This window comes from Malus sylvestris, chromosome 15 (assembly GCF_916048215.2).
Source record: "Malus sylvestris chromosome 15, drMalSylv7.2, whole genome shotgun sequence".
Lineage (NCBI taxonomy): Eukaryota > Viridiplantae > Streptophyta > Magnoliopsida > Rosales > Rosaceae > Malus > Malus sylvestris.
The window spans coordinates 36,382,163-36,454,251 of record NC_062274.1 but is presented as its reverse complement, the minus strand read 5'-3'; the positions used below and the strand labels follow the sequence as shown (position 1 = coordinate 36,454,251).

Genomic DNA, 72,089 nt, shown 5'->3' with positions numbered 1-72,089 from the left:
GTGTGAAGATTAGCCGGTGTAAATGATGGTGCGCCTTCTCATTTTCAGTGATCCAATTGTGTCAACCTTCAAGATTGCTTGGTGTTTCATCCTTGAAGGAATAGAGCTTCGAACATCATCTTTTCTTGCCAGACCGTCGAGTTTTTCTTCCTTTGGCGTCATTTCCCTCTTTCTAGAAGGCTTCTTGTTGTCTTCAAGTTTTTCCAAAGCTGACCATCGCAAAGGAAAGTTAGCCATGTTACTTCGTTGATTGGGTTTTGACAACCTTTAAAAAACAGAGCATTAGGATGTTTGTGTGTTAAGCCTCTTGAAAACGGAGGTTTGGTCTTGACCACCAATGCGATCAAGTGCCGAAATTCTAGGCCTTGAACGATTCATCCTATCGATGACTGACGTCCGATGAGCTGATGTGTTTAGTGCTAGCATTTTTCGCTATGCTTGAAATCTTCACGGGTGCATTTGGTGTGAAGCCGAGCCCAACTTTGTTGTTGTCAACTCCATAACCATGCTCCTTCAACTTCTTTTGAGTCTTGGTGAGGTTATGTTCTTTGTCGTTGACGGTGTTTGAAACCTTCTCTCCAAGATTCGAAGAGGAAGCGAAGTCATACCCAGCTTTCAACTTGAGCTTGTAGGCGTTTAGATCAAAACCTTCTTTGGTCCTCTTGGTTGGAAGAAAGCTTGGTTCCACCCCCTTTGGCAGAGCTTTTATGAAGCCTTGTGGCAGTCTTGCAACCTTAGCACTGCCTAGTTGTGTCAGTGGAAAAACTGCATTCGTCTTGGGCAACTTCACATTATCCTTGTGCCACTATGTCGACTTTACTTGCTCTGGTTTCAAACGAGGATTGACCATTCTTTCTTCTTGACATCGGGATGTATCGGAATATGGGTGTGTTCGATCCTTCTGAAGGCGTCCTACTCTCTTTGGTTATTGCAGGTTTAACAAGCTTGTCATCATTTTTGCCTAAAAATGGCACGGCTTGCCATTCTTGCTTTTTAGGTGTTGCTTTGCCCGTAGGTTTGATCTCTTCTGGAAGAGCTTCAGGCACTATGTCTTCATCCATGTAGAACTTGGTGTCTGCGAAGTGTGATTCCGCTTCGGTGAATGGCTTGGTATCACCTTGGATCACCTTTACCTCTTCCTGGTAGAATTTTAAGCATTGGTGGAGGGTGGATGGTACTACTCCATTTTCGTGGATCCAATGCCTTCCTAGGAGCAGGTTGTAGGAAGTTCTTGCATCAATCACATGGAATATCGTGCTTGATTTAAGTTCACCCATGGTCATCTCTACTCGAATCATGCCCATCGCTTTTTGTCTTCCTTGATTGAAACCTTGGATTAGTAGATGGCTTAAGGATAATTTATCCACCTTGATGCCGATTGTGGTCATTGTTGACTTCGGCATGATGTTTATGGCCGATCCACCATCCACAAGCATGCGGCTGACTTTATACTCCCTTACGTACCCAGAGACGAAGAGAGAATGGGTATGAGGCTTGGATCCTAGCAAGAAGTCTTCATGTCCTGGGTAGCACAACAAGTGGCATACTAATGTGGTCAAAGTTTTAAGCCTTCGTTCTTACTTTCTTGCACTTCGTGGTCGTCGGGACTCACCAAGACCGCTGTTAGTGCTATTTGCATCTTCTTTGGGAATCGTAGCATTTCCTCGATGCTAAAGTGTGTTGGCATGCCTTCTTTGGATGTGAGGGTAATTTCTCCCTCGATGGCGATGACTTTGCCTTTTGAAAGTTCTTCCGTTTCTATTTCGACCATGTGACATGTAGCGATAGTGCACTGTTGGAAGAAGTCATTCGGGAAGTATTCGTGCAAGGAAACAAGAATACGTGGCTCTTGCTCCACAGGTTCCCCAATGTATGTTGGCTTAGCAGCTTTTACGTTTCTTTTGGGCTTCCTATTATTGCAACGATGGTGCTTTCTCCCTTGTTCCACCTTTGGCCTTGTGGCTTGTGGTTTTGGTTTCCTTGTCTTTTTGTAGGTCACCAATGTCCATTCTTCTTCGTCATCGGTATGTGCATCTTGGTCGCTTGCCCCCAGTGATGTTTGTGCAAAAGGTGTCATGCAGCTTGAGCATTGACGGGAATGGTCGGGTGTCACTTGGAGAGGCACGGGATCGAATGATCCAAATGCAATTGTAGTAGTATGAGTTGCGGCCGTGTCTTCAAGGTCGAGCTCGATTTGCCTTTGTTGTGCTAGCTTTATGATGAGTTCTTTGAGGATGAAGCATTTGCCAACAGGATGGCTCACGATACAATGGTACTTGCAGTACTTAGGATTGTTTACGCGATTCATCTCTTTAAAGCGCTTGCATTTCGGTAACTTGATCACCTTCTTTTCCAGCAAGTCGTCTAACATTGCATCCATGTCTAATTCAGGAAAAGGGTACGACTTTTCCTCCAGCTCCCTCAAGGTGTTTTTGTACTTGTCTTGGGTGCGAGAAGGCTCACCTCTCTTTATCTCATTTGCTTTGGTATTGGAGGAGATCTTGATAGGCGCGGAGGATGTCTTGATAGGCACGGAAGAGGTCTTGATGGGTGTGGTGTTGACAGTAAAAGCTTCCTTTGAGGGTTTTTTTCCAGTCTTGTCTACATTTGAGGACAACACTTTATCCTTCTTGAAGTCGGTGATCGGCTCCTTCTTCCCATGATTGGCAATACTCAGCTCCATGTCATGGGATCGAGTTGCCAGCTCCTCAAATGTTCTCGATTTTATACCTTGAAGGATGTAATGTAACCCCCAGTGCATGCCTTGAACACACATCTCAATGGCAAATGTTTCAAAAAGCTGATTTTGCAATCTAGACTTAATGAACGCCATCTATTGATGTAGTTGACGACAGGTTCATCCTTCCACTGTTTTGTATTGGTCAGCTCCAACATGCTTACGGTGCGGCGAGTGCTATAGAAGCGGTTGAGGAATTCCCTTTCTAGCTGATCCCAACTGTTGACAGACTCGGGCTCAAGGTTCTGTGTACCAGTCAAAGGTGTTGCCTTTCAGCGAGCGCACAAACTACTTGACGAGGTAGTCTCCCTCTATTCCAGCATTGTTGCAGGTTTTAATGAAATGGGCGACATGTTGCTTTGGGTTTCCCTTTCCATCAAACTGCATGAACTTTGGCGGTTGATAACCTCTCAGCATCTTTAAAACGTCAATCTTCTTGGAGTAGGGCTTTGAGTATAGTACGGAGTCATGCGAGCTTCCTTCGTACTGCGCCTTGATGGTGCTGGCGATCATCTCCTGTAGCTGTTGGATAGAAAGAGATCCCATGAATGCCATTGCTTGGTCTGGCTCCGGCTTTTCTTCAACTTTCTCCGTTGGAGGCTCCTCTTCTACATCGACTTCTTTCTTTAATGGATTAACCATTGGGTCGACTTTCACGTCGGGCTTTGCATCTAGTTAGTTGACAAGTGCATCAATTTGCAAGTCTTTTTCCTCCACAGTCCGTGTAAGTTTTGCGATCACTTTATTCATTTGAGCTAACTGCTCCTCAATTGAAGTTGCTCTGGTAGCCATGATTTGCATGGCTGTGCTGTCGCTCGAGTCGGCATCGGAAAACAAGGACTCGGAGTACTTCCTAGAGTTTTCCTCCCTTGGCGCCCTTAGCAAGGCCAAGGTGATCACAGGCTTGTGCCTTGGGTGCTTTTGTTCCTTCGGCAGAGTTGATGCAGAGGTGGAAGAGACTGCAGAAAGAGCTCTTGCCTTGCTTCGAATTGTGATGCCCAAAGTGACACCGCCTGCGACGAGGGCGCTCTTGTTCTTCGCGTTAGTTACGAGAACAGCTTGAGCCTTCCTTGATGCTATTTGTGCTTTTTACGGATTTGCAGATAGAGATGAGAGGTAAAGATTGTCCCACCGGGTGTGCAAAATTTGTAAACACGAATATTTCTGCAATGAATGAGATAAGAATACGTGTACAAAATAATATTTGTATTAATGATTTAGGGATTACAATCTCTTCTACAAATTTAGCCTCTGATTCGATCTTCATAATGCGTAAATTTATGGATTGTGCTATTGATCCAAGGGCCGTTGGGGCTTAATCTTGAAGGTTGATGAACGGATCTTCAAGGGGCTTTTGGGCTTGATTTTGAAGAACAGTTGTGTGGATTTCTTCAAGGGCTTTTGGGCTTAATCTTGAATGTTGATGGGTGAACGGATCTTCAAGGGCTTTTAGACTTGATCTTGAAGAACGGTTGGATGTGTGGATTTGTTGATGTTGTTGATCCAAAGGGCCGTTGGGGCTTAATCTTAGGATGAACGGATGATGAACGATGAACACTTTCTTCAAAGGCCGTCGGGGCTTGATCTTGAAGAGGATTTGACGAAGAACGAAGAGAGCTTTCTCGATCCTTCGGGATTGGCTTGGGAGCTTTAAAGTTTCAAAGCTTCAAGGTTTTGGTGTGATGTGTATTGGTTATGAATTGGTGTCCTAAAATGAATGAAATGGCCTTGTATTTATAGAATTTTTTTCAAGGCCTAATTTTGAATATAATATTCAGATGAAATAAATCATTTCTGCCAGATGTTGACACGTGTCCTTATTTGATGACTTTTCCGATTTATTTTGATTTACACTCTACGTGTAAAAATTTATGTGACACGTGAGCGTTGAAATTGTAATTATTGGTCAATATTTATTTCACCGAAATTTCGATGTCTATAGAGCTATACACATTGTATAATGCATCACTTAAGCCATTGCGAATATAATTCCTACAAAAGAAATCTAATTGGTGCCAATTCTTAGCAGCAACCACAAATTCAGTTGTCCTGTCAGGGGCTAGACGTTCTGGTTTTAGAACATAGGCCAAATTGAGAGTGGTCAAATACAATAACATCTTTTGTTGCCACTTCTTGAAATATGTTCTATTAAACTTTTCAGATCTCACTCGAAGCATGGATCACCACAGGTAGACCATGAGCCACACATTTTCCCTTATCGTTACTAATGCCATCATCTTTAGTAATACCACTCATTTTCCTTCACATATATGAAAATTCCACAATTTAATAAAAAATAAATAACAAATTTTTAAGAAATCTAACTAATAAATACAACAATTATCACTAAGCAAAAACAATATTGATTTTGTCTTAAGATTGTTAGTAAACATGTAGTGATAATTGGGGGTGGGTTCAAAAAACTAAAAACCGAAAACCAAACCGAATCTGGCTGGTTCGGTTTCGGTTTTTAAGGTCCGAAAATCAAACCAAACCGAACCGAACCCAAAAAAAAACTCAAAAACATGTTGGCATGAGTGCTTGAACCCTTTCCCTCTAGGTTGGTATAATTACATCAAGCTAACTTGACTGCAAGCTTTGTGACACTATAGTTGTACTAGTAAAATATTTATAGGTTTCTAATATTTAAATATTTATAGGTTTCTAATATTTAATGCTTTATAAAATTTCTTAAGTTTACAAACCCTAGTCGTCACTCATTCCCATTTCAGTTTTCATGTTTTCTCAAACACTCTCTCTCCCCTCCGCTGTTTTCTTCCTCTCTCTACTTCCTCAGTCTCTCTATCTCCTTCATCTCTTCCTCCAAGTCACTCTCTCTCCTTCATATCTTCCTCCAATTCACTCTCTCCAATCTTCTCCTGTCCTCCCCACAGAATCCTTCTTCCAAACCATAATTTTCCTTCGCTCCTTTCAAATCTGAAGCAAAGGAGGAGGGCAAAGGGAGTTCGATTACTTCAACTGACACTAGCGCAGAGAGAGTTCGATCTCTTCCTTATTTTAACTATTAATTTAAAAAAAGATTGGTTTTTTTTCATTTTGATTGACTTTAATCTGGTAAATTAGGTTGAGTTTTCTGTTTTGGTTTCTGAATTAGTTTTTCTACGGTTGGGTCTTTCTTGTTTTAGCTCAAATGCTCCAACCGTGTTTACTACTGTTGGTTTTTGAACTCATTTTGGTTGATTTTAATTTGGTAAGTATTAAGCTTTTGTATAATATTATGTAATGCAGAGATGAAATAGAAAAGCATGAGTTAAGTTGACTTCTCGGTTAAAGTTCAAATATGTTGATTAGGGCATGTTGTAGGTTGATTTCTCACTGACGAATGAGGATGCTCAAGGCAAGGAAGCATGTGATTCAAGCTCCAGATATATATATATATATATATATATATATATATATATATATATATATATATATATATATATATAATCATGGAAAAAACCGAACCAGACTGAAACCGAACCGAAAAAAACCAAAATAAAAAAAAACCGAAAAAAATTGAACCAAACCGAAATTTCGGTTCAGTTTCGAATTTGGCAAAAAACCGAACCATTTCGAACCCAACCCAACCCTAGTGATAATTGCTATATTTATAAAACTTTGAAAACAAAATACAAAATAAATTCGAAATTGTATAAAGAAAATGACAACATAAAAGTAAGATATACTTTATGGATGATCGAGTTTAGAATGGGGTTCTGTCTCCTTAAGACAAAATAGCCTCTTCACAGGTGCTCAAGGATTTGCTTGACAAACATCTCCCAGGATATAACGATTGACTTCTTGTGGAAGTAGCACTTCAATCTCCAAAAAATCCGAACTCAAAATTATGTTTGAACTCTTCCTTGAAAAATCCTAAAACTATTGTATGCATGCTATATAGAACTAGAAATCTGGATGAATTGAATGAATGAATATGGCAGATGGATTCTTTATTTATAGGCATTAATACCTCTAATCGGAAAAGGCACACCCAATAAGGGAAATGAATCATCTCCATATCCTTTCCTCCTAATTCATAAAGTTCGGGGATCCGGGTCATTGAAATTTGATCCAACAGCTCACTTTAAAAGTTATAATAACTTTAGCCGTTTGATCAAATTTCAATAGTTTGGATCCTCAGACTTGATGAATTAGGAGGAAGGGATCCTCCCCCTATAAGGTTGTCTTTTCAAAACCAATCGTTGCTTCTTTTCACTTTAGACAGTTTCAACCTGGAAATGGATTCTCTCCTGAGCATATGCTCAGGATCCTGCTGAGCAGGACACGAGGACCGTTGGATGAAAATCCAACGGTTACAAACAGAGGGATATCTTTAAAGTTATAATAATTGTAGCCGTTGGATTTTCATCAAACGGTCATTGTGTCCTGCTCAGCAGGATCCTGAGCATATGCTCAGGAGAGAATCCATTTCCTTTCAACCTTTCACGTTGAACAGATACCATACTTTTTACATGTGTGTCCAATGCATCTTTTCAAATATAATATATTAAAATAAACTTGAATTGGTAGCCTTTCAAAATCAAAGGATTTTTTCTGGCAGCCAAGATGCTTTTGGTACTGCAAACTGCAAAGGTTGCATTTTTGAACGGGTAATATTTGGGTACTCATTGTGAGTACTGATTATACTTATTGTGTATGCGGTCCAATAATGTAATAATATGTCATTATATAACAATCTCATAACTAGGGATGGCAACAATTATGGTGGATAGGTAACCGCGATTATTTACTCATAACCATTTAAGCTTTTATCCCATAACCGTTTACCTGTTGAGTATTTGCATAAACGGGTATACACATACCCATAACCGTTTATAAACGATTAAACATACTCGTAACCGCATACCCATTTAACCATAATCACGTACCCGTTTATCCGTTTTTAACCCGTTTACTGTGTTTTTTACTCGTCTACCTTTTTTTTTTTAACAACTTGAAAATTACAAAAGAAATTTGTCATAATTTTTTTTTTCTAACAATTAAACACCATTATAAGGGCATTTAACATGCATTTTCGTATTAACAGCAATATTATTTATGAATGAGTAATGCTATTTTTACCATGTAATTGTACCAAATCATCTTAGGTGGCATCTAATATGGACATACACATCATTTAAATTAATCAGTTTATTCAATTAAAATCAATTCAAAAAACTAACAATTAAATGACTAATTTAAAAAACAATCAAAGTGAAGGAGAAGGAAGTCGTGAAAAAGAAGGGGAAGGAAGGAGTAGACTCCTCGGAACTCCAACCGATGGGCTATCTGGGTTGTGCTCCTCCTCCAATCTTTGACCCTCTCGCCCTCCTCTGTTCAATTTGTGATCCGCCTGAGAACCCCCGAGAAACTCCACCAGTCTCTCTCTCTCTCTCTCTCTCTCTCTCTCTCTCTCTCTCTCATATTTTTGTTCATTTAATTGCTTAGTGTTGTTAGCTAGAAAGAATTAAGCTATTTTGATTTAATTTCTACGTCCTTGATCGCAATGTGTGAGAATTTTGTTATTTGCACTACATCTACTGAAATTGTTTTGTGCAAAAAAATCATGAATCTTTCACTTTAAAGACTATAACTTTACTTTAATTAGCTTCTATAATCACTACCCAAGTTCTAAAATCTGAGTACCCATGCTTACATTCGGTCAAATTGTTCATGAGATTCGAAGAAACAATTGGGTCTGTTGTAATATAAAATTTGAAACAAAGTGGAATTTTGTTATGTTAGAGATTGTAGTAAGTTACAACTATCGGATCAAATTTTGGTGTTGAAATTTCAGAAGTGCAAGCAGCTGAAAAAACTACACATGAAATTTTCCATCATTTAAAAAACCAAGTTGATTTAGAATGTGGTGGTGAAGAATTGAAAGCAGACTCCTCGTAAAACCCATAGGAGTCAAGGAACCAAACTCCTCGTAAACTCCAGTCATAATTTAAGCAGTTTTTTTTTTTTAATTACTGGTTTTTAAATTGATTTTAATTGAATAAAAGTTCTGATTAATTGAAATGACATGGACAACAACATTAGATACCACCTAAGGTGATATATAATTGTGGTACAATTACATAGTAAGAATAGCATTATTGTTCATTCATTCAATTCATCCAGATTTCTTCTACATAGCATGCATACAATAGTTTTAGGATTTTTCAAAAAAGAGTTCAAACACAATTTTGAGTTCAGTTTTTTTTGGAGATTGAAGTGCTACTTCCACAAAAAGTCGATCGTTATATCTTGGGAGATGTTTGTCAAGCAAATCCTTGAGCACATGTGAAGAGGCAATTTTGTCTTAACGAGATAGAACCTCGTTCTAAACTCGATCATCCGTAAAGTTTATCTTACTTTTATGTTGTCATTTTCCTTATACAATTTCGAATTTATTTTGTATTTTGTTTTCAAAGTTCTATAAATATAGCAATTATAATTACATGTTTACTAACAATCTTAAGACAAAATCAATATTGTTTTTACTTAGTGATAATTGTTGTATTTATTAGTTAGATTTCTTAAAAAGTTGTTATTTACTTTTTATCAAATTGTGGAATTTTCATATATGTGAAGGACTTACTAAAGATGATGGCATTAACGATAAGGGAAAATGTGTGGCTCATACTCTATCTATGGTGATCCCTCCTTCGAGAGAAATCCGAAAGGTTTAATAGAACTGATTTCAAAAGATGGCAACAAAAGATGTTATTTTATTTGACCACTCTCAATTGGCCCATATTCTAAAACCATCTAGCCCCTGACAGGACAACCAAATTTGTGGTTGTTGCTGAGACTTGGCACCAATTACATTTCTTGTGTAGGAATTATATTCTCAATGGCTTAAGTGATGTATTATACAATGTGTATAGCTTATTTAAGACTGCTAGGGCTCTGTGGGAGTCATTAGACAAGAAATATCGCACTGAAGATGATGAAATGAAGAAATTCATTACCGGTCGTTTTCTTGACTACGTTATGGTGGACTTCAAAACACTCATCAGTCAAGTCCAAGAACTCCAACTTATTTTGCATGAAATTCATGCAAAAAAGATGTAGTTGAGTGAATCATCTCAAATGGCTGCTATAATTGAAAAATTACCACCTTCTTGGAAAGATTTCAAGACTTGTCTCAAGCACAAGCGTAAACAAATGAGACTTGAGAATTTGATTGTCAGGCTAAGAATCGAGGACGACAACCGTGATACTGAAGAAAAAAAATAACTGGTGGAAACTCCATGGGTCAAGAAACAAGAAAAAAAGGAAGCATAAAGCCAAGGGAATTCAAAGAAAAATAGTGAATTCAAGGGCAAGTCCTTTAGTTGCAACAAACCTAGTAACAGAGCAACAGATTGTTAAAAACATAAAAACCAGGGAAGTTTCAAGAAAAAACAATAGGAAAACCAACTTTTGGAAAGCTATTGGTTGGAGCTTCCGCAAAACAATTGCTTGTCATACAAGTAAATATTAAATCAAAGAGAATCATAAAAATTACTACTTTTTTGTCATTGTATATTATTTATTCCCAAGAGAATTTAGCATAAATAATCGTGTATAGAAGGGGTCCATACAAAGATTTATTTATAGCACAAACTCAGTTCCCTAAACAGAAACCGAAAAATGGAGGAAAAAGAAATATGAACTTGTAAATAGCGCGCATGGAAGAATATAACAGCTTAATTGGCCTGATAAATATGTGTTCCGTTTGTCTATTCAATCTTGGTCCAGTCCGATCCACACTGTACTAGTTATCACATCTTGTCCAAATCAATGTTTCGGAAGTCCAATGTTGAATGAGATCTGCGGAACTGAGACAGTGCACTGCCTTCAGTATGGTTGATGATATCTTTTATCGAGGCCTACAAGAGCGCGAAGTTGTTGATGTTCTTAAGAATATCGGGATTGATGTTCTTCAAAGCATTAGGATGACCTTCGGTGGTTGGGAATCGTTTTTGGTGAGGCCGAATTATTGGAGAAAGAGATGCATGCAAGTTGTCATATATGTTGTTGCTTCTTCTGCTTGTGTTGAAAGTATAGGAGGAAGTTCTGCTGCTTGCACTGTTTCCTGTCTCTGGGTCTTGATTTTAATTGAATAAAAGTTCTGATTAATTGAAATGACGTGAACAGCCACATCAGATGATACCTAAGCTGGTATATAATGTTGGTTATTTAATTTATTTTCTTAAAGATTCAAAACTTTATTTATTATTATTTTAAATAAAAAATATGAAGAGTCATATTCATTAGTGAAGTCATGTCCTTTATTAAGGGGGTATGTAGAGTTTTATAAAGGGGTGTGATATCCACACACCCAATTTTACTTCTCACACACCTTTTTAATTTTCGGCTGTCGAATCAGATGAATTAAAGAAGATCAACGGACATAAATTATCAAGGGTGTGTGAGAAGTAAAATGGGGTGTGTGAATAGCACACCCCTTTATAAATAGCGAACTCCCCAAACAAAACAAAAAAGTTAACATAAATTCCAATGTCTTTCTTCTCTCCCTGCTACAGTACTCATATATAATCCTTATTATCTTCCTACTTATCTTGATCATCAATGGGCAATTGATCACTACTTGGCATCCTGTCTACTGTAATCGTGCTTATGGATTTGATACTATGTGAGATTCAAGGGTTGTATCTTGGAGTTGTAGATAGCCGTTATAACCGGCACGTAGGGAGGCGTCTACGGCTTTAGGACAATGACAACACGCCTCTCTTGATATCACAATCTAGATCATTCTTTACCTTTTCCTTTTTACTGTTTTATTTATTGATATATGTGTTTGATGCATTAGGGTATTATCTAATTGATTGAACTTACATGTGAATTAGGATCATAATCATTTATATTATCCAACAACTAAAGCCATGTATTGCATCTCTGCTGTTGTGGAAAACCCTATGAAATTATATGTGTTGTTATTTTGGTTGTGTGATCAATTATCGCAATTTATTAATTTCAAAATTTAACGAAAAGGTGTTTGCATGTATATGCATCGATTATCCATAATACGTATCTCTATGGTGTTTTGTGATTGAGTAAGGCGGGTGATGATTAAAACATATTTTCCCTACATTGCTTGATTATCTCATATTATTGAGATAGTGTAAACTGTATCTAAGACTTCTGAGGCCGTCCTTCTCTTACTAGGAAGAACAAGCTTTATTTTTTATGTTATTTTAATATTTAGGTAAAATGATCGAAACTTGTATTACAATACAGACCATGTCTTTTTCATACGGATTTTCTATTCATTTTATAGGAATACAGTTTACATAGAAATATTTTAAATTAGGGTTCTTACAGGTTGAATCTAAATTCAATATTCTTTGCGCTTTCTTGCTTGTGTAATTATTTTCTTGGTACCTCCGATGACTTAGCATTGTGGTTTAAACGATTGAGATTAGGGGTTTGCATCTAGAATTACTTGAAAAAAAAAATCCCTCTTAACTCGTCACTTTTCTTGCTTGGTAAATATTCGTACAGGCATCGAATGCCAACAAGAATTATGTAGTCTTGCAGATCCTTCCTAGTACTATAAAATCCATATATTATTTGCTAAATTTCGTTGTGAATTGATTGAGTTATGATCATTTTAAACAATGACTTAGAATCTTTACATGGTACACAACTTGGAAATGCAGTTATATCGCATCTCTTTGATATTAGACACTTGCCTCTGATCATGTTTTTCGCAAACTTGCATGGTTGCAGTTAAAAAAATAAGGGAAATCGTATAAAAGAAATATAGTGTGACTTAAACATAGTAAAAGTTGTTTTAATTGGGTGGTAAACTAAATCATAGAACATGAATTTATTGAGTTTTCATGGCTCTTTGATTTTTGTATGTTAGACACCTCGCTATGTCTTAAAATTCATTCATTGTGTATTATATTATATTGTCATCCTCATATATAGTAACCTGCAAAAAAGATTTGCAGTATGTACTTTCATAAGTTTTACTTGCACTGTTAACTTCTTATGTTACTAATATTGTCAATTATTATATATATGAGTGATTATATATTGACTATAGAGAAGTGTAATTTAAGATGGACTGCTGACTTTGTATGTAACATCCCACATCATCCAGGGGAGTGGATCATGTAAGCCTTATATGTATATTCTCATCTCTACCTAACACGAGGCCTTCTGCGCTCACTAGCTTCAGGTTCCATTAGAACTCCGAAGTTAAGCGAGTTCGCGCGAGAGCAATCCCATGATGGATGACCCACTGGGAAGTTCTCGTGTGAGTTCCCATAAACAAAACTGTGAGGGCGTGGTCGAGGCCCAAAGCAGGCAATATCATGCTACGGTGAAGTCGAGCCCGAGATGTGGTGGGGGCCCTGGGATTGCTCTCGCGGGAACTCGCTTAACTTCGGAGTTCCAATGGAACCCGAAACCAGTGAGCTCCCTAAATGCCCCGTGATAGGTAGAGATAGGAATATACATATAAGACTTACAGGACCCACTCCCCTGGGCGATGTGGGATGTTACATTGTATCCCTTAGTTCTTTCAATGCATTTGATGATAAAATAGGGTTTAGGCGATGTGGGATGTTACATTGTATCCCTTAGTTCTTTCAATGCATTTTATGATAAAATAATTTAATAAAATCAAAAGTGTATATATAAGTCGTGCCGTGTCACTATGGGATTTAGTCAAACCAATATATTTGTTGATCATCTTGGTTTATACTTCTGGAAAAAAAAAAAAAAAAAAAACTTGGGATAGTATATTTGGCTTTTACTTTTCCATCTCTTAATCAGATGTTACAAATTGTGAATTGTGTGTTGATTGAGTTTTGCTTTGTTGAGCTTTGGTATCACAATGAGAATAAGGTCACAAGAATAGATTAATATTTTGTCTTCATTGCAAGACATGTAAGTTACTCTTTGAGAACAAACAAATAATATTAAACTTTTCTTCAAGGTGCATGTAATTTACTCTTACTTTGGATATCTTATATATACTGAAATTGATTTGAGATTTTCATGAAATTAATTTTCTAATAAGTGCCATAATGTGGGGGTATGTTTCACTGCTTGTACCCATGTTTATTCTAGTGAAGCTATGAATAATTAATTATGCATCTTAAACAACTTATATGTGAAATTATGACTAAAATATTTTTTAGCTTGCAGATTAGTTATAACGTGCAGGTTTAAGAGCGCCGACGAGCAAATATATGACCAGAAAACTTATATATGCCTTGTGAAGGTAATCATAATTAGTAAAATGACCTGTTAGTCATTTATCTGCATGCCATGGGGAGGCTAAATGCAAAATTGTCTGATAAGCTCATATTTATATATATTTTACATAAAATTCATTTGCCTTTTCTTAGTTAGTTCCTTATATTTTTGATCTATTTACTATGTTTTTGTGTTTTGTGTGATTTATCAAGCAAAGAAAAGAAAAGTAGCACAAGTGAGATATTATGTAACAAATTCGTCAAAACTGCATGTGCAGATTAGCTAACTTTGGAAGCATGTTACGAACAGCTTAGAATGAATGAGAGAATGAACCTTATATGCTTGGAAAGCTACGGATGTATATTTTCTGGAGCAATTTACAGATTGTTAATATCATTTTTCTAGAAGAAGTTATGAGCATTGTAACACTGAAAGGTTCAGAAAAGGACTAAGCAGATTTGGCTAATAAAATGAGAAAGTAAAGGCACTTGTTTTGTGTTTTGCTTTGTAACACTCAGCAGCAAATGGGGTTATGATTGCACTCATTTGGCTTTGGAGCAAGTGGAAATGCACAGCTAGAAAGAGAAGGCACGGCACATGCAAAAGAGAAACATGGACAACTACACACATGCAAACTGCACAGGTTGGAGGGCATATACACACTCTACATGGACAGCACACACACAACAAGAAAGGCACGGCATAGAGGGCTTGGCATGGGCAGAAAATAGGTGGATTGTTGGCTGAAATAATGAAGAACATGTGTGTGCAAATGCAAAGGAAAAACACACACACATAGGCAAAGGAAAGACACACACATGGGCAAAGGAAAGACACACACATGGGCAGAAAATGGGTTGATTTGTGGCTGAAATGATGAAGAACATGTGTGTAAATGTAAAGGAGAAACATGGCAGAAAATGTGTTTGTTTTGTGGCTGAAATGATGGAGGTCATGTGTGTGCAAATGTAAAGGGAAACATGGACATCACACACCCATACAAACTGCACATGCAAGGAATTGAAGTGGTCCTCTCCCTAGCCTATAAATACATCCACCCTTCACCATAAATACATCCACCCTGTCACATGCAAACTCAGCTTTGTAGAAATCACGGGCAGTTTGTCGAAATACCGATTCCAGATATCGAAGAGGCACTTACTTTTCCAGACCTGTCACATGCACACTCAGCCTTGCGGAAATTACAAGCAATCTGCCGAAGATCTCTTGTGAAGTAGAAAGCACGTGAAGTTTACTATTAAATCATCCAACGGTTGCTGACAAGAATGAAAGAATAGTACCGGTTATTAATTCCTATAAATGTCACCCTTCACCCTTCATTGTAAGGCAGGCATACATAACCCTTCTTCTTCACCAAGAATGCCTTTCCAACAAACCCTCTCGAGTCACTCAGTGTTCCTTATTCCTTGGGGTACCTCTGCAAACAACTCATCCAAAGCAAAAGTATTTCATATCATGAAGGTTGAAAGCAAGAGTATCTCATATCATGCTTTCTCTCTGTCCTTCTCCTTGTCGTTGTTTTGGGACAAGGAGAAAGAGAGCAATCAGCCAGCACTAGGTCCCAATCTTCCGATCTGTAACCGACTGCCTGGAACCCCTTCCTGATTGCTTACCTAGACTTGCTCTCGAGTACTCATCTTCATCATTTTATGCTTTCTCTTCGTCTACCACATCTGCCTAGGGAACAGATAAGCGAAGTGAAAATGATACCTCGAAGCATATGGAGACAATTTGACAATTCATCATCAACTAGGGACAAGGAGAAAGAAAGCAAGAGGTGGGCACTTGGGAAGATTGAAGAAAGAAACAGATCAACACCTCTACCTCGTGTCTGCCCGCCGTGCAGAAGAAACAAGCAGAGAAGAATGCAGACTGCACAATCAAATCAACCCAGCAAAAGGAGTCTGATTTGAAACCAAGGAACTCTCATATTCCTCGCTCAGAATTCCAAACCAGTTCGAGATCAAAGTTGTGGAAAGATAACAAGATCATCTATCTCCAAAACCAGATTTGCGTTCTTAAACTTTACTCTGTCTAATTTTTACTTTGCCATACTTGTCATCTTTATTCATTGTTTGTTTGTGTGAGTTTATGCTTCAAACATTGAGGACAATGTTTGATTTAAGTGTGAGGGGGGTAACCATTGTTTTGCATAAAATTCTTTGCATGAAATTCCTAGGAGTTTATCACCCATTACTTCTAGTGTTGTTCCATACTGTTTTAAGTGTTTTTAAGCTGTTTTGGAGTGTTTCAGTGTGTTTTGACATAAAAATCCGAAAATCTCATAAAAATTTGAAAAATTGTTTTGAAAAACCCAAAAAGAGTTGTTTTTGTATGTTTATTTGTGTCTTAGGGTACCTTCCAACTCAATGATGAGGATATGGTTTTTAATTGCATGACTGTTAAAGAGAGTTATAAACATGGATGAAAATTTGATTTACTCTTTGGTGTATGCTTGGTTGTGGTTATAATTTATGAATTCACATGCAATCATAAAGGAAAAATCAGTTTTGTAACATGCTTGAAAGAAGGAACTCAAATGTACGCTACAACCTTGTGAGACTTGAGCCTAAACGTTTATTTGGAGAGTGAATAATCTGTGCATCATTATTTTCTAAAGTCGTTGCATGATCTCATTATTCTTTGCTTGGTTACTACTTAGAAGACGTTTCATCAGTTAGTTCCAAATGCTAGAACTCATGCCTATTTCATTCAAAGCATGTTATTGATTTGCATAATACATATTCAAGATGAAGTTGTGTAGTGACCACCACAGCCAAATTGTCGTGCCCTATTTCATTATGTGTTTAAGTTTAACCCCGTTGAGCCTTGTGTAGCCTATGTTCTTTGTTAACCCACACTATCCTCACATAACCTAGATTAGGACCATCCATACCCTTGTTCTTGAAGCATAGTAAAACATAATTTAGAAGGAATTCCTTTTGTTGAACTTTTGCAGAAAAAACAAGTGTGGGGGAAGTGATTCTTGTGTGTGTGTGTGACAAAGTCCTTAATAAGGCACGGGTAGAAAAGAAAAAAGAAAAAAAAAACATTCGTGGAAAATAGAATGAAAAGAAGAAAAGTTGTGAAAAGGAGCCCTAAGTGTTGCATAAATCTTCCCTTTGTGTTTAAAAGTTAATTTCTGCATTATTAAGTGAATTCCAAGCGTCTATTTCATTACTTTGCTTGCTATTGCTTTCAGAACGTTTGTTATCCTTATCCTTTCTTTGTTAGCCATTACCCTTAAACCCTGTTACAACCCCTAACTTCATCTTGAGTGTCATGCGTTTCAATATGTGGAGTTTGGAATTGGTATGAGCATATGGTGTCACTGGTTCTTGCATCTAAGTAGTAGCATTCCATTCATGAGATCATATCTAAACATGCTTAATAACTCTAGAAAATCGCTTTCTTTGTTATACATATATGTGAGTGTTCGTTTTCATGTTTACATCAATCTTCTCACATATAACTAGTGTAGGGTGTGTAGTCAGAAAATGTGTGAAAATAGAGAGTATCTTGTAAGGAATTGAGCAAATTCTTTAAGGCATGTTACTACATTCAAAACATCGTTGTAATTGGTTAAATGTGAACTAGTAAGTGGTGAATGTGATTAAGTATGTGCTCTAATGTGAAGATAACTAAAATCTGTGGGAATAATGATTTTTAACATATCATGTGCGTTGGAAATCCCTGAGGCAAACGTTGGAAGGTTTAGGTTGTGTTTTGTTTTCTTTATTTTGCTTGAGGACTAGCAAAAGCTAAGTGTGGGGGTATTTGATAAGCTCATATTTATATATATTTTACATAAAATTCACTTGCCTTTTCTTAGTTAGTTCCTTATATTTTTGAGCTATTTACTATGTTTTTGTGTTTTGTGTGATTTATCAAGCAAAGAAAAGAAAAATAGCACAAGTGAGATATTATGTAACAAATTCGTCAAAACTGCCTGTGCAGATTAGCTGACTTTGGAAGCATGTTACGAACAGCTCAGAATGAATGAGAAAATTAGCCTTATATGCTTGGAAAGCTACGGATGTCTATTTTCTGGAGAAATTTACGGATTGTTAATATCATTTTTCTAGAAGAAGTTATGGGCATTGTAACACTGAAAGGTTCAAAAAAGGGCTAAGCAGATTTGGCTAATAAAATGAGAAAGTAAAGGCACTTGTTTTGTGTTTTGCTTTGTCATCAACACTCAGCAGCAAATCGGGTTATGATTGCACTCATTTGGCTTTGGAGCAAGTGGAAATGCACAGCTAGAAAGAGAAGGCACGGCACATGCAAAAGAGAAACATGGACAGCTACACACATGCAAACTGCACAGGTTGGAGGGCATACACACACTCTACATGGACAGCACAAACACAACAAAGGAAAGACACACACATGGGTAGAAAATGGGTTGATTTGTGGCTGAAATGATGAAGAACATGTGTGTAAATGTAAAGGAGAAACATGGCAGAAAATGGGTTGATTTGTGGCTGAAATGATGGAGGTCATGTGTGTGCAAATGTAAAGGGAAACATGGACATCACACACACATACAAACTGCACATGCAAGGAATTGAAGTGGTCCTCTCCTTAACCTATAAATACATCCACCATTCCCCTTCCTAAGGACAATCTTGATCCATCAAAAGAGCTTCATTCACAAACCCAATTTCCTTGCCGTGACCTCCATCCATTCATCTAGCCATACTACATCTCACCAATCCATACACTTTCATCTCTTAGTCGTGAAAATCCATTCCATCCATATATCCATACACATCCTAGACACTTGTGCTACAACAAGGTGGTGAAAACAAAGGTCCTTGGCGTTTCAAGCTTGGAACTTTGGAGCGTTTTAGGTGTACTTCGTTCTTGCTTTCAATGTCTACTTTGTTATTTTCTAATTTTGTTGCAATTAAGAGTGGCTAAACCCCTATTTAGTTAGGGGGAAGTTTGAAGCCATGAACATGCTTGAGATTTGAATTGATTTCTTCCAATTGTGATTTGATAAGTTGTGATTGCAATTCAATTATCTATTTTATTCATAACTGATTCTTGTATGTTTATTAAGGATGCATACTTAGTTTTCATGCATGAATTAGATGCTAGAATATAAATGAGTTTCACCTAATCGTTACAAGTTTATATTCATGAGTAGTGAAGGTTGTTTATCACAATCGCGTTAATTGAATTCTTGGCAATTGTATCATGCATTCATAGTTATAATTGTCTTGTCAACACTTATGATTTTCATTGAACGTAATGATCTCTGATTGTATCTCTATTATGCATTCATATAGGGGACTTTTAGAGAATGATTTGGGTTGTCGCATGCATCCATCCAATTCAATGAGTAAAGGAAAATTTGAGGGTTAATTTGTGCATCACGGTTAATCTGGGGTGTTGAGCATCATAGTTTATTGAAAAGCAATTGGAAATCAATTCATGTACAAGTGTGTCATGTGCGAAGAACGGACCTCTAACTAATCCATCCATCATCTCATTTCTTAAATTCGCTTTACAATCTGTCTAATTTTATAAGTTGTTTGTTTGTTTCGAATTCATCAAAACCAAAATACCCCTTTTACTTTGTTGTTTCAAAGTGTTAAAGTTCTATTTCGTTAGTGTTTTTGAGTGTTTTGATTCAAGTCAAAACCCAAATTTCTTCCAAAGTTGTGTTAGAGTCAAATCTGCCCAGTAAGTGTTTTTATGCAATTTTGAGTGTTTTTAAGTTATTTTGCGTCTTTAGAATCTGTTTTGAGTCCTTTGAGTCTATTCAAACGTTTTTAACTTTGTTTTTATGTCTTTGAGTTAGTTTAGAGGTTTTAGCAAGCCCTCCTAATCCTCGGTTTAGAACGATCCCTACTTGCATTTATACTACAATTTGACAACAAGAGGGTTTAATTTGAGTGCTTAACTTTCATCGCATCATTGTCGAGGGGGATGTGCTTAAGCCCGTAAGGGAGTCACCTAAGGAATAAACCAAACTTCTGTGATTGGAGATCCCATGAAGGAAGTTCAATGTGGTAGAAACAATCCATATTGCATGACTCATTATAGCACTCATATTATAATGAAGATATCCATGAGATATTCTTTCGCTCATCCCTAGGACTTTAGTGCTATTTTATGTGACGTTAGGAAGGGTATTAACCCTGAATGAGTTTCGAGGCAGGCAATCTCCCGTAGGGTACATGTCACATGTACTCTTGGAGAACTCACCTAAGTGAGAGTAGTTGTGAGGCTGCAACTGTGAGGATTGGGCTGTTCTCTAATAACTCTCATGAGAATCAAGATTAAGCACATGACCATAAATAGTGCTAACCCGCGCCAAGTTTTTTATCAATACCATGTGTGTTACAATTAGTATTATGGTCAAAAGGAGTTTAGTTCAAGACATAGTTCACTATGATTCCTTCAGATGAAAGTTGTGAACACAAAGTGTAGGTTCAAGTCCAAAAGACAGCTACACCTATTGCATGGTATACAAGTTGCCCAAATTTCTTCCATTCATATCTATATATTTACTTCTTCTACATTTCTATGGAGTTTTGAATCTTGTGGGGGATTGTTGATTATTTAATTTATTTTCTTAAAGATTCAAAACTTTATTTATTAATATTTTAAATAAAAAATATGAAGAGTCATATTCATTAGAGAAGTCATATCTTTGATCAAGGGGCATGTAGAGTTTTATAAATAGCGAACTCCTCAAACAGAACAAAGAAGTTAACATAGATTCAAATGTCTTCCTCCTCTCCCTACTACACTCATATATAATCCTTATTATTTTCCTACTCATCTTGATAATCAATGGGCAATTGATCACTACTTGGCACCCCGTCTATTGTAATCGTGCTTATGGATTAGACACTCTGTGAGATTCAAAGGTTGTATCTTGGAGTTGTAGATAGCCATTATAACTGGCACGTAAGGAGACGTCTACGACTTTAGGACAATGACAACACGCATGTCTTGATATCACAGTCTAGATCATTCTTTACCTTTTCCTTTTTACTATTTTATTTATTGATATATGTGTTTGGTGCATTTGGGTATTATCTAATTGATTGAACTTACATGTGAATTAGGATCATAATCATTTATATTATCCAACATATAATTGTGGTACAATTACATGATAAGAATAGCATTATTGTTTATGAATATATGTGATGTCTCCCAATTATTTGATGGTCAATCTATTACAAGAATCATGCATGGTTGTAGGTTAATTAATATTCTTCTATATATAGAACTACACACCAGTGTGCTAATAAGCTAACTTGATAACTATTTGGATTTCTATTTAGAAAGATATGTTCATCAATCCAAGCCCTTTAATCGATTTCTAATTTCTGGGTCAAATATTTATTGAAAACTCAAGATCAATTCAATTAATATATATAGGTATGCATTAGCCGGCAATAACATGCTTTTAAAGGCTCAAGGTAATCATTATCTTGAATACTAGATGATTCAAAACTCCAAAATACTCTAAAACAAAACTTTCGAACACTCTAATGCTTTAGCACGTTCAATCACATTTATTAAACATAGGCCTGTTTATATCAACTATATTTTCTCTCAAGTGAGGCATATATAGATAGATAGAGATATATATATTATATATGGCCCGTTCATAATCATTTATGTCTCGAGATACTAACTTAGCTAGATGCTAATGTTTTTTTTTAATCTTACATATATTAAAATAAAGGAAATTTTAACAAAACACTTCTGGTACTGTTCATTTTAAATGAAAATAACATTTTTACTTTAAAAAGTTACTCCTGGTACTATTCACTTACAACACATTTTTGTTCTTTTAATTAAAACTCAAAGTTTTCAAGTCATTTTCATTAGTTTTTCTTAAAATAAAAGGTTAAATGGGCACCTGTTTATAACCGTGAGTTATACTCATAATCGTCCATTTAAATTTCACGGGTAAATGGTTATATCCATAATTGTTTATTTATCTAAACGATTACTCATAACCATAACCGTGAGTTTTAAATGGACGGTAACCACAGTTACCCATAACCGTGGGTATTTTGCCCATCCCTACTCATAACCCTCTAACCAACACAACGGTTCTACTATTCCACCAACAAAACACCCTTCTTCTTCTTCCTCACAATGTCCATCAGCTTTTATTCAAACCAAGAGAAAGAAGCAGACCTTCACTACGGAGACTTGTGAGTCTGGTCTAATCGTGACAGAAAAATCAAATCTCCGCCACCAAAGCCATGGCTTGGTATCTCAGGTCGTGGCCTTCATCTACCGTCAATGACCAGGACAATGACGATCTAGAATTCTGATTCGATTTCGCCGCCTCATACGCTTCTTGCCGAAGAAGAGGACTCGTGCCATTGGGGTCGCCGGATAAGAGAAGCCATGGTTGCCATTGCATGGAAGATGCTCAGATTTGTTGGAGAAAAGACGAAAGGGTTTGTTTGGTCACGTGATTAATAAGAGAAGAGTATGTTTGGGTACTTGATTATAAAACTTAAACATCAACATTTATCCTAATTTTAGGGGTGTGCTATCCACACACCCTGTTATACTTCTCACATACCTTTAATAATTTTTGTTCGTTGATTTTCTTCAATTTATCCGATCCGACAGCGAAAAATAAAAAATGTGTGTGAGAAATAAAATAGGATATGTGGATATCACATCCCTAATTTTATTGGAGTGGGCCACATTGTTTGGTGAGCAAAATGGGTACCGACTAATCAATACCTAAGTATTATCCTTTTTGAAAAGTTGCAGTTCTCCAAGTCAGGTTGTGTCTGACAACCATTGCAATTCTCAAAGCTAGGTTGCGTCTAACAACCACGATTGGCTTACAAAGGTTGCGAACGAGAATCCATATGTCAAAAGATGGTTCAAATAGAATCCTATAATTTCCATTCACTTATTAGAAATTAAACTTTTAATATTTAATTTTCTCAAACAATTTCAAGTTCTAAAGACTTTTGAACTTTTTGAGTCGTGGTGGAGATCACTTTCTGGACGAATTTGGTGCATGTTTGCGTTTGTATTTTTTGTATCCCACTTTGAAGTTTGTATTGATTTGAAAGTTTACTAATTTCTCGCTGATGTGGAGATTGTTGTGATTTACATCAAAATTAGGATGATACAGAAATTGGGTTTGTGTCACCCATTTTGTTTTGGTATCTTATTTGGATTTGGATTTGACTTCGTAGTTGTATTCTTTGCTTGGTGGTGAGATTTTGTTAATTACCTATTTGATTAGTATTTGGATTACTTCCAACTAGGATTAGAATTCTCATGGTAACCTAAGCCATATGCACTATAAATAAGACCTTAGGGTTAGTTTATTTTGTGTGTCGTCACCATTGGTTTAGAGAGTTTTCTCTAATTGGGTTTTAGGGTGGAGCTCACCTTTTGGAGTCATGAGTGTGTGGCAAACTCATGACTCATTCTTTTGGAAATTTGGTGAGAATCCATTTGTGAGTTAGAGAATAATTTAGAAGAATCTTCTTCGTTTATTATGGGTTCTCTACTTGTTTGGTTTAAGGTTTGTAATTTGTGAGAATTGAGTTTTGAGAGTTAAACACTATTTTGTAAACTCCATTTGTTTAGTGAAAATCCTCGTCGTGCTTCGCCTGTCGCCCGTGGACGTTGGCTTATGTTAAACCACGTAAATCTCTTGTGTTATTTTGAGATTGTTTGTTCTAACTTTCGTCTACAATGTTGATATTTGGTATTTTATTAGAATTCGCTGTCATTTGCGCATAAAAGTACAACAAAGTTTCCACCATAAAATCAATTGGCAATATGGGAAATAATCCATCTTACTTGTATAAGTTCATGCAAGGTCCCTCCTCTCATCAATATGGAAATCATTCTCAACACACCCCTCACATATAGTGATTTCAAGCCATCACGTGGACAACACAATAAGGTGACATAGAGCGTGTGTGGTTGTTTGACTTCACACATACTCTAATACTATGAAGAAAGTTGGGGTTCCACCTAGGGGTGGGCACTTGGAACCGAAATTTAGGAACTCTAACATTGCAAAGAATTTGTAAATTAAGGTATGACATTGTAAAGTTTAAAACATGACATATAAAATTGTGGTGCGACCTATAGATGTCATGTTTTAATTAATTGTTTGTTAAAGTCCATATAGACGCAACCACACAAGAATTTCATCTTTTTCTAGTCTTGGACATAATATCAAATTTCGATATCATTACTCCTCTCTCTCTCGATGACCTCAGTGCTCTCGATGCTCACATCGCCTCTCGGTCTCAGCAGAAACTTTGCAAATCCTTCCCCTTCACAGAAGCTCTACACATCAGTCGGCCTCAGGCCCTCACCCTCAACTCTGCAAATCGTTCCCCTCCGGTTCGTTCCAACTATATTTGGTTAGAATATACATATGTTCCCCATGCCTACAACCCAAAAGCTCTAGACACATTCATGATAGATTATGACAATGGCCCCCGTCACAATATCCCAATATGTATGTAGGAGCACTACTAGAAGAGGAATTTTGTAGTGAATTAGCATAGAGGAAATTCTTTAAACACCATGGCTCATCACGTCTCTAACTTTACCAGAAACTGTTTGAAATTGTCTTATTCATCGATAGGTGTAAATTTAAAACTGTATATTTTTTTCTTAAGAACCATACCGAAATCGTTTGAAACCACTTCAAACTGAACCAAACAGTTTGCTTTCATTTCGGTTTTGGCCAGTGTTCTAAAAAACGGTTGAGGCGGCCACCTCAGCGGCGGCTGGGCGCTAGGTTATTAGGCGGCGCAAGTCGGCCGCTTGGGCGGTTTGTAAGGACGTTGGGCGGACGCCCGGACGGTTTAGCGGCAAGAGAGAAAGAGACAGCGCACCATGCAAGTAGGAGGAGCGAGGGAGGCCGCTACGGGATTGATTGGAGGAATCTGAATGGGAAGAAGAGGCGCAAAAATGGATCTGCAATTGCAGAAATGGTTGAATGGTTGACGGCGATAGCTTTTAGAAGCTTTATCAAGCTTTAGACTTTACTAGCATTCATGCCCGCGCGATGCTGCGGGTTCATCAATAGTGACATTATTTTTTCAGTAGGACATGACATTTTAATTACATAATAGAAAATGATAGAAGACAAAAATTGTAAAAATGAAGTTGATCAAAAGATTAACAGCAATAAACTACTCATTATTCGAAATATACATGAAAGTTGTCATTCACATGATCCAAATGGTAGTTAATGCAGAGGACAAAACAGAAGGAAACAAATGTTATAGCAGCTAAGTTGAATAATTGCAGCAAGCAAACAAATAGAAGACTTAAAAATTGGAAATGAAAGCAGGTAACATTGAGTTTTAATAACCGAAAAGGGACCTCATTTAAGCAGCTCCACAGCAGCATTTAATCTTGGATGATGAGCTGCAAAAACAGAAAAGAAAACACAAATTAAACTAAAAATATAGAATTTAACACTAATCCAAGGATTAAATATTAAATATCAAATATAAAGTCATTAGAATTAGAAATCCAAACAATAAGCAAATCACAATACCAATTTGATTTTATATGAGAAGAATGAATATGTATAAATTGAATATCAATCATATATATATATAGACTAACCTAAATAGAAACAGTCAAATTAAAAATTAAGATCAAAAGACTGATCACACACTCTATTCATCTAAATAAACCTAAGGGTTATTATTCACCCCCTGCTTCAGCTCAAGTTCAGAGGCACTATTTGAATGTGTTAGGCACCCAGAAAATGAAACAAAAAATCGTAACTTTCCTAGAAAATTTTACTTCTTTCTTTGACTGATTACCCGCTTTCACTCACTTCAATCCTCTACGAACCCATAATTTTTTCAATCCTGGGATCCCTAAAAAAATCACCATAATATAAATTTCTTTGCTAAAGAATAGGAAAGCAAAAAAAACCTAAAAACAACAAAATAAAAACCTCATGAACAAAATTGTTGAATATAAAAAAATAATTGGCAAAAGCAAGGAAATAAATAAGGAAAATAGGTTTTGGTTCCGAAGCTCACCAATTTGATCCTCTCAGCAACGACCAATTCGAATCAGTAATGTGAAAACACCAAAATTTTGATAATTGAATCTCCAGGTCAGCGACCCAAGGAGCAGAACCAAGGCACAGAAAATTGATTTAAGCCGGTTTCTACCGTTGGACACACACGGACAAAGCCAGAATCAGAGAGGCAATACAAATCGAGAGACAACAGTGGAATGAAAAACAAAAATCCACTAGATAAACTCGAAACAGAGATCTGATCGACGATGCTTTCAAGGGTTTGAGAGGAACAGAGCAGGCCGTAATCGGCGAGGCACCACAAACTGAGATCGATAAAGGATAAGGTCGAGAAGAACAGAACATAGATCTAGATCTGTGAGAAGGCAAGGGAAAGCAAGAAAAAAAAATGGAAAACACTCGGTCCAAATAGAGAGCATCCATCGACGACAAACGCGTGGAAGTAATGGACAAAAGCGTCTTTTAAATGTGGGAAGAAGCAGCAAAACGGCTAAGCAAAGAAAAAATCAGGGGTATTTCCGCCATTTTACTATTGCTGAACAGTGTCATCATCAACTGAGTTTTAGTATATATAATTTAGGGTTTGTATTAAGCAAGTAACAAACTGACAAAAACAAGAATAAAGGCCCATCTTTCATTTTATTAATGATAATAATAGGCCCAACAAAACTTATGGGCTTAGAAAATGATACAAAACTAACATAAGGTGTCTAAAATTTTAGATATATACTTACCTATATATATTCTTGTTTAAAATAACATTTTATTCAAGGTTTATTTATATATTATATAGTAAATTTAGTTAATTTTATATGATATACCTAAATCCGCCTAGGCCCCGCCTAGGTGCTAGGCCTCTACCCACCGTCTGACTAGCGCCTAGATTTTTTTAGAACCTTGGTTTTGGCTTCAAACCTGACTAAAACGAACCACAAAAAATTTAGTTTCGGTTTCACTCAAAATTGCACCAAATCGAACTGTGCCTACCCCTAGTTCTACCATAAAACTAATTTGACAATACATGGAGTAGTTGGCTTACTTATAAGCCATGAAATGTCTCTCCTTCTATCAATGTAGGGTTCATTCTCAATAATAGTAATTGACTGAGTGCTTTTCCACCCTGTAAATGAATTGTTTGCACAATTGGTATTAAAAATTTATTTTTTAAAATTAATAGAAAGATAATATTATTTTAAATTTCAAGTATTTATAGGAAAATTTTTAATTTTTTAATTTTTCTATATTTTTAATATTAATTTTTTTTGCAATCCAACAACCCAGGTTGTGCCTCCTAGGCATAGCACATCCGTGGAACTTTTTAAGGAAAACTAATGAAAATGGCTTGAAAACTTTGAGTTTTAATGATAAGGACAAAATAAAGGGTAAAGTGAATAGTACCAGGATTGACTTTTTAGTGTAAAAATATGGTTTTTCGTTAAAGTAAACAGTACCGGGTGCTTTTCGTTAAAGTTCTCAACTTTTTATGATTTGTTTTTTTAAATTTAACCCTAAAAGGAGGGATTAATATGGACAATTGGATAATATGTCCATTATAAATCCAACGGCCCACAGCATGCCAGTGTAATAGTAGTTGGTTTTGAATCCAAATTTTTTTAGCGTTGTAAATCTAACGGTCCAAATCTTTTACCGTTGGAAATCCAACACATAGAAATAGGCCACGTTGCCCCTGTGATTGCAAGAATGGCCCCAAAAAAAATATATATATAATTAAACATAACTAAGCATGACATCAGATTCAGATCCACTCAGAATTGACTGGGTGGCTAGTTTGGCAAAATTGGGCCCACCAATTGCCTTAATTTTAGAGCTGGGCTGATGCTTGCTTTTCAAAATTTGAGCAATATTGCCCAATTGCCTATAGGGTGGAACTGCTCTTAAGCAATTAGGGTTTTAGCTAAAAAAAAAAGTAAAATTTTGAAAACTCATGTATACAATTGAGTTATAAAATTGTTAAAATGAGGAAATAAAAAATAGTAAAATAATAAAAATTTCACTAATTTACCTTATCCCTTTTGATCCCTTTTGAGTGAAACTTTTAGTAAGGCAAATCCTGATGGCAAATTGATACATCAACCATCGAAGTACAAATTTACCTTAAATAATTTGCCTAGTACCTTGGAGATGTTCGGTAGAGAATACTTGTATTGGTATGTTCAATCTCTAATTGAAAAACGGTAGAATATGTAAAAAAGAAAAGCAAAAGCACAATGTTTATTACAAAAAAGAAAATTTGATACATAGAAAACAAAGCAATCTCATCTGCACGAACAGCTTAATATGATCACTGGATTCAATCCCTAGAAAATCGTCCATTACAATTAACTAGGCCTTGCTCTTGACACAAACTATACGGTAAATGGAACCTTACTTGACCTTCACAAAGTAAAAAATCGAACAAAAAAAAAGGGAGAAAAAGGATCTGGTTTAGTTGATTACTCATCGTAGAAGGTGTCAACAAACTTGCTCTTGATCCATTTAAAACTGTTGCGGAACGACGACTTGAACTTACCTTCTGTGGCATACATGTTGTAAGATGCCACCCTCTTCCTTCTCTCCAGCTCTGGATTGCCAGATGTTGAAGACAAGTCGTCAGCCTTGCCGTAGCTGACAGGACCATTGAAGCTATATGATTTCGACCGGTCCTCAAATCCAAGTTGGACCTCCTTGTAGTTGCTCGAGTAGCACCCGGAAAATGATTTGCTCTTCTCCATTAAAGAACGGACTTGCTCAGGGAGAGGGAGATCTTACAAGAGTACCTTTTCAAGTTCCAAATACATATGCAGCATGAGAAACTCAATATATATAACAGCCAAGTGTGGTATGTATGGGCTATGACATGCCTTACTTGATAATTAAAGAATTGAATATTGTGCGCAGGACAAAATATGGTGGCAGACAATTAAGAATATTACAGGAGCTAATTGCTTACATAATATATTACGGAATATTCCATAATATTACAAGCATCGAGCATTATACATCCACAAAGAAAAACGAAATTTGGATGCCTTTAACTTGTATATTGCTTCCGATAAGAAAAAAAATTATAGATTCTGTGTTTTTACTGTGCATATAGCTATTCGAAAATCGAAGGTTGTAATTAATAATTCACAAAAAGAAAGCAACAATTATTCTTAGTGGAGAAGTTTGGCGATACCATAGTTGGAGTAGGTACTCTGATCTGCTCTGCTCATGGAGTGAAATGGAATCATGAGAGAGGGCACACTGGTGGACCTCCTCCTACTATTCAATAGATTAAAGCCACTTGTGATGTGTCATTTGGGTATCAATTAATGGTGGGGACAAACAAGTGTGATTGTGGCCTGGTGGAGGTTGAACCCACAAGACTTTTGGAAAGAAGCTCAATGGCACCATAATTTTCGTAGAGGTGGAGAAGCCCACACGGGCCATTTGCATTTTAGAATATTCTCAATTTACTTGGGGTTAAAAAAACACTTTCGATCCTCAAAGGTCGCATGGTCAGAACAACGAAGTAAATAGCCGCATTTCAATTTTGAGTTTGACTTGAATGGTTTTCTAGAGTTGGTACTAAATTAAACTGACTGGTAAATACAGTATGCAACTTGTAATTGATCCAAAAAGAACATTTTGCTAAAAGATATGGCTCCGCTGCAGAATAAATTGTAGATAAAGAGGCAGCATATGCGTACCTTATTTTGTCCAGATAAATGATATTCAACGCCGGAAAAAATCAGCACCATCCTCAATATCATCAGTTTTGATGCACCCACTTTGTGCCATAAGTATTCTGTACACTCTCTTGGAACAAACGTCACCTAATCTTCTGTCATCACCAAGTAAACCTTCTGTTGTCAAGTCCTTGAGCAGAAATTCCTTTTCATGAACCTATACATAGAAGTAATTAGAACTGAAAATATTCATTGTTCGACGTAGGGAGTACACTGAGTCAACAAGCTGAAAGGCCACACTCAGGAAAAAATACAAGACAAAACAATGTTGAGTTCTGCCTTGATATTAGCTATGTGCGTACTGAATTGCTGATAGATGTAAGCATGCCTTGTGAAGCATGGGATATATCATATATGTAAACAAATATCAATCTTGTAATGATAACAATTAACATTGCATACTTAACCTCCAAGTTGTTGTCTCTACAAACTCTATCAAAGCCATTTTTTTCCATTTTTGTTTTAAGAGACAACAAAGAAAATGATTTTCACAATGACATAGAAATGACCATTCAATAATCGAAAGGGCTTTCCATATGTAAGCCTATGATAAAATTATATTGTATATTGGATGGTTGTATTACAGTTAATTCTCAAGCAAATATATATCACAATGAAAAAACATATTGCTCCGTTGTCATATTGCAGGCTCTCAAGGAAACATAATAATCATTCATTTTATTAGAAATATATGCTTGGCTTAAGTGTAGCAATGGCCCCTGAACTTCTAGACGAGTTACATTTTGGTTCCTCAACTAGCTCCTGGAGTCCTACTACTGTGCCTAATGACATATAACTCCTTCCGTTAATCCTTCTGTTTTCTCATAAAATATGGGGACAAATGAGTAATTTCACCTCACATTGTAAACCAATCAATACACTCAAGAGAAAAATCAGTCAACCCTAAGCTCGAACTTTTCCCTTCCCCATCCCAATCAAGAATAATTATTCTAAAAGGAATTTTCCTGGAATGCTTTGACAAATGATGTACAAAGAGAAGCAAGTAGTCTAACTCTATGGCAAAATTTTCCCTCCATCCTCCTTACCCAAACTTCTCTCACCTAGTTAAACCTAAAGTTAGCCCAAATCCTTTTAAATCTGTTTGGTAAATGAGAGGATGGTGACTTTTAGTTCCTTTACACAATGTTTTGATTAGGGATTTCCATTTGGATGAGGGAAATAAACATGGAATCTCGACAAAACTCAAAATAATTAAGAGACATACCCATTTCCCTCTTTTGATTCATAATCAGATAGATTTAGAAGTTTTGTGTGGAAAGAAAAAAAGAAACTTGGAATTTGAAAGTAATAAATCTCAACTTTAAGATCCATATAAACAATTGTCATTTATAATTCCACAAGGTTAGAGAACCCATACATGCCCACCACCACTGCTGCAGCCACCAACCCTGCAACTATCATCACCGTCTCGGTGCCCGCCACCACCTCTACTACCTCCAAACTTCCGTGACCATCATCTGCACTCCCGGCAATGCTGCCACCACCACAGTACTACCACCACTAGTCCATGACCATCACCTACACTCCCACCCCACTCGTTGGCACCACCACCTCTTGTTTTCCTACTACCACCATTACCTGCACTACCACCACTAAACCCACCAGCACATTTTCCAACTACCACCTCTCTTTTATTAATTGGCATATTAAATTTTGTATTTAAGTAAGAAACTTTACCAATTCGAGGAAATTAAATGCCCTACAAGGACACTACCAATGAACTACTCAAGCACTACAAGCTACTACCAAAACATTAGAAATGCACCACTAAGATACTAAACAAAGGATTTCCAAAAGGACACCTATCAAAGAGTCGCTCAAAAGTTCTCTCACATATATTACGTCTAGTCATTTTTATGTTGCTCTGTCTAATTTTGGTAGTGCATTCCTAACAAATTTAGCCTCAATTCTAAGAAACATTAAAGTACCTAATCCAAATCTAGGGTTTAGAAATTGGAAGTTTCATTATAATGTATTGCATTTGTTAATATCTCGGTTTCCAAACACAGACTAGTGAAATGTAACCCAAGATTGCAGATGTTATCTTCCAAACATGCCCTTAGGGCTCCTATACAACGGAAAGGATGAGCAATGTTCAAACTTTAACTTGTTACTACTGTATTGATCTACAAATTTTTACAACGTTACTTCTCTATTAATAGGAAACAAAATTTCATTAAGAGAGCAATAGTGCAAACAATGGACAAAATGTCCACTGGAGCAAAGAACTAGATATTTCTAAACAGCATCAAAATTTTAAAAACAACAGAGAACCAGTTAAGGAACCGAAAACTCTACAAACTCCATTCCAAGTTGGAAAAAAAAATGTTGTAAAGAAATAAGTATCCTTACACTCCAAAGAGACTGAAGCAAATACATCAAAACACTTAAAGAAAAAGAGGCATATTTCACTTACTGATATATTTGGGTCCATGTAAACACTCAAAAGAGATTTCATGGTAGGGTACTTCTTCCATATAGCAATAGCAAATCGCGGTTGTACCTTAGGGATAGCTACCAAAGCTTTTAACCTGGACGAATAAAATAATTAGTAACAAAAATAAAATGCTCACAAATAAAATTGATACAAATATGAAAAACATACAAATCAAACTAATCTGTACAGAGAAGGTTTGGTTGATAACTAATAGAAGAAAAAGATTACGTGAAACTATTTCGAACTGGTGTTTGAGATCTTTATTTAAATAAGACTTATTCATAAGCATAAATTCCAGAAATCTGGTTTTAGTTTGGAAGTTCATGGTCCAATTCTGTGGGGCAATTGTTGGAGGGCTTGAAGGAAGGCAGATTGTCCCAACCAACTAGACAATTAGGTTGCAGGTCTTTCTGTATTCTCTCCACTTTAATCGTGCATGGTTCTTGTTGCCCTTTCTGTCCTAGAGTGCTGGGAACAATAATGAAAGGTCTATTTGACGGTGCTTTTAGAAGCACCAAATGCATCTTTGGCAGCGTTTGATAGAACAGTTAATAAGTGCTTTCAACTACTCCTTGAGGAAGCGATTGAATTTTCAAAATAATAATAATAATTAACAAATCTCTTATGAGCATAAGTGTTTTGTGTAGAAGCACTCCAAAACAGGCCCTACACAGTTCAGAGTTCAGACCCCTAAAAATAAGCTTCATCTTATCACTGGTTACTACTTTCATCATATGAAGCCGCAGCTTATTATTTCTTTTCACAATCCATCCTTCTCTGAATCTGCTATCTTTTTATATTCTAATTCTAGTATAATGATCAGTCTGTTAATATCATGTTACTCACCATGGGCTCTTTTTAATTGAAGTTCGGTCAATGCAGTCCTTAGGGATAAGGGATCCATTAGCATTTACATCAAGTCTCGTTAACTTCTTTCTGTAAATTCAAACAAGATGCAGAATCAGAATATTGATAAGTTAAAATATGAAAATGCAAAGGGAAAGCGAATTTTAACAAGGAAATGGAAACTACGTCAAGTGATAATACAATCATTTTCTACGTAATTAAGGGCTCATTTGGATGGTGGTTTAAGAGAGTTGAAGCGCTTCCTAATGAGTAAAAGCACTTCCATTTCGAAATTGATATCATGGAATTAATCCTCAACAATTAGTACGAATTCATTGACAAAATCCACTTGCAAAAGTTCCATAGAAATTAATATTTCAATGGAATTGAAGAAGGCCACATGAAAAATGGAAAACCATTAGAAGAAATTGAAGAAAGATTGCCTAGATTCACTATGGGTGGTGCGAGACTGGTTATTGGGGAGAAGAGGAAGATATATGTTTATTTGTTTTTTGATGAATTGTATATATTTTAAGTATATTTATTGGACAAGAAATTACATTGCAATTTGCAGCAGCAAATTTGGAAGGGGAGGAAAAAATTGGATCCGTTGCTTTAGTTTTCTGCTGGAGGTTGGTGTTCAAAGTTCAAACAGAGACAGGTTATAAAAAACTTGCACACTAAATCAGAAACCTTGATTTTTCAAAAAAAAATCAGAAACCTTGATGATTTACATCAACCTTTCTCATGTTTTTCAAATGAACAGTGCATATCATTATGATATGAGATGAAGTTGATGCATATCTGGTACAAAGAAAGAGAGAGGAGCTCCTTGGAAAATAATGTCCTTAACTTATCACCATACTTTAGTATCAAAAGCACTTTTGTGCAATGTAGAAGCACCTATTTAGTTGCTTCCAAACAACACACTGCTTTTTTGTAGAAGCCTACAAAAAAGTGCTACTGACAAAAAGCGCTAGTGAGAAAAAGCACTTTTTAGAGTGGCAAATCCAAACAAGCCCTAAAAATAGAGCGAAAAACAAGTGATAAGTTGGAACATGAGTGAAGCTCTGTGATCCTTGGACAGAATTTTTTAGAGGAGATGAGTGTGTATAATTAATGTATAATGCATTTAGAAAATCTTGAGGCCAGAAAACTTGTATTTGGTGGGAAATAGATTTTAACAGCACACTTAAACCGTAACAAGGTTCTGAGTTCAGTAGAAAAGTAAAAGCATCAAATACCTAAATTGGCAAGATGACAGGCTGCATGTTAAACCAACAACATGTTCAGCAAGTTCAGCCTCATCTGCGCACTGCCTGGAGTGTACTTTATAAAAATTAGTGGTCAATTTTGCCAGCACCTGTTCGAAAGGAATAGAGGTCAAAATACTATGAATTTAAAGATTCACTGTCAGAAAGTATTAATGTCTTATAAACCCAAGTGTTAGTATTCCAACCTCCTCAACAGGTGGGCGTCTCCAGCTATTATGAATTGTTGGGTTCTTGTACAGTTCTTGTTCCCTAACATTGTAAAAAAGGAAAAAACTCAATGTGATGCAGCATTACACCCTCCGTATGCACGAATCCAAGAAGTAAAATTATTGTAAGGTGGAGAATAGCTATTGCAACTGCCATGCCATCACAAACAATAAATTTTATAGATCACAATTAAAAAACAGTAAATTTTATAGATCAAAAATAAAAAAAGACATAAGATCTTACAAAATATTGTTGCATGCTTATCACAAACACATTTTAAGAATTTCTATGGATAACACAAATGAAGGCATGTTAATAAAGCTAAACATTCTATAATTTGTTTAAAAAGTACACCAATCTGAATGGAAACACAATAAAATAGAGTAACTTTTTTTAACATCACAGGTTGTTTTATTGATGTGATATTTAACGGGTAATCATAATAAAATGATGATACCCAACAAGGATATAAATTCTCTCCAGTTGAAATGAAGAAAATAAAGTGTATCCTTTCTGATAATCTGTTCTTTTACTTATCAATTGCTCCTATTTGAATAGAATGGCAATTACTTACTGAAGGGGATAAGAACACTTCAGACGCATAATCAACTATGTTGAGCTACCATCCAAATGATTAGTGAACTCAAGTTTACCACTTTTGTGTTTCTTCTCTTACAAAAATAAAACAAAAACAGTCCATGTCTGTCACCTTTCATTTCATACGATGTAGAAATCAGCGTCCAAGTTATAATATAGTTTCTGTACTCCACTGAATTTCGCATGTTCTAATGAATTAACTAAATAGATAATGAGAAAGAAAAACAAATAAGTATGCTCACAGGGCAGGGCACTGGCCAAGCGAAAGCAACAGTATATAACATTAGTAAATCATCCATAGACTAATTATCTAAATCATGTTCACCGTTCATTTTTATTTTCATTTTTCGATACATGAAAATTTCAGTGCAATATCTTTAGCTAGGTAAAATTCTAATACAAGATACAGTACATATTATTAGCAATCTCTCACCTTTTCTTAATGTATGCCATCAACCTGTTTGTAAGACAACACACTGTATAAGATGGATATTGACTTCGAACACTAAGAACATGATCCAAAAGAGATTCATTGATGACAACATTACAAAATTCTTCAGCTTCATACACAAGCAACATGTATTGAATTTCTGTTTCTTTGGGCGAAAGCTGCAATTAGATATTCAGGTTAATAGATGTATAATATTATGCTAATACATGGACGAATTGGATGCATAAAAAAATAAATTCTAATTCCTTTATTTAGCGCAAAAAATAATATTTTGTCATAAACTTTAACAAGACGTGTAAAGGCATCCTCTGAATAATTAATCTGAGAGGCAGGAAGCTCATGAAATCCTTAAAGAATGATCTTGACCTAGCCACTCACATAACCCATGAAGATGCAACACAACAGTAGTCAATCATTATATCATAGACCTTTGGTAGCGACTCGTGAGTCTTCCAGCAATACACAATATAACACCCACAATTATCCTTTAATGATGTGGTTTCTATTTTTATACAATAATTGAAGTGGCCTAATTTTATGATCCATTAAGCTACAAAGGCTAATAATGTTGAACCACACAGAAGTTATTTGAAGAAAAATTCCAGCTAGTTTTGCTTTTATGAATCCCACTAGAGTCCGAGGTAATATGATAACACTACAACTAATACGATAGCTTATTACCTGTGAAAGATGTTCTGGAACAGTCATGGTCCAGACAATTGATCTTTCAATTGGATTTGATGTTATACGATATGTTAACCCTTTTTCAGCAAACCTTGTAAGCAAATTTCCTACAAAACAGTTTAAAAAGGTATCAGCTACCAGATATAAAAGCACATGCAAAGTACTTCAGCAGAAACGAGGAATGACACCAGACCTCCAACTGACCCCAACTCCACAACTTTAGAATCAATCTCAGCCACGATGGATTTTAAGGCAAACTTCCCTTTTTCCCACTTTTGCTTTTCTTTTTGGATTTTTTTCATCTCTGCTGCTTCAGCTTTCAGAGCTTCTTTCTGCAACTTCTCTTCCTGTTTTTCATGGATATCCATCAGCTTATTGTTCTGTTAGAAAAAATAAAGTTCAAATCATAATAACAACTTACTAGCTTCTTGAGCTTCTTTTCCTCCATTAAGCGTGTCCGTTCCTCTTTTGCCAGCTTCTTTCTTTCTGTTGCTTCTTTTGTTGTATTTTCATTATCAGTAACAACTTTAGTTTTTCTTCTCGGTTTTGTAATGTTGCCCATCTGATCCATTATATTTTCTTTCTCAGCATAATCAAGTACCTAATCTCGGCATGTCATTACATTGAGGATAAATACCCAATTGAAGGTGTGAAATAGCAGCAAAGAAGTGAAACACCTTCATATAAAATAAGAAATGCAAAAAAGTGAACCTTTTGTTAGGTTTTGGCTCGTCAATTAGTGTCCTTTTCTGTTTAGGATTGTTTTAGGGAAAAAAAAAGGTGCACCTATTCTTCTCCTAAAAGGGCTTGGAAAGAATCTTAGTTTCCTTATCCAATTTAGATTAGACATCCTAGAAGTCTATTTGGAATTGGAAAGGAAGTCTAATTTCCTATTCCACTTAGAATAGGAATTATAATCTGTAAAGGACATGTAAAGTGCACCCTATGCCTATAAATAGGGTGCGGCAAGGCTTACGAGAAAAACTGTGATAGCCGAGACAAGTGAGAGAGACTAGTTCTAGGGTTTGCAAAAGTTCTGTAATCTCTATTATTAATCAAAGGAGCGGTGATTTCTCTACCTAGAGAAATCACAACTGGACATAGGCAAAAGTTCTGCCAAACCAGTATAAGTCTTGTGTGTTTTCTAGTTTTCTCTATTTTGCTCAGTTTTAGTCTATTGCCGTTGGTTACATTAAAGAACAAGGTCTAGTGGGCATTTTCAATACCTTTATGGCTGGTCATGGAGATTCTACACACATAATAATTGGATTCAAAGAGCAAGGCCCACTCAAAAGAAGAGATTTGAAACACATCCAGTTTCTGATTAGAAGATAACTGGACTAATATCTTCTAATGTGAATTGTCATCCATTGGAAACTGCAGGATGAAACTTTCACCATTCCTATCTGAAATGTCTTCCTCAATCAGTTTTTTATCCAAATCAGAAAGAATCTGAAATTCATCAAGTTTCTGATTGAAAGATAAATAACTACTCGAGTAATGTCTCATGTTTATTATTAGGTGTTACTTCATAGAACTTTTCCTCATCTTTCCTAACATGGGACTTTACTCACTTCACTTCTTACAAGCTTTGTACCATTTGGAACCATGTATTGTCTAAATTCTTGAAAATATAATGCCTCACACAGAGATTATACCCCCAAAAAAAAAAAAAAAAACATGAGTAACAAGAGGCAAGTCTCTGACCAAACAAACATAATTATTAAACAAGAAAGGTGAGGCTGTCAATTGCACAAACAGAAATTATAACATCTGACCTTAATTAGGAACACAAGCCAAAGGTGTTGCTTACTCCACAACCGTTCAATAATCTTTAGGGGATAAAAGTTACCACAATGAATCAGGTCAAAATACCTGATCAATATCATCTTGCAAAGTTGGTTGTGAAGAATTCCCCTCAGACATATGTGCTAGATCATCTCCTGATAAGAATGTAAATAGGTGTCCATATTAGAAGGAAAGCATCTTCCAGAGAGTGGAATCATTTTGTTGAATATTTTCACACTCAAAACCAATAAATAAAGGTCATCCCTCAACCCTGATCAAAGGAACTCCAGATACAACATTAACATACCAAGAGGATATGTGGACTCGACAAAACTAAACCTCCAATCTAAGTCCTCCACCACACCAAAGCCACTAGTGATCGATTCATTCTCTTTCTCCTTTTGCTTTCCACGACCACTTTCAGGTTCATTATCAGATTCCAAACATATCAATCCATTAACACCTGAATATAAACAAAAGACCAGTGAAGTCAATGTGTATCGGTACGAAAAGGAAAAGTCTAATATTGACAAGTAAATAAAGATTTCAACATTAATACTCAAACCTTCAGCAACCAAAGTGAGGAATCACAAAACAAGTGACATATTTCACATAATCCATAAAACCCTTTCAACATTAATCCTCACGCAGTTCCTCCAAACTGCCAAAACCCTTTCTCTCTGACACGAAATCCCTAAAATCCAAGTCCATTTGATCATAAGCTTTTCTGGCCAAAACACTTTTTTCTAACCATCTTTTGAACCAGTTTTATATTGTGCTAAAACTCGAGGATTCACCATCTTTTAATTCCAGCATTTTCAGAGAAACAGAAATCAAAACTAATTCCACTTGATCCGAACAGAACAGTAAAACGCACCAATTACTTGAAGCAAAACAGTAAAAAAACTAATTCAAAAATAAAATTATCACAAGAAGCAATGGATAAGGAATTATATTAAACAAAAAGCAAAGTAAACATTTCCAATAGCAATGAAATCAACCAACCAGGGAAGTTGTGATCGGAGTCTGAAACCCTAGATTGGAAGTCAGAAGGGGCTTTCGTGCATTTCACAATTGCGAGATCAGACATGGGGGTCTCCGGGACGACGATAGGTGTGGAGGTGGGGCGGGGCTTCTGTGGGGTAGGGTCGTCGTCGAGGACGAGAACCGTAGGGTTTGGGTTCGGGTTCGGGTTCGGGTTCGGGTTTGGATTTAGGTCTGGTTCAGTTCGGCGTTTCTTACAGTGGAACAGTTGGAATGGGGATGAATCTTCTTCGTCGGAGAGGACGATTGGCTCCGACATGGTGATCGGAAATGAACGGAGTACGGAAACCCAGGCGGAGTCGACTCCCAACGAGACAGTGAGGTCGGGTTTTGGTTACGCCGCCTCTGCTTTGAATAAGCGCGGGATTGTGTTCCTGAAATCAACACGGTTCTTTTTCTACTTTTTTTTTTTTTTTTTTTGGAGCAAGTCTCAAAATTTGGGTTCTATTCCACCCCCAAAACACCAACTCTTGGGTCAAAATGAGGTTTATGTGTTTAAAATTTATAAATTGGACAAATTTCGACTTGGATTTGGGCTTAAGATTAGTGGTGTGGGCTACATGTGAGAGTGAAAATCCAGCGTTGAAGCTCAAACGTCCAGCATTTATTCACGCACGTGCCAAGAGCTGCAACAGGCCAACCCCACCCACATGGGCTTGTCACCCACTTGTCTGTTGTAATAATAATCCCAACAGCTCTTTTTTCTAATCATACGACCACAATTTAAATGGGTCATTGGTTAGCCAGCGTTGAAGCCCAAATATCCACACAAATATCACTTTTCTCCTACAATTCTTCATATTTTTCTTTCTACCATCTTCCAAAACCATTTTCTTCCCATTTCCAAATTTTTCAAGATAACAAAAGATCATATTAGAGGTTGTAATTGGTCATATGAGGAAGATGTTGCTTTGTGCTTGGCATGGATTTGTATTAGCGAAGATGGTATCGTTGGCATGAATCAAAATAAAAAGATTTTGTGGGCTAAAATCGTTGATAAGTTTAATGAAAACTCCAAAATCGCCCAAAGGGAAGTTGGTAGTGTTTACGATTAGTGGAAGGTTATCAACAAAGCGTGCTCTTTATGGAAGGGAAGCTTGGAGAGAGTCGTGGTTAACATGGCTAGTGGAAAAAGCGTCGTAGAAGTGATGAGTGTCTTTGTTGATATTTTATTTTGTCATGTACATAATCTTATTTTGCAACTAATTGTATTTATGTATTCCTTGCATAGGGTGAGAAAGAAATGGTGATTTACAAGACTAGAACTACGCCCAAAAATCAAGCTTTTAAGTTTCACCATGCTTGGGACGTCCTCAAGGATTGTCCAAGGTGGGGAACCAATGCAGACCAACAATGGGGAAAATTATTTGGTAGTGAAGCCGGAAGCACAAATGTTATCATTGAATGTGTTTAGTGACCCCAACTTCTTCTTTTGCAAGACCCCCGAGAAGAGATAAGCAAAAACAAGCAAAAAGAAAAGGGAAGATGTAAGATCGGGTTAGTGTAACGATTTCTTCTGGATTTGCAAAATTGACCGAAAGCCATAGCTTTTGGGAGGAAGAACTGACCAAATACTCTTTATGGAAGGGAAGCTTGGAGAGAGACGTGGTTAACATGGCTAGTGGAAAAAGCGTCGTAGAAGTGATGAGTGTCTTTGTTGATATTTTATTTTGTCATGTACATAATCTTATTTTGCAACTAATTGTATTTATGTATTCCTTGCATAGGGTGAGAAAGAAATGGTGATTTACAAGACAAGAACTACGCCCAAAAATCAAGCTTTTAAGTTTCACCATGCTTGAGACGTCCTCAAGGATTGTCCAAGGTGGGGAACCAATGCAAACCAACAATGGGGAAAATTATTTGGTAGTGAAGCCGGAAGCACAAATGTTATCATTGAATGTGTTTAGTGACCCCAACTTCTTCTTTTGCAAGACCTCCGGGAAGAGATAAGCAAAAACAAGCAAAGAGAAAAGGGAAGATGTAAGATCGGGTTAGTGTAACGATTTCTTCTGGATTTGCAAAATTGACCGAAAGCCATAGCTTTTGGGAGGAAGAACTGACCAAATACTCTTTATGGAAGGGAAGCTTGGAGAGAGACGTGGTTAACATGGCTAGTGGAAAAAGCGTCGTAGAAGTGATGAGTGTCTTTGTTGATATTTTATTTTGTCATGTACATAATCTTATTTTGCAACTAATTGTATTTATGTATTCCTTGCATAGGGTGAGAAAGAAATGGTGATTTACAAGACAAGAACTACGCCCAAAAATCAAGCTTTTAAGTTTCACCATGCTTGAGACGTCCTCAAGGATTGTCCAAGGTGGGGAACCAATGCAAACCAACAATGGGGAAAATTATTTGGTAGTGAAGCCGGAAGCACAAATGTTATCATTGAATGTGTTTAGTGACCCCAACTTCTTCTTTTGCAAGACCTCCGGGAAGAGATAAGCAAAAACAAGCAAAGAGAAAAGGGAAGATGTAAGATCGGGTTAGTGTAACGATTTCTTCTGGATTTGCAAAATTGACCGAAAGCCATAGCTTTTGGGAGGAAGAACTGACCAAATACTCTTGGCATTTGAGAAGCAAGTAGAAATGGAGCAAGAAAGGTTCAATTTTGATATGATGAGGGAGGACCTCAACAAATACACTACAAATAGGAAGAAGTTCTTCCATGATAAGCAAAAGGAAATTATGCAAAAGAATGCCACAAGGAGTATCTTTCAAGATGATGATTTATCTCAAGCCTATATTCAAAGTCAACCACAAAATCCACAACCAAGTCAAAGTGGTGAATATTATTATGATCACTAATTGTTGTATTAATTTTTATGTAGTTTAATAATTATTATTTATATTAATTTTATGTAATTTATTAATTATCATTGTATTAATTTTATATAATTTATTCTTTTAATTAGGTGTTATTAACTATTGCTTCTATTACTTATAGTTTATTCTTTCAAGATCCGATTTGTGCTATTAATTGTGCTAATTGCTAATTATTGTCTTTATTAATTATGCATTTTTTTATGGTTTATTCTAGATCTGGTTTTATGACTTATTAATATAACAATACTTTTTCTTTTTGCTTATTCTAGATGTCTTAAATAATTGTTGGACACATTGCTACACACATTGTTGTACACTAGATGCCTTCAATAATTCAAGGGTGCCATCAATAATTATTAACAATGTACTAGACAAAAGACTTGATGTCATATTGTTGTACACTTGTATTCACTTAAAAATATTGCCAATGTACTAGCACCCATTGGCTAGCATCCGAAATACAGATATGAGCTTCTGATGAGGTGATAGACTTTGTCGGCCTACGACATCTATCTTCCTTGCAAAGTAATGGTCATGATGGACAACTGTGTTCAAGATGCTTTCAAAAAGTTCTCTTCTCATCCGATACCTCATTCGAAAATCATGAGAAGGATATCTCGGACGTTCGATGAAATAGTCTTTCATTATCCGATCATGATACTCTTCTCTATCACGCTGCACAAATGGCCGACCTGTGATAGAACCACGATAACTAGATTTAGCATGGTGCCCATATTGCATAAGTGAGTTTACAAGTTCGACTTCTTCATTATTCATTTCTACTTCCCCAGCTGCAACATTTACTTGGTATTGTGTCATTTGCATTGACAAGTTACGCCTTCCTATGTCACCCATTGACGAGAAATTGATGATTTTGAGAAACAAAAATACTATGAAAGTTGGATGATTTTGAGAAACAAAAATACTATGAAAGTTGGATGATTTTAAGGAAACAGAAACATTATGAAAGATGGATGATTGGTGAATATGTTGTGTGATGGTTAGATATTAAACCTATGCTTATATAGAGGATGGTTGAAGGTTGTGTTTCATGTGTTTCATATGTATTTTGTATGTGTTGTGTGTGTTTCATGTGTTTGGTGTATTATGCATCTCTATTATGTGTTTTATATGTGTATCATGTGTTTCATATGTGTTCGTGGGGTTTTGTGTGTTTCGTGTCTTTCATATGTGTTTCGTGTGTTTATATATGTTTCAATTGAATGGAAAACTTAATAGAGTTAGGTGAAATAACAAATTAATAATTTCAAAAAATTCATATGACAAATTGCTTAAAATTTAATTCATATACAAATTTAAAAATATGTATAAATTTATATGACACTTCAAAAAAAATATCTTTATGAAAATATGAAAATACTAGAGAGATTGCATTTATGGCTAGTTTGGTATTGTTGTGCCTTTTAAAAAACTGCTTCTGCTATTGTGGATGCAAATTTCTTCCTTCTTATTCTTGGACAAAATTGCACTTACAAAACAAATAACACCTTAGGTCAAGGCCAAAAGCCTCACGCGCCCACGATGAATTTGGGGGGAGGGGGCTTTGGCCGAAAAACCTCCAATGCCAAAGTTAGAATTTTGAGGGAAAAGTGTTTGGAGAATTTTTTAGTGTTTAGCAAGAGTGTAGACCTAACTTTTTAGAGAAAATGAGGTCAAATATATAATGCATGGTCGGTCCCTTTGGGAGAGAAGGTGACTGACCTCTTGTGTACTTTTTGGTTATGATTGGTAGTTTAATTAGGTAATAAATCTATTAATTAGCTAATTAACATAATTTAAAAGGAATGTTTTGGAGGTTACCTTGTGGAGAAGATATGTTGAGGACGGATGAAATAGGTTTAAAAATAAATACCTATTTGGGCACCTTTGACTTGATTGAGTGATGATTGTCCACTACTCGCGCGTAGGAATCCCGATGTGCCTCGAGGGTAATTTTGTCATTTTTACCCAAAAATCCACGTGTTGCCTTGTGATTATTTTTGGCTCCACAAATGCCCCCACACCTATTAGGTTGCTCGCAGGAAAGAGCAGCAGGTGTAGAGATCTTCTTGCTTGAGGAAACATAAGATTGTTTCCTATTTTGATGTTGATTCCTTCTTTAATAGGAAATTAGATCCTTATAGGAAAGGGAAATAAATTTCTCTCAAAGCACATTTAAGTCCACCTTAAGTGGGTTATTAAATCAACTTTGGAGAGCAATTTATTATACCCTACAAGAGAGAGAGAGCTTAGAGGATATTTGTTCCCCCTCCTCTAACGATCTTCTACACCTTGCACGTCTAAAAGATCGTCTTTCATTGCTTTCTTCGTCTTCTCCGCTCTGCACCGAGGCAAGAAAAATTTAATTTTCCTTGTCTTCTTACGTTGGGGTGGTGCGGCACGTCGGCTGGCAGGGGCTAGGAGTCAACTCAGCATGGGCCAAGAAGGTGTTGTGGCAGGGACTATAGCTTGGGCTACTTGGCTTGGCTAGAGCCAAAGGCAGCTGGAACGGCTGGGGTTGCGAATTGAGGCACTGAGGCGCAATGCTAAGCGAGCAGCATGGTTCATGTCCTTTGGGCTCTTAGTCCTGACGCGAAACAAGCCGGCGATTGAGAGAAATGAAAAGGTCGTGGGCCTCATGGGCTGTTAGAATGTTAGGCATGCAGGTCTCCTACTTGCTGGTCCGAGAAAAAAAAAAGGGAAAAACCAATATGGGTTGAGCTCCCCTGTTGAGTATTGTGAATGGTGTGGGATGCTTATTTTTCTTTGCAGAGAGAAAGATGGGTTGCTCCCGAGAAAGAAGGTAAAGAGGATCAAGGCGGATGTATTGGCTCGTCTAAACACTGTCGTGGAGCCTATTATAAATAAAGGTGGAAAGAAGAGATCTTCCCTGCCTGCTCAAGAAATGTTGGTTAAGAAAACTGAAGACTTTCTCCATTGCTTGTGAGGGTCTGCTTGCTGCCGAAAATCCTGTGATTAACATGACTTCTTCCAATAGGAAGAAAAATAAAGTTGCTAGATATGAGCATGTGGCGCCTGCCATGTCAAGATTGGTTTGTACGATTGCTGATAGGATTGTTCAGCGTAAAGGTCCTATCATGCCCTCAGTGTCGAGGTTTGTACCAAGTCGTCCTTTGGGAGCTAAGTCCGGTTCATATTTGGAGAGGCTTGTTATTATGAAGAGCGATAAAGTGGACTTTGTTGCTAAAGTGACACCAATGCCCACTCCCTCTACTGTTGAGACTGATTCACCTGCTGGGAAGGATGAGACTGCTCGCATGGGCAGCTGTGAGAAATCTACTAAGCCTGCTTCTATAGAGGCTACTGAGATCTGTGTGCTCTTGAAACCAGATCTGCTTGAAGACATGGACGCTTGTGCCAAGTTTGTTGATGGCGTTAGAAAGGTTTGTTTGCCCAAGTTCCTTTACGAAGCATAGACCCAATATAGAAGGACTAATCTGCTTGCTATGATGCAAATATAGCAAGGTTGTTAAAGAAGTTGCCAAAATTATGGCAGCTGAAGCTTATTTCTCGGCCGAGAAGATCAAAAGGTTGGATTCTGAGCTTGTTGCTTTGAAGGGGTCTAATACTTCTGCCTTCACTTCTCTGCATCTTGAGACCGCTCACCAAGAGATCATTGACTTGAAGACTAGGCTTGACGCGATCCAAGTTAAGTATGAAAGTGCAGAGAAAGAGATTGGATGTTATATACCTCAGATTCAAGATCTTGAGTTTGCAGTTTTCTAAGCTTCGTTCCACTGCTTATGCAAAGGATAAAGAGTTGATTGTTGCTTATAACCAAGTGATCCATTTCAAGAATGTTGTTGATAGGCTTGAACCCCAAGTGTTAGAACTCCAAGGTGCACTGAAGATCAACGAAAGTTTGAAGAAAGGAGTGGATGAGCTACAGCGTGTTTATGTTGGTCTGCTTGATGAGATTAGGCAGCTGAAGGGTGAGAAGGCTGGGCTCGAGGCTTCGCTTGTTCAGAGTTAGGCTGATTTTTACAAACTGGGTTATATAGATGATCTCTTTGGTAGACCGTCTTCCTTTAAGTTTGCTGGGAGAGACTTCGAAACTTTCTCTATTTCTCGTAAAACATTGGATGGTGCCGTTGCTGAGAATATTGCAACTGCTGAAGGTGTGGCGACCGAATAGTCGTGGAATGTCCAAGCTACTGAAGATTAGTAGTTTTTAGGATTTTCTTTATTTCCCTCGTTTCTTTTCCTTTGCTTGAACTCCTTCAATCTTTGCTAGTTGTTTATCAATTTTGCTAGAAAATTTAATAAACTTGCTTCATTTGCTTTTCTCCATCTTCGTTTCTTTCGTTCATGCCCTAGCCTTTAGACTTTATAGACCAGTGGTAGGCGTGCTACTTTTCTATAAGTAAATAGGCTAGCGTAGCCGATGCAGCCGTAGGTGCGGTGTAAAACTTTGCAAAGTTGTTAGCCATAGGGTCGACAACCAGATGCCTTACTTACAGAAGCAGACAAGTCTGCGTGACCACTAGGCTGTTAACTTTAGGACTTGGTGTAAGTCGTTTCGCACTTGGCAGAGGTGAAGCTTGTCAACTAAGTAGCATGTTGGTAGTGAATAAAGCTTCGTATATGCACGCTAGCTTGTTTAACCTTTCACAAGAATGTGTGGTTGTATAAGTTTAGCGTGGCTTTACTGCTCGAAGGGCAAGTTGTAGGCAGTCTTCTGGAAACTGTAGGCTACCTTAGTGCACTCGATAGTAGCTTTAGGGCGTACTGCGTAATATGCCGCATTCGTCTCTAGGGCTCAGTTCCCCGTGGATTAGGCCAAAAGACCCAAAATTCTTCAGTTAGCTAAGCCTTGAAAAAGACCATTGTGGCTACTTCTAAGAATCCCAGCGTAAGCCATCATGCATGTAGTTATATTAGGGCAGCCAGGCTCATCCACGTCTGGATATTCAGAGTTGTAAAGTTTATCCTCTTGTCTTGGAGAGCTAACCAATGTGGGTGTAGGGGAATTGGTTTGCCCTCTTGCACTGGAGAGCAATTAGTTTACCCTCTGACACTAGAGAGCATGGTTGGTCCCTCGAGGGGCATAATTACTGCGATGAATCCCTAAGAAGGACGCGGTCTTCTTTTGAAGTGCAAGAATAATCAGTTGTTGTAAACATACAAATGAGCCAAGTTGTGATTACTTATGAATTCCTCATTGAAAAACGAGTGAAACGAACGAAAACTTAGCTATAAGGTAGGAACTGCATAATAACTGGATAGTCCTCAACTTGTGAGATGGTGCCCGTCGAGCTACTTGAGTCTTCAGGTTTTGATGTAGTGGGAGTTCACGTATGGTACTTCCTCATATTGTAGGTGTTCCACTATTTTTCGATCTTTTTATTGTTTCTTGGTGGCGAGAGTGTAATTACTCTTGCCGCCTACTCTGCTGATCTTGTATAGACCTTCCCAGATGGGATCCATCTTTTTGGAGCCTTCTCTGCAGGTAGTGATAAAGGCTTTTCTTGGGACTAGATCTTCGGGATGGAATTGTCAGATCTTGGCCATTTTGTTGTAGCTGGAGATGAACTGATGTTGGTAGGTTGCGATGCGGGTGATGGTCTACTTGCGCTTCTCCTCTACCAGATCTAAGCGTGTGGCCATCTCCTTACTGTTCTGCTCAATGCTTCGGCCCACATATTGCCTTGAGGATATCTGTCACATCCCAGCCTAGTCCTCCACCACATCCTGGGCTCAACTCTATCGTATCATGATATTGTCCGGTTTGGGCCCCGATCACGCCATCACGGTTTTATTTCTGGGAACTCACGCGAGTAGAACTTCCCAGTGGTCACCTATCCTGGGAATGCTCTGGCCTCTTTCTCGCTTAACTTCGAAGTTCCTATGGAATCCGAAGCTGGTGAGCTCCCAAAAGGCCTCATGCTGTATGGAGGTGAGCATCTACATATAAGGCATAAATGATCTACTCCCCTAGGCAATGTGGGATCTAACAATATCTTGGAGTGGACATGTGTTGCTTAATGCCATACTTTTGGAAGAATTTCGTCATATCTTTGCCCACAAATTGCGGGCTGTTGTCGATGACGATAAACTGAATGATGCCAAATCGGCCAATGATGTTCCTCTATATAAAGTGCTTTATGTCTGTTTAAGTCTTGGTCATCTTGGGCTCTATTTCTACCTATTTGGTGAAGTAATCGGTTGCCACGATCATCATGCCTCTGCTTGTAGTAGCAGGCGGCATAGGTCCTACCAGATCGATTGCCCACTACATGAATGACCAAGGATTCGTCTGCGGGTGTAGCTCGCTGGCGGGCAGTAATGGTACCGGTTTGTAGCATTGGTAACAATCGCACTTTTGTACTAACTTATTAGTATCTCGGTGCATGATAGGCCAGCAGTAACCTGCGTTAAGAGCCTTTTGTGCTAAGGATTGGCCTCTAGAGTGGTTTCCACAAACGTCTTCGTGGATTGAGCTTAGAACCTTTAGGTCGTCAAGAGGCGCTAGGTAGCGGAGATGTCGTCCAGTGTAAGATATTTGGATGAAAATGTTGTTCCACATGTAGTAGTGTGCTGCCTTTATTTGGAGCTTCTAGACTCCAACCTTTCCGTGGAGAATGTGTCATTGACCAGGTAATCTATAATAAAACTTTGGCAGTTTGGAGTTGTATTAACCTGTGACACTTAAGTTGCTGGCTCCGCCTCTATGCTTGGCATGTCTAGATACTCCACCGGAATATAGCGTTTAAGTTGGTGGTCGAGAGCGGAGCATAGGCCGACTAGTGCGTCTGCGTGAGCTTTGTCTGCCCGCAGAACTTGAGTAAGGATGTAAGTCTGAAACGCCTCAAGTAGTCTGGCTAGTGATTAGCTGGGAATCAGAATGAATTGCGAGCTTTTTCATCGCCAAGTATTTTGCCATTCAGAAGCCTGTTAGTAGGATCACGTACTCTATTTTGTTGTTAGATGCTTTGAAGCCTAGAGTGATTACCTACTCGGGCATCGAACCGTCTGGGTGACAAGGACGACGCTTGCTCTCGAACCTTTGTAGTTAGATGCGCCGTCAACATGCAAATGCCAGAAGTCTCCATCGGGTGGAGTAGGCTTGGCTAAAGCGTGCTCGGCTACCTTCGGGGCGTCATTGGGCCGTTCTGTTGCCTCGTGAATGCGTGGTAGGGAGTCGTGGAGTTGGGGCCATGTTACAAGTAGCAGGAGATGCTCAAATGCCAGTATTGGACCACTCTAGAGCTAAATTATGGAGTAAAGGTAAGCTAGGGTCGTGTGATGCGCAACAGAAAGTGGTGCTCACCTGCCGGTGCATGTTGCTCCTATGTAGAATCTTTTGGGGCTACGAGGAAAAAACTTGCTTTCGAGTGTGCCTTTCCAGTGTTCGTCTACCCTTGGCATGTCTTTTGGGCCGAGTTGTTGCGTTCGTCAGAAAACTTTACATCCGCTAGGGTCTACGCCTTTATCGTCACATGTCTGGATTGGGCAAAATAGTGCATCATGAAGATAATTGTGTGCATTTAAAGGTAAAACTTGAGCTTCCGGGTTGCAACAACCATCGCCAAAGTTAGCTTTTGAATTTCTAATAACATCGAGGATAGTTTTTGAACTATGGAATATAGGTAGTCGGGCCCTCATCTCTTCTCGTATGATGGTAAAGCTTATTGTTGCTTTAAATACCATCATACATGCTAATAAGTCTTCCGCTGCTTTCGGTTTGGATAGTAGGGAGGTGATGTTGAGTACTTCTTTAAGTCCTTGAATGTGCATCAGCGAGCCTCATCCCAAAGTGCATGCTTCTCTACTAAAACAAAAGAGTCTGCCAGAGTTAGATGATCAATTTTCCGAACAGCGGGTGGTCTGTTGGAAGTCATTCTTGGAAGGCTGCTATGCTCGATCTTATCCGTGAAGTGTGACCTGCTTGTGTTGGTCATGTCCTGTCATAGTGCCTTGTCGGTGACCTCGTTACGTTAGAAATTACGCAATCGCTTAGCCAAGAGTCTATCTACTTCTTCCTGAATTTACCTTTGTTGGGGTAACGGAACTCTCAACTGCCCTCAGTCGTGACCTACTAGTCAAGGCTGTTCTTCCATGTATTTGGCTCGTCTATGCCATGGTTGCAATGTATGTGGTATGTTCTTAGCAGAAGAGCAAATTTCTCGTAAACTACCGATTGAACTTGAGCCGGATTGAGTGACTACTTCTCTCTGTCCGTCGTGCTGCCTACTCCGATATGAGGTGGAAGATGCTCATTGAAGGCTTAACCGCGAATGAACACCTCGCATGAAAGGTTGCTCAAGTTGACTATCGGAATGTAACTCTAACAGTGAATGTATGCTCGTCCGTGGGCCTAGTCAAGAGTGCACGCTCCTCCACACGCTAAGACAGGAGTGTATGCTATCTCGAGGACCCAGTCGAGAGTGTACATTACCCGAACCCTCGGTTCGTGGCTGGTCGAGTGGCTACCTGCCAGGACACTGCTGAAGAGGTTCTTTGTCTGCCATTGTTTTACTTCGGGACACCTTGTTTGGGGCACGTTGCATCTCAATGTGTTGCAAAAAGCTGGTTCACCAAGGTTGTCTGCTATGCAAGGGTGTTCGTCAACTCTATGACTTGTCGAGACAAGTGTTGTTCTCCATTTGGGTTAGAAGAGCTTCGAAGGAATGTATCTCCTTGAGCAGTGGAAGTGTGGTAAACTTCGGGCGTGAGATTTGAGTTGGGAAATGTCAAATCCGCAAAAAAAATGTAGTGAAAATGCTCCCGATTTGATCGTCAGTCTGGAAATTTATAGCCGGGGTGGTTGAACTAATCTTGGACCGATTTGTGCTGCTTAGAAGGCTACAGGAGTAAGCTGGGCTGTGGGACCAGGTTGGGCCACGAGAGTGGGCTGCTCGGCTGGAGCATGCTCGGCCACGGAAGTAGGTTGGGTCATGGGAGCAAGCTAGGCTGCGAGAGTGGGCTGTTTGACGGGAGAAGGCTGGGCCACGGGAGTGGGCTATTCGGCGTGTGGCGCACGTGGGTGTGAGACTAGGGCTCGACTTGGCAACGCATTGGGCTTATGTTGGGTTTGGGCGACACTGGCCAGCTCGGCTAGGGTTTGGGCCTCTGAAGGTTGAAGTGGCACGGCTAGGGCCATGGTGGTAGCGCCATGGACCTCGTCCTGGGTGAGCACCGTGGTGGTTGCCATGGTGGAGCCTTGTGGTGGTGGTGCCGCTCCACTTACTGTCACGTTTAGCCTCGTGGATTGTCGTGGTCTCATCTCTTGAACATTAGAATTTTCGTTCGTTGAAGTTTTTAAATTTCTAGCCATTGTACTTTTCTTTTATGTTTTATCAAAGAATTTTTGCAAATAAAAATTTTTAAAAATAAGAACGTACAAAAAATCTACAACTGGGCAAGAAAATAGAAAACCTTGGATGTGAGAGTCTTCTACGAGTATAGGACTCAACTCTCAATGAAACCACCAATTTGTGGATGCAAATTTCTTCCTCCTTATTCTTGGACAAAATTGCACCTACAAAACAAATAACACCTTAGGTCAAGGCCAAAAGCCTTAAGCGCTCACGATGAATTAGGAGGGGCTTTAGCCGAAGAACCTTCGATGTCAAAGTTAGAATTTTAAGGGAAAAGTGTTTGGAGAATTTTTGAGTGTTTAGCAAAAGTGCAGACTTAGCTTTTTAGAGAAAATAAGGTCAAATATATAATGCATGGCCGGTCCCTTTGGGAAAGAAGGTGACCAGCCTCTTGTGTATTTTGTTGTTGTGATTGGTAGTTTAATTAGCCATTTAATAGATTAATTAGGTAATAAATTTATTAATTAGCTAATTAACATAATTTGAAAGGAATGTTTTGGAGGTTACCTTGTGGATAAGATATGTTGAGGATGGATGAAATAGGTTTAAAAATAAAAACCTATTTGGGCACCTTTGACTTGATTGAGGGATGATTATCCACTGCTCGCGCGTATGAATCCCGATGTGCCTCGAGGGTAATTTTGTCTTTTTACCCAAAAATCCATGTGTCGCCTTGTGATTATTTTTGGCTCAACAGCTATACTGTGAGAATAAACAGCTGTAAAATAAAGTTGTTAAGTGTTTGGTAAACCTTTTTTGTAAAAGTGTTTTTTGTTGATGCACAAATTCCGGAGGATCTTGGACCAACGTAAATCCAGCCGTGAATCACACAAACGCACAAGCACACAAAGATGTATTGTGGTTCACACCAATGTTTGGGCTACGTCCACACTGATGTTGATTCCATTTACTGTATGAATGTATGAATTACAATAGATCAGCAAGGGAGCTCTCTGTGGATGTAGCCTTTACCACTTTGATCTCTGTTTGGCTGAGAGGGTATTGCCCTCTATTGTTGTGAGGGATGGATCTGTGACCTTTTATTTCTCCTAGATGTATGGCTCTCCTCATGAGGGTGAGGGAGAGTCCTTTTTATAGAATAAGGGTTCCCTCCCTTTTTACATAAATCATAGGCTTAGGGATGAGGCCCAAAGACGAGGCCCAATATATGGTACCAACAGGAGTCCCCCAAGTCTTCAGTCAATAGAGTCTTTTGGCTGAAGACTTCAAATCCAATCCACGTATGGGCCGAAGTGGCTAGATGTCTTGAACCAGTACTCAACACAAGGCAATGCTCAACATAAAGCAATACTCGACTAGAGGTATCACACGTTACAAGACTGCTCGGCTGGAGGCGATGCTCGTTGCGAGGCTGCTCGGCTAGAGATTATGCTCGCGGCGAGGCGATTGCTCGGCTGAAGACGATGCTCGTTGCTCGGCTACTCGGCTAGAGGCTATGCTCGCTGCGAGGCAGCTCGGCTCATGGTATTCCTCATTGCAAGTATCTACTTTATGTCGACATGCACTCAGTATGAGTTGATTCTCGTCATGATTCAGGTCCGCTTGTCGGGTTAGACAAGAGATCATTGTTTGGACTAAATATTTATCACCATAAGCATGTGGCTCAATGATCCATAGGCTGATCAATAGTGTCAGTAGGCTTCTTTAATCAGCAATAATGTCGATAAACAAAGTTCGTGCCATGAACCACCAAAGTTATGTCACCCAAACCTTCAAATAATAAAAGGTGTAATTTGGTCAGACTTGCCACATGTTATGGAAAATAGTCATGTGATAAATCATTAATAATAATGTGAAACATATTATTATAACATGTCACCCTGTTCGTTTAGGCCGTAATGCAATTTATATAACAGTAAAATAATGATAGTAGTAATGATGTGTATGCGTCGTGGCCCGGCATAATAAGCAATGTAGTGGAAAAGCAAATATTGTGAGGTGCTGCACTATTAGATCTCATATATATATATATATATATATATATATATACACATATATATTTATTGTGAGGTGGCGCATTATATGCACACATATTATGAAAGCAAATAATATATTGCTAACTGTGCACTAAAATATAAGTGTGATAGAAATAATGTGGTCTCCTCAAAGAATATGCATACTGTAAAGCATCCACCAACACAAAATAATAATAAACTATTAAATAAACAAATGATAATTTTAAACAAATCAGCCCAAAGATAAAGTGCTTATCTTTTTCCACGTTGGTGGTCGACAGTTGCAAGTTGTTGGTGCGCACTGCGCCTACTTGAGAGTTTTACTTTTTCCTTTCTCTTTCCATCGCGCCTCTGATTTCTTGAGTATGGGGTCTTCCGACTCGCCTTAGAGATTATGTCACTCAATCTGACTAGATTCGAAATCATGGATTTGCTGCATTGCAACTGTGGTGGCTCTGGAATTGCCATCGGCACGAACCATTGTGCTGGCCTCGGAGTAGAACTGGTGCACAAAGTCTAGCTGCTACTGAAGCATTTGGTAGTACTGCGTCACAAAGTACGTCCCTACCTGAGCAGCTGTGATGGGAAATGCATAAGGGGTGGCCATATTTTGAAAACCTCTCAAACCCTAAAATCGCGAAATAAAAAACTATGGATCTGTGAACGCCCACACAAATAAGTATGGTCTGGTGACGGTGCCGTTTTATTTTGTAGTTGTTTTTTCAATCCTTTGGATATCTCCGGTGGTGTGGCCAACTCCGACTCTGGCGATGACACCACGGTCGCCAAGGAAGGGAAGCGTTTGGCATTGAGAAGCTGGTGGCGATCGAAGATCTGGAGGAGTAGAGGGAGTGAATGAAGGCCAATACGGTGTTGTAGGGAACGCCGAGAATCGGAATGACCCGCTCGGAGCTCTGGTGCTTACATGGTCGGTCGATTATGTTTTCCAGCATCGATGACCCCGAAACCAGGATGCTAGAATGCTCGGTGATGCGGATGGCGTCATAGGTGAGAATGTCGACATCGGGTTTAGGAAGAGATTTGGATCGTGCTGTCGTCATTGGAGACAGATAAGTTGGGTTGGGTCAGGCCAGGGTTTGGTGTGGTGTTATGAGGAGTAAGACAACCACTGCCAAACCCTTCTACACTCCGGCCGAGATGGCCAAACAGGCAAAAGCATCCAAATGCTAAACTCATCATAACGCAGTTGGCTTACGTGGACAAGGTGAAAGACTTCTCACTTAAAAATGACATTGAGATCATGGTCGGTTTGGTGAATTCTAATTTTATGGAGCCCTGCGACGACCTTACGGGAAGTGAGCTCGACGTCGGCATAGGTGAAGGTGTCGCCGTTGTTGCCGTTGATCAATCAGGGGTGGTCTATAAATTGGGAGATGTTTTCGAAGCAGTAGGTGTGAAGAGGGAGGTGGTTTAGGATGTAAATATCAGGGAGTTTGGACCGAAAAATAAAGTCATCATCTTTGTGATGGTGCTCCATTGGATATGTGTTTGGATAGTGAGAAAGTAAGGGAAAATGCGAGAGACAATTGGTAGTAGGGATTGGGTTAGTTTTCTGGAAAAGCCCAAAGAGGGAGGTTTTGGGTTCTTGGGTTATGCAGATTCACGGTGGTAAGATGAAAAAAATGAAAGAGAACTAACATAGCTGTTAGTGTCGATTTCCCACAGACGGCACCAAATGTTGATGCACAAAATCCGGAGGATCTTGGACCAACATAAATCCGGCCGTGAATCACACAAACGCACAAGAACACAAAGATGTATCGTGGTTCACCCCAATGTTTGGGCTACATCCACACTGATGTTGATTCCATTTACTGTATGAATGTATAGATTACAATGGATCGACAATGGAGCTCTCTGTGGATGCAGCCCTTGCCATTTTGCTCATGTTTGGCTAAGAGTGTATTGCCCTTTTTTGTTGTGAGGGATGGATCTGAGACCCTTTGTTTCTCGTGGATGTATGGCTCCCCTCATGAGAGTGAAGGAGAGTCTCTTTTATAGAATAAGGGCTATCTCCCTTTTTACATAAAACATGGGCTTAGAGATGAGGCCCAAAGACGAGGCCCAATATATGGTACCAACATTTTTAATAAATAAAAAAAAACAATGTTTGAGTGTTTGGTAAACTTTTATATAAATTACTTTGAATATGTTAAATGACTAAAAAAAATATAGTATTTAATATGATATAATAATTGTGAAGACAATAATGTAGGGGCAAAGATTGTAATTTTGTAAAACATGTGGGGTTATACTTGTCATTTGAAAAGTTCATTAAATGAGCATTGATTACTATGCTTTGAATTTGAAAAAAAAAAACTTTTTTTTAAAAGCATGGTAGACCTTGCTTCTTGACAAACCCCGACCGAAGTCGAGCCGTGCTGACCGTCACGTGAGGGTGACGTAGCCATGAGCATAAGACGGAAGTGATAAAAAGTAAGAGAAAAACTAACAATTTAAAACCAATCAACTAACAATCCCAATAAGAAAGGATGCTAGTAAGGATTTAAGTGTATACATACACTTTTAGAGCAAGAAGAAAGTCTAGTGGCAGTCAAGGGGACGATTGCTAAATACAACACCCGAAGGTGAATCCTACGCTTTTGGATTCTATCAGAACACCGTTGGATTCCTCATGGCCACCAAACTCTGCTATCTAAGACCTGGAGGGGTGAAAAACAAAGTTGAGTAGGTCAGTAAAACAGATTTACACGAAAACCTTATTTTCCTTTGAATATACTAACCCTTCGCCGTAAAACAAGTATATGATTATTTTCCCAGAAATTAGAATACATAAATAAGTATATAAATATATCATTTCAATTCAATTCATGCTTTACACATTCATAAACATATGCATGCCATGCCAATATATAACAAAGTACACAATTCAGGTAAGAATAATTTCATAGAAATATGATATGTTAGCCGGAACCCCTAAGGTGGTCTGTACGGCTGAGTTTATAGCTCAATAGTCAATATAGTCGGAGTCACTATAATGACTTATACGACAATATACTGCACATAAGTCGGAACCACTGAAAAGGGTCTGTACGACAAGACTGTGCACCAAATTGGATCCAATGTGAGCATATGGTGCGGGAGGTGACATAATATACAGGCATGTGCCAGCTCTCTCTGGCTAAATCGCAATCACCCTGGGTGCAAGTTTATGAGCTAACACTTCTCAATCACATATCGCATCATCGATGATTTACATAACCAAACACAACTTACCTAAACTTACATGTGCCTCCACAGCACCATTTTGATATATATAAGGTATCACACATCAATTCATGTACGAAACATAATTGTATATGCATGGCATTTATGGCATGGCATTTAAATTGCATTTCCTTTAAATACGTTTTCTGGGAAAAACGTCAAGTATATATATATATTGAAAATAATTGCCCACTCACTGAGATGTCAATGGGTCGTAGCCCCCGAGCCTCAATTGATTACGCTCGTCCTGAGAACAGGCCTCACCTATAGGCGTAATAATCGAATAAACGTTATTTAACACACATAACCAACAATAGGTAATAACTTCTCATATATTGCTCAAATTGGGTATATGAATACCATCGTGCTACACAACCTCATGATCGTCCCCAAAATTTTATAAAATTTTTGGAAGCCTCATACGCCCCCACGCGCGGCCATGTGCCAGGCACACTGACGACATCAGTTAACGCCGTCAGAAATATTTCGAGAATATTCTGTTAAGTCCTAACAAAATCCATCTAAACTAACTAACGGCGTCGGAATATTCCGTCAGACTTGATGGAATATTCCATCGTCTCCTTCTTCAGAACTCTGGCGACCGTCGCCGGCGCTAGAAAACTGGAAAAATTTCTAACAATGGTTTCTTCTTCATTTTTGCACCATTTTCTACGTACTTTATACCAAAATGAAGATCTCACAAAGATGAACACAACCGTACCTGGCTTGACATTCGACTCGTCAAAAATTGGCCGGAAAAAGCCTCGATAATTCCGACCAGATTTGAAACTCTCTATTCTCACTATTCCGACGTCCAAAATCTTCAAACGAAGTACTTCGAGCTTCATAAGGACCTCCTTAAGCTCCATATGTCCTTTAAATTCCCTAAAAATCAACATTTTATGTGAGCATGAATAGTACGTCAAATCGGGTTTTGTGATTCGACATGAAATCGAAGGTAATCTTACCTATATTTGGGACCTTTGAACTCGTGAGGACCATAAGAACACAATGGTACCATTTTCTTCTTCTATCTGCCATGTTTGCAAGGGGTCCTGGTTGTGTCCGTACAAGGGAGAAGAGAGAGAGTGAGTCTGAGAGAGAAAGAGCACGGGAAGGAGAGAGAGAAAGTGGGTAGGTGGGTGTGTGTGTGGTTCAAAAGCCACAACCAAAACTAAGAAAAATCTTAGTTCTAATTGGGTCACCAATCCCAAATACTTACACCAAAACATATCATGCACATATCATTCAACGTCTAAGGGTATTCCCATATTTTCACATCAACAAGAATTATTTTCCGGGACGGGCTGCGACAATCTCCCCGCCTTATAAAATTTCGTCCTCGAAATTACATACCATCACTACATAATCATAACAATCCACTAATAATCATAAAACAACTTTAGATACATCTCTCTCATCTGATCATCTTTCTCTCATGTTGCTTCTTCCACTGAATGGTTTCTTCACAAACTTTTACTAAGTACACTGATTTATTTCTCAGAACCTTCTCTTTCCATTCCAAAATAGTCATTGGTTCCTCATCATAAATAAAGTCCGGATAAATCTCCAAAGGCTGAACTAAAATCACATGCGACGAATCTGCTATATAGTAACGAAGCATCGAAATGTGAAATACAAAATGTATTTCCGACAACTCTGAAGGCAACTCAAGCCTGTAAACAACTTCACCGACTCGCTCGATGATCACATAAGATCTGATGTACCTAAGACTTAACTTGTCTTTCATTTCGAACCGAACCACACCTTTCCAAGGTGAAAATAAAAAAAAAAAGTCCAATCACTTACATTACACGCCCGGTTAGTGGTATGTATGACTGTTAAGCTCTCCTATCAATCCCGGCCCACTTTCAGGTTAGACTTAATCACTTGAATATTCCGAGTAGTCTTTTCCACTAACTCAGGGCCTTAAATTTTCAAACTTTTTGTAGTTGAACCTTTTGCTCCCCAAAATGCCATCCGTCCACAATTCCAACAATTTCGAAACACAAGACACAGCTTTCCACGGCCTTATGGCATTGTTCTTAGGAACAAACTGAAATGACCAACATACCCAAGAAGTTCAACAGATCCGTAAGCCCAAATCTCTTTTCCATAAGACAGATAAATAACCATTGCACTTCTGGAAAAGTTACTGCTCCCTCATTAAAGAATACTGCGCTGACTTAGAAAGCCAAACAACCATCACCCAACATTTTCCATCATAACCATTTTGTGCACAAAGACGCTTTTACACGAAATCCATCGTAATATCTTCTCATTTCCACTGTGGAACGAGAAGTGGCTACATTAATCCAAAAATTTCCTCATTTTAGCTTTAACTTGTTGACCATTGATACACTTACTAACATATTCAGCAATTTCTCTTTTCATACCCGGCCAATAAAAAAATGGTCGAATGATGATACATTTTAGTACCTCTAGGATGCATCGTATCAGCTGGATTACGTGCTTCATCCAAAATTGCTTTCTTAATTCCACATCAATAGGCACACATATCCTATTTCCTTGCATAAGCATGTCACCTGATTCTCTAACTCTGAGGTCTTCTTTTCGTTCTTTCACTTTAAGCTTCACTCCAGTAGATCTCAAGTCCGTAAGAAGAGGAACATGGCAAGCATAACAAACAGTAATCCTCACTGGAGTCTTCGTATTAAGTGCATCTGCAACAACCTCTGCACACTTACCCTGGTTATGCCATCATAATCACTAAGCAACTCTATCCATATTTGTTGCCGAGGATTAAGATCTTTCTGAATAAATATATTGGAGACTCTTATGATCCGTAAAAATCTTGCATTTCTCACCATAAATATAGTGTCTCCATAATTTCAAAACAACAATGATGGTTGTTAATTCCAAGTCATGAGTAGGGTAAGTCTTTTCATAGGGTTTCAATTGCCGTGAAGCATAGGCAACGTTCCTATCATGTTTGCATCAACACACATCCAAGGCCATTTAACGAGGCGTCAATGTAGACCACAAAATCATCACTAACATCTGAGGGTGCTAAAACAGGCGTATAAATAAAATAATACTTCAGCTGCTGACAACTTTGATTACAATTTTCATCCCACTCAAACTTACCCTCTTCTTTGCCAACTTGAAAATGGCAAAGCAATGACTGAAAAATTCCTCAACAACCGTCTGTAGTAGCCTGCTAAGCCAAGAAAGCTCCGTTCAGTCATGGTTCGCAGTTGATCCAAGTCATATATCGCTGCTATCTTTTACGAATCCACTTGAATACCTTGAGTGGATATCATATATCCCAAAAGTCACTTGATTCATCAAACCCATACAAGCAGCAGGCACATTCGTCATTCCGAATGGTGTCATCAAAAACTCATATAGACCACGACGAGTCCTGAGATTAATCTTAGGAACATCCTCACTGCTAAACTTCAATTGATAATATCCAAACCTCAAATAAATCTTGAAAACACACATGCATTTCAAAGCTGATCAACAATCATCAACGCACGGTAACTGATAATGATTTTCAATCGTTACCCAATTCAGTAGCCTATAATCAATGCATAGCCTTAATGTCCCGTCTTTCTATCTCACAACAAAAACTGGGGCTCTGCAAGGTGACGTACTGGGTTAAATGGAACCTTTATCCACCAATTCCTGCAACTGCATTTTCAATTCCCTTAACTCTACATGAGCCATTTTTAATATACGATCTGCACTTGGAAATAAACCAATGGTGAACTCCACACCTCTGCCTGGCGGCGACCCAGGTAACTCATCCGAAATCTCAACAGGAAAGTGTCTAACCACCTTTACATTTTCCACACTACTCAATGTAGCATCAATTAGCACCACATAAGCTAAGTATCCTTGGCAGCTTTTCGATAACAATCTATTTGCTCTTACAACAGCATAATGGCATACCTCATTCCATTTTGCTCACCCATAACAGTAATATCTAGTGATCCAAGATGATGGAAAGTAACTGAGTTCCTGTAGCAATCTATCTTTGGCATGATCATAAAGCAACCAATCTGTGCCTAGAATAACATCCAAATCCATCAGATCCAAAGAAATAGGATTCACAAGCATAACCACATCTTTCACCATCATCAGACACCCTGAAAATACAGTACTATCATATAATGAGCCACCTGCTTACTTATTTAACGAATCCAACAAATAAATTATTAATATTACGGTTTGCAGCCTGCAATACTGATAACCTATTGTTGTCTTGATAAGTAAGTAATAATTCCCGAGGGTGTAATATTACCATCTTGTCCTTCATGGGGAAATACATATGCATGCTTCGATCATGCTTATTCACTACTTTCTTTGACAGCATCTTCCAAACATAAGATTTCTGCATCACCACCAATGAACTCTAGCAAAGTGACCAAAATGTTTAACGTGCCCCTGATAAAATCCAAATGATTTTAAGCATCTTGTAGCGATATGTGATTAACACGTCCTTGGGCTTGTTGTCGTCCCCCACGACCTCTATTAGCTTGAATACCTCGCCCCGGCCTATCTGACCATAACTAATAGATTCAGGAATTTGCTGGATTGGTGTTAGTGGTGGCAAATAAAACTGTTGGGCATCTACTGATTTTTTGGGACAATTTGCAGCTCTATGTCCCATTCATCCACATGTAAAGCATCCACTGCTTCCTCACTTACATTCTCCAAAGTGACCATCATTGTACTTACGGCACAAAGCATATTTCCTTTACCAATATATCCCTGCCTCTGGAATCTGGGACCTCCATTGAATCTACCACCTCTTCTCAGACCAGTGGCACTAATACTTCCACTAGAAAAACTAGAATTAGCTTCATTTCTTTTGAAATTCCGAGTCTTTCGAGGTCTTGATCTTACTGACCTTTACCTTTGTCATCTTTCCTCTTATTCCCATTCTTTTCCTCTTCTTCATCACTAATGTTGAACATATTCTCAGAGTCTTCAACAAAATCTCGTAAACTCCGGGTATAAACACAATGAGTAGTGGTCGCCAAGGGACACTGCATCTTCTTATTACCCAGCTTAGAGTGACGTAACATCTCAACCGGATTAACAGTAACATCTAAATGGTAACGAGACAAGTCCATAAACCTTCTATAGTGCTTATTCATCGACATCTTTCCTTGTCTCAAATTTGTAAACTCTTGCTTCTTATCATCCATACATGCCAGAGGAATAACTTTTCTTGAACAATTCCTTAAATAACTTTCAATCAGCAATTTCCTCTGGCGTCAATTGATAAGCCTCTTGTCTCCACTAAGATGTAGATTTAGTACTTAGAAACCAAGTAGTTATCTCGATCGACTTTTCCCAAAAGAAGATTCCCTTGACTTTGCATAACGCGGAACGTCTTTTCCAATTGATTGAGTCATCGCTCTGCTCTTTCAGGTCCTTTAAATTTTCCATAAAGTGATTCAGTTTCAAATTATAACCATTCTCAAGATGAGTCATTTGGGAAGGACGGATAACAAACTGAATCACATTAGCAATAGCTTCCCCCTAATTGGGCTATATTAGGGAAACTAGGCTCATCTGAGCGACGTGGCTCTCTACGAGGCAGTATAGTTCTGACAGAAAACACTAAGAAAATCCTTAAGATATACAGGATTGCAACCTAAGTTCTGATACCAAACTAACACACTCCGACCGAAGTCGAGACGTGCTGGCCGTCACGTGAGGGTGACGTAGCCATGAGCACAAGGCATAAGTGATAAAAAGTAAGAGAAAAACTAACAATTTAAAACCAATCAACTAACAATCCCAATAAGAAAGGATGCTAGTGAGGATTTAAGTGTATACATACACTTTCAGAGTAAGAAGAAAGTCTAGTTGCAGTCAAATTGACGATTGCTAAATACAACACCCGAAGGTGAATCCTACGCTTTCGGATTCTATCAGAACACCATTGGATTCCTCGTGGCCACCAAACTACTATCTAATACCTGGAGGGGCGAAAAACAAAGTTAAGTGGGTCAGTAAAACACATTTACAAGAAAACCTTATTTTCCTTTGAATATACTAACCCTTCGCCGTAAAACAAGTATATGATTATTTTCCCAGAAATTAGAATACATAAATAAGTATATAAATATATCATTTCAATTCAATTTATGCTTTACACATTCATAAACATATGCATGCCATGCCAATATATAACAAAGTACACAATTCAAGTAAGAATAATTTCATAGAAATTTGATATGTTAGCCGGAACCCCTGAGGTGGTCTGTACGGCTGAGTTTATAGCTCAATAGTCAATCTAGCTGGAGTCACTATAATGACCTATAGGCAATATACTGCACATAAGTCGGAACCACTAAAAAGGGTCTGTACGACAAGGTTGGGTGTAATATAATTATGCTCAATTTTACTCTTTTAATGCTAGCTATGCGATAATACTTTAGTCACCTACGAGTCGGAACCATTTATAGTGGTTTATACGACAATACTATGCACCTAATTGGATCCAATGTGAGCATATGGTGCGGGAGGTGACATAATATACAGGCATGTACCAGCTCTCTCTGGCTAAATTGCAATCACCCTGGGTGCAAGTTTATGAGCTAACGCTTCTCAATCACATATCGAATCATCGATGATTTACATAACCAAACACAACTTACCTGTGCCTCCACAGCACCATATTTATATATATAAGGTATCACACATCAATTCATGTACGAAACATAATTGTATATGCATGGCATTTAAATTGCATTTCCTTTAAATACGTTTTCTGGGAAAAACGTCAAGTATATATATATACTGAAAATAACTGCCCACTCACTAAGATGTCAATGGGTCGTAGCCCCTAAGCCTCGATTGATTACGCTCGTCCCGAGAATAGGCCTCACCTATAGGCGTAATAATCGAATAAATGTTATTTAACGCACATAACCAACAATAGGTAATAACTTCTCATATATTGCTCAAATTGGGTATATGAATATACCACCTTGACCTACACAACCTCAGCCATGTGCCAGGCACACTGACGGCATCAGTTAACGCCGTCAGGAATATTCCAAGAATATTTTGTTAAGCCCTAACAAAATCCATCCAAGCTAAATGACAGCGTCCGAATATTCCGTCAGACTTGGCGGAATATTCTGTCGTCTCCTTCTTCAGAACTCCGGCGACCGTTGTCGGCGCCGGAAAATTGGAAAACTTTCTAACTATGGTTTCTTCTTCATTTTTGCACCATTTTCTACGTACTGTATACCAAAATGAAGATCTCACAAAGATGAACACAACCGTACCTGGCTTGACCTTCGACTCGTCATAAATTGGCCGGAAAAAGCCTCGATAATTCCGGCCAGATTTGAAACTCTCCGTTCTCACTATTCCGACGTCTAAAATCTTCAAACGAAGTACTCCGAGCTTCGTAAGGACCTCCTTAAGCTCCCTATGTCCTTTAATTCTCTAAAAATCAACATTTTACGTGAGCATGAATAGTACCTCAAATCGGGTTTTGTGATTCGACGTGAAATCGAAAGTAATCTTACCTATATTTGGTACCTTTGAACTCGTGAGAACCATAGGAACACAATGGTACCATTTTCTTCTTCTATCTGCCATGTTGCAAGGGCTTCTGGTTGTGTTCGTACAAGAGAGAAGAGAGATAGTGAGTCTGAGAGAGAAAGAGCACGGGAAGGAGAGAGAAAAAAAGTGGGTAGGTGGGTGTGTGTGTGGGTCCAAAAGCCACCAACCAAAACTAAGAAAAATCTTAGTTCTAATTGGGTCACCAATCCCAAATACTTACACCAAAACATATCATACACATATCGTTCAACGTTCAAGGGTATTCCCGTCTTTTCACGTCAACAAGAATTATTTTCCGGGACGGGCTGTGACACTTCTGCTTTTCTATGCTTTTCTAATTTCATTGACAATAATTTTTTAAAAAAACATTTTTTTTTGTTTTACCAAACATATTTAAATATTCCAAAGTTTTTAATAAGCTGTTATATATATATATATATATAAGCACCACAATCCCAAACCAACCCTTAACCATCTCTCTAATAAAAGTAAGACATATTTGTAGTGTGGACCTTACTACTAGTGAAATGATGATTTAGATATAGTCTACAAAATGTAGTCTCTGAGCATTATATTTTTCAAATATTAGGTATTCAAATGGATCTTTTGGACTATCTACAAAGAAGATGTCAAATTAAAAACTGGAGGTCTTGGGTTCGAAACCGGCTGCTGGTGTGGAAGCTAGACTTGTGGCCAGGGGAAGGCTAAAATGCATTTATGAGTCTTCCCGGCCCTCGAAAGAGGTGGATAACCGTGATTTACCACCAATTGTCGCCTTTTTAGTATAAAATAAAAATAAAATAAAAAAGAAAGAAAGAAGAAGAAGTCAAATTTTAAACCCTAAATTTAAATTTGATGCCTTATGTGGCACTTGGATATTATTTTTAAATTCTGTTCTTTACCCGATGTGTCAAATTTAAACTATTATTTATTGCATTACTTTTTTTTTTATCTGTAATAAGTATTTTTAGAACAAAAGATAATACTTGGGTACTCACTGAGAAGTTCCCAACTAATTGATCATATTATGTGGCCCAATAGAATCATAACACATGTTCATTTTATACTCCCTCAGACTATTGCAATCTTCGTAACCAAACACCAACTCTCACTTTTGAACATATAACCAAACACTCCTCTTTTTCTTCCCTTTTCCTATGCCATGGCAGAGGTGGCCACCCCATCCCCTCCTCCAACCTCTCCTGCATCGACCCTACCTACGTCTCGCCACCAATCTCTTAGTCGGCCCAACCCAAAATCCCTCATATTCTTTTATGTGGAAACCTACCCACATCCCTTTTCAATCTCTCGGTCAGCCTCACCCCAAATCCCTCATATTCTTTCTGTGGAATGAAGGAAATTTTGTGAAAAACATGTTCATTTGAGCAACATCTATAGCATGCAATTAACATTTAAAGGCGGAATCATGCTTGTATGCACTCAAAAACAAAACATTACCCATGAAATTCAAAGCCTAGTAGAAAGGTGAACCAAGACTCAACTCAAGAACAAAGTGAGTTGAGATATTTTATACCTTTATTGATTCCTCTTTGCATAAGCAAAGGCTAATCACCCAAGGAGAGGGCCTTCATTCCTTGCTTCTTAGTTCCATCGATTTCTTGGAGGAGGATGGTAGAAAGGATTCTCCAAGTTCCCAAAATTGAGAACCTCTAATTTTTCACACCAAGGAGGGACTTGAAGAAGAGATGAGTGACCTTGGAGGATGAGAGATTGATAGCTAATCTCCTCCAAAGGGGCCGGCCTCTTAGAGAGAAAAGGAGAGCATTGTGTTCTCATCCTTTCCCCAAAAAAAATCCTAAGGATGAAATGGCTATAAAGTTGCCTTTATACCACCTCACAATGGAGTGGCAAACTTGCAATTAAAGCAAGTTCACTACCCTCCTCTATATGGCCGGCCTTAAGGGTGTATTGGGCTTTCAAGCCCTTTGTTTATTCAAGTTGTCATACAAGTTGAGTTAATGGGCTTGAAATTCAAATCCCAGTGGGCCTTGCGGCCCAAAACTAACCCGAGGTCTTTAACGAACTTTTTTCGTTTGATTAATTAACATATTAATTAATCCTTGCCATAAATAATTAAACCATTTAATTATCCTTACTCATCTCTGTTGTTTCTTCAATCTCTACCTTACACGGTGTACGATCCATTAAGTTCCTTTTAGCGAGGTAGTGGGCGATTAGAACTCTTTCAAATCGATTGTGAATTGAAACTTACTTTCAATTCTCCCTTTAGTGATTATACACGTTTAGGGCTTCCACAAGCCATGAGTGATACCTAGTACTATGTCATGGTTACCCAAGTTAATTAGAAGAGGTGGAGAACCTATTCAGTTTAGGATTACAATGCAATACGGTCTTTTTCTAATACAATACTCTTGACCACATTGTTTGGTTTGATAGTTTAATCATGTCTACTATCCAATGTGATTCATTTACTTATATGATTACCTTGAATGTGATTTGGAACGACTTCCTAAATCTCATTCATACCCTGGCCAGAGATTCTTAATCATATCATAGAGTATTCTCCCTCAAACGGTTTGAAGGTTAGAGATCCCTTGTTGTGCATTCACTTGCCTCTATGGCTAAGTGACTTAACCCCAACTATGCCGTGGACACCCTCTGACAGAGTGACTTTGACATAGTCAAAGATCAAGGACCTAACCACAAGACAACTATGATGCCTCAGGTCAAATGACTACTTTGCATTATCCCAACCATGAGTTCTCATGTGACATAAGTATGAGGACTCCTCGTTGATCATGTTCAATGGACTCATTCTCTATTGAGCACCTACATGCTTGTCTTGGTGTCAATCACACCAATGACTCGAGACCAGTCACTCTCTCTGAGAGAAGACGCAGCACGTACTGATCTTAACGGACTGTCAATGCCCAATTGGCAATCCTATGATCAGGAACATTTAGGATATGTATACGAAAGAGAATGGTCTCATGAATCTAACTTCTTTAAATTACATTCTCCTAATTACATGTTCCTTGGACTTATCGTTTAAGCATATAACATTTATATGAGACGGCTTAAAACTGAAGGATTTATTTTGTGAAAACATGTTCATTTGAGCAACATCATATAGCATGCAATTAACAATTAAAGGCGGAATCATGCTTGTATGCACTCAAAAACAAAACATGACCATGAAATTCAAAGCCTAGTAGATTGGTGAACCAATTAATCAACTCAAAACAAAGTGAGTTGAAATTATTACCTTTGTAGATTCCTCTTTGCATAAGCAAAGGCTAATCACCCAAAGAGATAGGGCCTTCATTCCTTGCTTCTTAGATCCATGGATTTGGATGGAAAAATAGGATTCTCCAAGTTCCCAAAATAGGGAACCTCTAAGTCTCTTCACCAAGGTTTGATTGTAGAAGAAATGAGTGACCTTGGAGTAGTAGGATTGCTAGATGTACCCTCCAAGGTGTTGGCCTCTTTAGAGAGAAAATGGAGAGACAATTCTCACCAATTTTCCCCCAAAATAAACCCTTAATCACTTAATGAATATTTGGCTATAAAATCATTTATATAGTCACTTCTTTAAGTGACCTAAACAACCAAAACCCTAATTCATTCACATATGGCCGGCCATTTAGGGGATTTTGGGCTTTTGGGCTTTAATGAATCTTCATTCATTAAATTGTCATACAACTTAAGTTAATGGGCTTGACGTTCGAAGCCCATTGGGCCTTAAGGTCCAAAACTATCCCGAAGTCTTTAACGAACTTATTCGTTTGATTAATTAACATATTAATTAATCCTTGCCATAAATAAATGATTAAACCATTTAATCATTCTTACTCATTTCCGTTTAATCTCCAATCTCTACCTTTTACGGTGTGCGATCCATTAGGTTCCTTTTAGCGAGGTAGTGGGCGATTAAAACCATTTTACATCGATTGTGAATTGAAACTATTTTCAATTCTCCCTTTAGTGATTACACACGTTTAGGGCTTCCACAAACCATGAGTGACACCTAGCAGCATATCATGGTTACCCAAGCTAATCAGAAGAGGTGGAGAACCTATTCAGTTCGGGATTACAAATGCAATACGGTCCTTCTCTAATCTAATACTCTTGACCACATTGTTTGGTATGATAGTTTATTTACTCATGTCTACTATCCAATGTAAATCGTTTGCTTATATGATTTCCTTGAATGTGATTTGGAACGCATTCCCTAATCTCATTCATACTCTGGCCAGAGATTCCAAATCATATCATAGAGTATTCTCCCTCAACTGTTTGAAGGTTAGAGATCCCTTGTTGCGCATTCACTTGTCTCCATAGCTAAGTGGCTTAACCCCAACGATGCCGTGGACACCCCGAGGGGGTGACTTTGACATAATCAAAGATCAAGGACTTAACCACAAGACAACTGTGATGCCTCAGGTCAAAGGACTACTTTGCATTATCCCAACCATGAGTTCTTATGTGACATGGAATATGAGAACTCTTCGTTGATCACGTTCAGTGTACTCATTCTCTATTGAGCACCTACGTACTTGTCTTGATGTCACACACACCAATGACTCGAGACTAATCACTCTCCCTGAGAGAAGACATAGTACGTACCGATCTTTACGGACTGTCAATGCCCAATTGACAATCCTATGATCAGGAACATTTAGGATGTGTCTACGAAAGAATGGTCTCATGAATCTAACTTCATTAGATTACATTCTCCCAATCACATATTCCTTGGACTTTATCGTTTAAGCATATAACATTTATATGAGACGGCTCAAACAATAATGTATGCCCTTTATATGTAAAACTAGATTAGTTTAACATGTGAAATGTCCGTAAAGTATCATCACATGATTGGCTTTAGGGCACATTTCCAACAATCTCCCACTTGCACTAGAGCCAATCAGCTTGGTCATCTTGATGATACCTCTTCTGTAGTCATTTCATAAATGGCTGAATAGTAGGCCTAGGCAGTGGATATCTATATGTGTTATCCACAGAAGCAACCTTGAGAATAACGACGTCACCATTATACATGATTCTCAATCATGTGGTTCAGTCTCTCATTTGTGTTCGGATCTTGATGAGACCTTGATTCCCAGGCTTGAGCTATCGCCCCATTAGTGTCATACACTTTCTGGTTGGAATCGAATAGAGAGTTCATAAATGAACTTTCTCATCCAAACAACATTGTTGTAAACTTCTATATGGCAATATATCTTGCATTCATAATGGAACACACTAAAGTCATTACTTTAATGTTTCCATCCAAATATCTCTTTAGTCATAATAAAGAGATATTTGTTTATCTCTTCATTCATAATGAAGAAACATCCAATGATGGATTAGATTCATAATCTAATACATTTACGCTTCCATTACGTTACTCTAATTCTTCCTCATTCTTTGAGGAATCTATCCTTTAGTATTTCTTAAATACTTAAGGACTCACTTGACAGTTGCCACGGTTCTGATCCTGGGCTTGCACTGATATCGTCTTGTACCGTTCTAGGTACAACTCATATCAATGTTTTTCATACAATATGAAATACATAAATCACCTTTCTGCTTATGCATAAAGGATTCAATTTACGCATTATTTCTATGGGAGTCAAAGGGTATGTTCCCTTTGAGAAGGGCAACTTGCTAGTCTCACTATAATCGTCCTTCTTATTGAAGTTTATCATCATATGAGAAACTTCCTAGCATCCATTGTCTATTATTAGGGATTGATATAATCCAATTATATCATGAAATATATCATTATAGATTTCCATCCCATGTATATAGACTATATCTCCCATATACATTCTATCTTCATATAATGTATTAAAGTCATAACTTTAACGAAGAAGTATTCTTTTCATTTCCAAAATTAATATATCATATATACTTAAATTTTAGGAACATGATTAACTCCCACTAATCTTTTGTAAAACTCGTAAACAAAAGATTCATTTACATCTTGATGAGAAATCAAACGATTTGATCCTTTTTTCCTCATAAAATGCAAATAGCTCCCACTAACTTGCTAAGATCCATGATGGATGGATCTCTACAACTTACATGTCTTGTGATTTATAGTTTTGGACATATATTATCAAGACTATCTTAATAATGGTTTCGGAAAACCATATTATGTCAAAACATTGAATCACCATTTTAGTTGTAGCTAGCAATCTTCGAATTAATTGAAACCAAGCCTATCTCAAAGATGGTTTCTTCAAAGTCAACCATTCTCTTTGATTGTAGTTACCTTAAGCTACCAATTAGCTATGAAGGTTTCATTATTTCGAGTCAAATGGTACTTTACCATTTCCTTGAGTATATATCGTATATGCACTCAATGTAGTCATAAGGATTTTCATTCTTATCGACTACCTTGGAGCTTGTGGTATAGGAACTAGGTTGTTATTTTTGTTGATTACTATCTTGTCTCTCAAAGAACCCATTCTTTGAGTTCTATCTCTCGTTCATTTGCTTTTAGGCAAATCACATTGTAGAATTACAATGAACTACCCAACAAAACAACATTTGTTAGTTGGTTTATAGAAGCGATATCCAAAAGTTATTTTAAGGATATCCTACAAGATTGTTATCAAACAAATATTGCTTATTAGCACACAACCCCAAATCTTTAACATGCTTAAGATTTGTCTTTCTTTTCCAACTGCATCTTATGGAGTCATGAAAATATTGGAAGATCTTCTCATTGACAATCATATTGTTTTAGAAGTATATATCCTATATATGGGTAATAGATAACATTTAACGAACTAAATCTTATTCGAGTTCGTTCTTCTCCTAATGGAGAAATACATTATCTTATGATGCTATTTTCCTTGATATCTTTCAAGGAAACTCATCTAAAGTGTTACCTTATCTTGGATCAAATCTAAGGAGGTAAATACTTTAGACGTCTTACTCATCAACTTACATTTCTTGAATTCTTTGAAACATTTTGCAAAGTATTCGGACTTGTGTTTATTCAAAATAAACTATAGTCCAACCGAGAGTGATCTTTGGTGAATGTTATTCAACATGAGTAATATTATGTTTGTGGACAAGTGCCACTAACATTTAAGTGAATTGACCTCAACAACTTTGTGATTCTTTCTTCTTTCCAAAAGAATAAAGATTCGAACATTTCGCCTCTATACAATTTTAACAAGAAGGTATTGGATCCGGATCTAACATTCCAAAGCATCCATTTATTACCAACTCGTAATTTATGTTTGAGAGGTATCACAACTTTTGTTGGGATTAGTCACTACCTTGCAACCTTTTGGGTTTTAAGCATCATTATATTCTAAACAGTTAACACTACCATATCATCTCTACTATAGAGACAATCAATTAGATTACTATAATCCAATTTCTTTGGTAGTTCATATGAGGAAGTAAGTACTATCTGCTTTCGCAGAGATCTATATCTTATTCACGTTCCGTATGTGAAGCACCTTTTCTTCTCTCATATATCTTCTACTTCTTATTAGTCACACTTTTACAACGATTTGTAAAACATAGTTACTAATACGGAATCATACATTCAAGTAGAAGAACCAACTGTTTTGAACTATTCAAGAACAATTTACAACACCTTCGAAAGGTGTGTTCTTGACACTTGCAAGACATTTCTTGCAAATACCCCTTCCAATGTCCATCCTTTCATAAAGAAAGTTTGTTCCCTTGGAGTTATTTATCTTCTTTATTTGACTTTCACCTTTGACTACATTAGTCATGGTCCCTAAACTCCCACTATCTCTCTTGAAACCTTTTTCAATTGTGTTATACACATCAAACAATTTTGGAGAGCATGTGGTTTATTATTCAGTACATAGTTTACAATAAACTTAGTGAACGATTAGGATAGGGAAACAAAGGTGAAGTCCTTGCCTAGTTTCCGTCTCGTTAAGTGGTTTAACACTTCAACACTCAATGATTCAAAATCATCATAAGTCCATGTTAATGGACTATTTTTGTCAACCAACCATTATGTTCTAAACATAATTACAAACTTTCAAGAGTTGTA

General features: G+C 37.8%; 1 protein-coding gene and 1 long non-coding RNA gene across 4 annotated transcripts; both read right to left on the bottom strand.

Moving 5' to 3' along the window:
- Window positions 1-25,106: 25,106 nt before the first annotated feature.
- On the bottom strand, window positions 25,107-28,470 carry LOC126604738 (uncharacterized). 2 transcript variants are annotated; one of them, XR_007616728.1, is made up of 3 exons: window positions 27,058-27,072; window positions 26,017-26,937; window positions 25,107-25,384 (listed from the first exon to the last, which is right to left on the bottom strand). It is a non-coding gene; the product is annotated as an uncharacterized LOC126604738 (long non-coding RNA). The 2 variants fall into 2 exon arrangements; XR_007616727.1 differs by having other exon boundaries at window positions 26,017-28,470.
- Window positions 28,471-28,649: 179 nt separating this feature from the next.
- LOC126604737 (crossover junction endonuclease EME1B) lies at window positions 28,650-39,535 on the bottom strand. Of its 2 annotated transcripts, none has more exons than XM_050272042.1 (13): window positions 39,060-39,535; window positions 38,362-38,517; window positions 38,142-38,209; window positions 36,688-36,828; window positions 36,460-36,613; window positions 36,264-36,373; window positions 35,565-35,740; window positions 34,513-34,576; window positions 34,298-34,416; window positions 33,054-33,143; window positions 32,187-32,301; window positions 29,711-29,906; window positions 28,650-28,795 (listed from the first exon to the last, which is right to left on the bottom strand). In XM_050272042.1, the coding sequence occupies exons 1-12, from the start codon at window positions 39,355-39,357 to the stop codon at window positions 29,736-29,738; spliced, it is 1,662 nt and encodes a 553-aa protein (XP_050127999.1). In that variant the 5' UTR covers window positions 39,358-39,535; the 3' UTR covers window positions 28,650-28,795; window positions 29,711-29,735. The 2 variants fall into 2 exon arrangements, with proteins under 2 accessions (XP_050127999.1, XP_050127998.1); XM_050272041.1 differs by having other exon boundaries at window positions 36,688-36,867; window positions 39,060-39,529.
- Window positions 39,536-72,089: the final 32,554 nt, after the last annotated feature.

What these genes read in the sequence shown, in the direction of transcription:
- LOC126604737 (XM_050272041.1), bottom strand. Translation starts at nt 39,357, where the DNA reads ATGTCGGAGCCAATCGTCCTCTCCGACGAAGAAGATTCATCCCCATTC. An exon ending in GGAGTTGGGGTCAGTTGGAG is followed by an intron (nt 36,374 to 36,459) that starts GTCTGGTGTCAT and finishes ACTGTTTTGTAG; the next exon opens with GAAATTTGCTTACAAGGTTT. An exon ending in CTGTCATCTTGCCAATTTAG is followed by an intron (nt 33,144 to 34,297) that starts GTATTTGATGCT and finishes TTGAATTTACAG; the next exon opens with AAAGAAGTTAACGAGACTTG.